The sequence below is a fragment of the Tenrec ecaudatus genome, chromosome X (genome assembly GCF_050624435.1).
Source record: "Tenrec ecaudatus isolate mTenEca1 chromosome X, mTenEca1.hap1, whole genome shotgun sequence".
NCBI lineage: Eukaryota > Metazoa > Chordata > Mammalia > Afrosoricida > Tenrecidae > Tenrec > Tenrec ecaudatus.
In genome coordinates, this window is record NC_134548.1 from 110,704,450 (window position 1) to 110,776,538 (window position 72,089).

At 39.4% G+C, this 72,089-nt stretch overlaps 1 protein-coding gene and 1 pseudogene across 1 annotated transcript; one reads left to right on the forward strand and one right to left on the reverse strand.

The window, feature by feature from the left end:
- Positions 1–5,121: 5,121 nt before the first annotated feature.
- LOC142433633 (heterogeneous nuclear ribonucleoprotein A1-like) lies at positions 5,122–27,622 on the forward strand (annotated as a pseudogene).
- A 5,197-nt stretch (positions 27,623–32,819) lies between these two features.
- Positions 32,820–49,840, reverse strand: LOC142433634 (T-complex protein 11-like X-linked protein 2). Its single transcript, XM_075538429.1, has 9 exons — positions 49,717–49,840; positions 47,499–47,601; positions 46,046–46,166; positions 36,810–37,030; positions 35,738–35,874; positions 35,331–35,515; positions 35,051–35,232; positions 34,075–34,238; positions 32,820–33,043 (listed from the first exon to the last, which is right to left on the reverse strand). The coding sequence occupies exons 1-9, from the start codon at positions 49,838–49,840 to the stop codon at positions 32,820–32,822; spliced, it is 1,461 nt and encodes a 486-aa protein (XP_075394544.1).
- Between the last annotated feature and the right edge of the window lie 22,249 nt (positions 49,841–72,089).

A 72,089-nucleotide genomic window follows, 5' to 3' on the forward strand; every position in this document is an offset into this window, starting at 1 on the left:
CCTGACCTTGCTCCACATGAATTCTTTTTGTTGCAAAGAATGAAGGAGACCTGAAAGGACAGTGATTCATGATGCAAAAGAGGTGAAGAATGAAATGAGGGAAGTGCGGTCAGCCATCCAAACAGATGAGTTTGAGAAAGTCTCATTGAATAGAATTGCTGATTTGACAAATGTGTTAACTGTAATGAGAGTACTTTGAAGGTGATAAGGTTGCTTTGTAAAAAATTTTAAATACATAGGTTTGACCAAAAATTCTGGGGTTTTTTTTTGGGGGGGGTACCTCCTTGTGTGCTATTTATAAAGTTTGGATCACAATGTATGGTTCAATTTACTTTTTTATTAACATACCTCATTGAGTGACATACTTCATTAATTTTCATACTTCCTTATGTTTGTGATTTATTTTTCCCTGAATTATTAGACTTTGAAAAACATCGTAACTAACCAGACTTATTCTATCTCAATAATTTACCCTTAACATCTTTCCCCAGAAATTCATATTTCCTTGTAAGTAAGATTTTTATTAAGACTAGATAAGGTTTTTAAAAAAATTCCCCTTGATTTTTTTAAAATTAAAAAAAAAACATATCATTTTGTGCTCACCTCCCTGACACGACCACTGAAGACAAACAGGTGCATAAGAAAATGTGGCGAAGAAAGCTGATGGTGCTTGGCTATCAAAAGATATAGCTTCTGGGTTTACTTCACCACATTTGCTTATGCACCCACTTTGTCTTCAGTGATCGTGTTGGGATGGTAAGCAACATGGAATGCCAATTTAATAGAAAAAAAGTATTCTTGCTTTGAGGAAGTAGTTGAGTGGAGGCCCAATATCCATCTGCTACCTTAATAATAAATCTATATGTGTATGCACATAGATCTATTTCCACAACCTCTTATATAAATATATTTACATGCACATGCCTTTATTTAGACCTCTATAAGTGCCCTATACCTCCTAGCTCTTTCCTCTATTTCCTTTTACTTTCCTCTTGTCCCACTATTATGTTCAGCCTTCATTAGGGTTTCAGTAATTCCTCTTGGTTACATTACCCTTGGCTGTGCCCTACCAGGCCTCCTACACCCTCTTCACCACCAATTTCGGATTTTGATCATTTGTTTTTCCCCTGTCCCTGGGTTTGTTAACACCACTACCTTTCCCTCCACTTTCCCCTCTCCCATGTCCCCCCGGAACTGCCGGTCTTGTTGTTGTCTCCTCCATATTTTTCATCCTGCCTATCTTATTTAGACAGACCTGAGGAGATAATAACATGCATACAAACAAGACAGAGAAAAACCAAGCAACAAAACAAAACAACAACAAGCCAATGACAAAAAACAATAAGAAAGAAAAGCTTGTAGTTAATTTAAGGACTATTTGTTGACCTTTAGGAGTGTTTTCCAGTCGAGTCTGTTGGGACACCAAGCCCTGGCCCCAAAGTCTGTATTTGGTATTCCCTGGAGACTTCGTTGCTCTGCTCCCCTTGCTGTTCTGTTCCACACCCTTAGTGTTTTGCCTCAGTGTGGTGGGATCAAATAGGGTGAAATTCCCACACTGTGTCTCCAGTGTTGTCCCCTGTAGGGCTATGCGACAGTGAGGGATGTCCTGTCTCATAGTGTAAAATGGTTTAAAAGCTTTTCCAAGGTATTTATGTGATTCTCAGAATGTACTCAAATAAGCACCCTCTAGTAGGTGAAGATGATGGTGTCCACATTTAAGACTATGTGATTGATCCTCTCCAGGAAGTTGTATGTGAGACCCAGAAAGAAGCATAGAAAAAGTGATGGATATAATCCTAATGTCCATCAGTAGATGAAAAGATTTTTTAAAATGGCTTACCTTCATGGTGGAATATTACACAGCCCTAAAATGAACAAAGTACTTAATATGCTGCAATATGAATGAACATTGAAAGTATACTGATGAAAAACTGTCACATAATGCATGATTTCCATGATATAATATGTACAAAATATATAAACCAATAAAACCAAAAGTAGATTAATTGTTTCTACATGCTGATGGGAGGAAGAAATGGAAAGGGGTTTTCTTTAGAGGTAATGAAATATTTTCAAATTAGATAGCAATTATGGTTTCACAATATTGTGAATATATTAAATACCATTGAGTTGTATATTTTAAAATGGTTACTTTTATGTCAGATGAATTTCACCTGAATAAAAAAGGAATAAGATGATGACCCAAATTGTGTTTTTTTGCGTGATGTTGAATGTTGAATGGGAAAGCTAGTCACATATCTATATCAATATGTTAAAGTTAATATTCCCAGTTGGTTCAATTATGAGTAATTTATATATTATTCTTTACATTTTCAATATTTAAATGTTTTTCAGCATGCCAGGTTTTTTCTCAAATAGAAAATGAAAATACAGAAAATCTTAATTTTTTATTGACCAAAGAATAATCTATAGATTGTGATCCCAATTCTGTCTGAAAATACCCTCTGTTGCTTGTGGTGATGGCTTCCAATTTTCATTTCTTTCATTTATGCTTTTCTTTCCTCTTCTTGTCATTGCCACTCTCCTTTATACCCCCATCTTAATTTTTTTTGATAACTGGAAGCCCTCGTGGTGCTGTTGAATAATCATTGAACTGCTAACCCCAAAGTCTGTGGTTCAAATCCACTAGTCATTCTATAGACGAAAGATGGTGCTATTGACTCCCATAAACATTTACAGCCTTAGAAATCCTATATAGGGTCACCGTGAGTTGGAATCAATGTGACTACAGTGGGTGGGTGCCAGTCAGTACTATATAAAAACTACCTCTCTAAGTTCACTCTTGTCTTTCAGTCCCAGGGCCATTTTCTTATTGGATACAGTCACCTAAAGCAAGATAGAGATGACCCAGATCCATATATCTTTGAGTCAGCTTTGTCAATAAGTTGCTGAATCTTGGAAAACCTCATGAGGGCATGTGATAGAGAATAATGGAAAAAGACAGGTTTAAGAATCCAGAAAATTTAGGTTATAATTCTGCTCTGCCTCTTAAGGAGAAGGTTGACCTCAAAAAAATGCACTTAACCTTTCTGAACCTGACTAAACTTAGCTAAATAAATAGGGGTTGACATACAGAGGGCTGTGGTAAGTAGTAAAAGAGAAAACAAATTCTATTAATTTTTCAATAGAATATCAAGCACAGAGATGGTATCACTCAACAGATTATAATTTCCTAGTGACTATACTCTCTTCTGGAAAAAGAAATGTCCTTGGCATATTTTAAATAGCATAAGTACTATAGAGAAACATTAAAAGTACATGAGGCAACGTCTCACCATCCTCCCTCCCTTCAAAGGAGACTTTGGGTTGTAGTAACTCCAAGAAATACTTGTTTGTTCTTCTGAGAGTCTGTGGTAATTACATAATCTGTTGTCAATTTGAGGCTTAAGAGTGAAAGCATGGAGGTTAGCCTGTCAATCGGGTCGCAGTTTGATGACCTAATATGGAGCCACTAAGGAGATAAATAGGTCGCTGGAAATGGGACACTGAGCCATTCCCTGTGAGACCTTTCTGTTGAGAAGACACATGGAACTACGCTAGAACCATGGAGCTGAAGGAGCTACATAGAGACCCCTGCCAACGCTGAGATGATTCCACTGCCACAGGATCCACAAGACTTTCCACCCACTGCCCTGTAATCTTCCTACATTTGAAGTCACTGCAGATGTTACATGAGTTTAAAGAGGAATTTGCAGATCGGTATCGGTCATATGGGTTAATATTGGTCTGACAGACTTGATCTGGACTGGGCTGGGATGTTTTCTCAATATTCAATTGCTCTTGTATATAAAGCTCTTTCTTATACACATATGAGTGTCTATGAATTTGTTTCTCTAGTCCACCCAAACTAATACAGAATCCTTGTTTTTTTTCCATATTCTTTGGCAGTACCATAATTCAAATGCATTGATTCTTCTTTGATCTTCCATATTAATTCTCTACCTTTCATATGGATATGAGATGATTGAAAATGCCATGGCTTGGGTTTATTGCACTGTAATTCTTCAAAGTGATGTCTTTGATAAAAAGCAATAGTTTGTGGTGTTACTTCATGGTAATGGCTCACACAACAGTGGAGGGATAGCAAGTTAAAAAATTGTAGGTGAAGTAGCAATCTGAGATTCTTGCAGGCTTGCAAAAGTGCACGTAAAAATCATCTCTGCCAAAAATATATATTTATACTCCACAGGCAAAACACACCCTAAAGAAAATCCCTATTCAACTGATTTATTTCCCTACATCTAATTTACAATATGCAAAGTGATTACACATGCATTATGTGAAGTGGTTACATTATGATACATTACCATACAAAACAGCAACTAGAGTAATTTTTGGCCAGTCCACTGGGTACCATAGCATAATCAAGTTGACCTATAAAATTAACCATCATATCTCCATTTTACTTTTTTAAACATATTTTAATATACTTCCCTTTAGACTCTGTTCTTTCAAGATGCACAACATCCTTGATAGGCCACACCAGAATGATTTGATGTGAAAATTCAAATACTATTCTTTACCTCAAACTCTCTTTCAGCCTTTGGACTTGAGGCTGAAATGCTCCAGTGTGAGAAGCAAATGATTGCCATCCCAAGGCAGTTGTTGGATGTCTGTTTGATCTCCTGCCTTGAGGGTTCCCATTGAATAATGGGTCAGAACTACCATATACTTACTATTTTAATGCCCCCTCCTTTGCTTTCATATGACATATATTAATCTGGTAGGTGTGGTTTTGTCAATGTCAATGAATATTATTGGAAGTTTTGTCCTATCATCAATCCCCACTATTTGTGTAAATAGTCAAACAACTGAAGGGTTTAATCTGACAATTTTAACAGCTCATGTATGTTGATTCATAACTGGCCTATACGTGTATAATTTCCTTTTCACAAGTGTTCTAAATTCTATGCCATTGACTAAATTAATGATGTTATCAATAGAATTGCCTTATATGTTGGGGAATTGATTGATAATATTCTCTAACACAAAATGACAATAATGTCTCTCAGGTGATATACATAAGCCATAGAAATATGAATGGATTTGGGGCTTGCCCTCAATTCTAGCCCTTATTGAAGAACAAATAGTTCTTATGACATGGCCCTGCTTAATACTCGTCTTCGTGAAGAGAGAACTGAAGATATGGGTGCTTTGGAAAAGTATAGTAAAGAAACTAGATGGTGCCTAGTAATCCATAGAAATAGAGTCTGGAGTCTTGAAGGTTTATGTTCAAGCAAGCAACCATCTAAGCAAGGCATCAACTAAGTCCACATGAAAGAATCCCACCAGCCTGTGTAATAGAACTGAGAATAGTAAAGTCCAAAGATCACTCAAACTCACAGCCATTGAGTCGGTGCTGATTCATAGTACGCCATTCTTGGTTGCTAAGACTATAACTGTTCATTAGAGTAGAAAGTCCAGACTTTCTCCCCAGGAGCCCCTGGTGGTTTCAAACTAAATACCAGGAAAGATCCAAGGGGATGTCAGAAGAGACTTGAAAACTTACTCTTAATCACAGAGTAACTAAGGCAAATGATGAAGTTCAAGAGCTGAGCAGAAAATTTCAAAGGGCAGTTCAAGAATATAAAGTAAAATATTATAATGAAATTTTCAAAAATCTAAAGTTAGAAGACAAAAGAGGAAGAACATGTTCAGCATATCTTAAACTGAAATAACTCAAGGAAAATTTCAAGCCTTGAGTTGAAATATTGAAAGATTCTATAAGTAAAATATTGAATGATGCAGGAATTAACAAAAGAAGATGATAAGAATAGATAGAGAATACTCTACCAAAAATAATTGCTTGTCATTCAACCATTTCAGGAGGTAGCATATGAGCAAGAACTCATGATATTGAGAAAGAAGTTCAAGCAGCACTAAAAGTTTCTAGGACTCGACGAATTACCAATTAAAATGTTTGAATGAGCTAGGTGGGATAAACAATCTGGAGGAGAAAACAATGGTACCTACAGTTCCAGGAGGGCATGGGAGAGGGCGAGGTTGGGGAAAGGAAGTGGTGTTAACCAACCCAGGGACAAGGGAAAAACAAGTGATCCAAAATTAGTGGCAAGGAGGGTGTAAGAGGCCTGGGAGAGCTTGATCAAGGACAATGTAACTGTGAGGAATTACTAAAACCCAAATGAAGTCTGAGCATGATAATGTGACAAGAGGAAAGCAAAAGGAAATAGAGGAAAGAAATAGGAGGCAAATGGCACTTATAGAAGTCTAAATACATGCATGTACACATGTAAATATATTTATATATGACATGGGGAAATAGATCTAAGCGCATATATATGTAGGTTTAGTATTAAGGGAGCAGATGGACATTGGACGTCCACTCAAGCACTTCCCTCAATGCAAGAATACTTTGTTCAATTAAACTGCCATTCCATCATGCTTACCTTCCTGACACAATAGCTGAGGATAAAGTGGGTGCATAGGCAAATGTGGTGAAGAAAGCTGATGGTGCCTGGCTATTAAAAGATATAGCGTCTGGGGACTTACAGGCTTGGAGATAAATAAGTGGTCATCTAGCTGAGAAACAACAAAGCCCACATGGAAGAAGCACACCAGTCTGGGTGATCACAAGGTGTCGACGGTATCAGGTATCGGGCATCAAAAAACAAAAAAAATCGTATCATTGTGAATAAGGGGGGGTGCAGTTTGGAGACCCAAAACCCATCTCTGGTCAATTGGACATTGCCTTACAGAAGGGTCCCAGGGAGGAAATGAGCCAATCAGGATGCAGTGTAGCAACGATGAAACATATAACTTTCTTCTAGTCCTTAAATGCTTCCTACCCCCAACATCATGATCTCAATTCTTCCTTACAAATTCAGCTAGACCACAGGATGTACACTGATACAGATGGGAACTGGAAACACAGATGAACCCAGTGGTGAGACCAGTGGTGAGAGTGTCGATATGGGGAGGGTGGAGGGAAGATGGGGTAGAGAAGGGAAACGGATTACAAGGATCTACATACAACCTCCTCCCTGGGGGACGGACAACAGAAACGTGGGGGAAGGGAGACATCAGACAGTGTAAGACATGAGAAAATAATAATAATTAATAAATTATCAAGGTTTCATTGGGGGGGTGAGGAAGGAGGGGGAAAATGAGGAGATGATACCCAGGGCTCAAGTAGAAAACAAATGTTTTGAGAATGATCATGGCAACAAATGTACAAATGTGCTTGATACAATGGATGGATGTATGGATTGTGATAAGAGTTGTAAAAACCCCCATTGAAATGATTTTTTAAAAGAGAACTTACATTCCCAAGGACTCAAGTAGATAGTAAATGTTTAGAAAATGATGGTGGCAACATATGTACAAATATGCTTAACACAAGTGATATATGGAATATTATGAGAATTGTAAGAGTATCCGATAATATGATGTAAAATATGCTCCAACAAGCTGATGAAGTACTAGAATTATTTATTCTTCTATGCTAACTACATTGCCAATTTTTCAGAAAAGGTCCATATTTGTACTCATTCCAAAGAAAGGTGACTCAACAAAATGCTCAAATTGTATACAGAACAATATCACTGATATCACATGCAAATAAAATGTTTCTGAAATCATCCAACAGTGGTTGCAGCTGTACATTGACAGTGAGCTGTTAGAAGTTCAGGTCAGACTCAGAAGAGGATGTGGGACAAGGAGCATCATTGCTGATGTCAGATGGATCTAGGCTGTAAGCACAGACTAACAGAAAGATGTTTACGTGTGTTTTATTGACTATGTCAAGGCATTTGACTGTGTGAATTATAACAAGCTATAGATAACTGTGAGAACAATGGGAATTCCCGAGCACTTCCTTGTGCTCCTATAGAACTTGTATATAAATCAAAGGGAATTGTGTGAACAGAATAAGGGAATGCTGCACAATTTAGAATCAGGAAAGGTGTGTTAGCATTGTATTTTCTTATCATAGTTATTCAATCTATGCTGAGCAAATAATCAGAGAAGCTGGATAATATGAAGAAGAATGTGGTTTTAGGATTGGAGGAAGGCTTATTTACAACCTGCGGTATACAGATGTCACAACCTTGCTTGCTGAAAGTGAGGAGGACATGAAGCACTTGCTGATGAAGACCAAGGACTGCAGTCCTCAATATGGATTACAACTCCATGTAATGAAGAACAAAATCCTCACAACTGGACCAGTACATCATCTTGTGATAAATAGATAAAATTTTGAACTTGTTAGAGATTTTGTCTTGCTTGGATCCACAATCAGTGCTCAGCGAAACAGCAGTCAAGAGATCTAAAAATGGTTTGCATCGGATAAATCTGTGGCACAAGACCTCTTTAGAGCATTGAAAAGCAAGGATGCTATTTTGAGGACTAAAGTGCACCTGTCTCAAGCCATGGAATTTTTAAGTGCCTTATATGCATGTGAAAGTTGTAATGGATGCATTTGAAATGTGGTCCTGGAGACGAATACTGAAAGTATCATGGACTGCTAAAAGGACAAACAAATCTGTTTTGAAAGAAGTATGGCCAGAGTGCTCCTTACAGGCAAGAATGGTGAGACTTCATTTTCAATTCCTGGAGAAGAATATTATGCTTAGTAAAAGAAAGGGGCAGCGAGAGTCTGGAAGGTTTAAAGGAGATGGAGTGACACAGTGGCTTCAATAGTGCGTTCTAGAATTATGAGCATGGCGATGGACCTGCATGACACCTAACAACAACAACAACAACAAATCCAAAAGATCGTGGCAAGGACAGAACAGGGGCCTCTGCCCTAACTGCTAAAGGATCCTGTGAAACAAGTTATGAACAAAGGACTTTGTGAGAATTGGCTTAGAAAACACCTTAACCTTGAAGTCAGCCTAAGTGAAAATTCTGAAGCATGACTACTCAGAGATAATCCCTGAAGCATTCTGAGACATCTTAACGCAGGACCACAATTTGAAATAATCCTGAAACATCCTAAGGTACCCTGGTGCAAGACCATACTTAGAGATCATGAGACATGCTGACCCAGATAAAATTGATGTATGAGAAGCAAGGATGAGCTGAGAAGTTAGACAGTTACTTGACCAACTGCATGGGGGCAGCCCCCTCTCATTTGAATGTGCCATGTAAATACAAAAAGATGTCCCCTAGACATCTTTTAAGGGGTACAGGACCCACTTGGATCCCAGAGTGAAATATGTCTTATCTGCTCATTTCTTTTGAAATGACTCTATGCTTTATAAACACTGTGGCTTACCTCTCCGCTGATGTGTGCATGACTGAGGCTTATCTCTGGATACTAACAAGCCACATGGGTTTGGAGCTTGCTAGTTCACCCGTGGGTGACAGCCTAGGAAAGAACTTCACAAAGGGAATGGTATCAGAGCTTAAATTGTGAACACCTGGTTTGCAGAAGTTTATGGATGATAGTGGAACCCAAAATCCATTTGCAGGGTCCACACATGGATTAAAACTCAGGTGAATTCCCTCTGATCATAGTTGAGGGATGTGAATAGCCTTATTATCAGACAGAAAACATTGTAAGTGAATTGTGGCATATTTAATTTGGTCAAATTGTAATATCTTACCATTTGATCTTCCTTTTGACCCATTTAAAAGTTGTTTCAGTAAATATTTAAAAAAAGAAAAGATTAGGGGAAATTACAAGGATCGAGACTCCAGTAAATGCACCACGACCATAGATCAGGGATGTGGGTAGCCTTGCTATCATGCAGCGTGCACTGGAAAGTGAATTATTCAGATGCAGTTAGGTTAAAATTTAACACCTAGTCATTTCATCTCCCCTTTGATGCATTTCAAATTTCTTCTAGTTTTTAATATTTTTTCATTTCTATTGGGCATTTTCTCTGCTTTACTTGGTTATTATTGTTAGTTTTTTCTTGGATGTTTTTCTGTATACAGAATACAGACTAGGTAAGTCTATAAAGAGTAACTGGATTAGTGGTTCTTGGGGATATGGCAAGCGAAGTTGGGAGGAAATGGGGAGCTAATAACAAGAAAGAATAAAATGTTCTAAAATTGATTTTGATAATGAGTGTACAGCTCTTCTTGATAGGATTGAGCTATTGAATTTTATGATAATGTAAACTATATGCCCACAAAACTGTTTAGAAAAATTTAATTCCTCATTTTTTATACACTAGGTTAATTTGGAGAAGGATGTGTCTTTCAGTGCTCAGGGTTTTGCAAAGGAAGAAGGGATGAAAATCTTGGATTGTTTGAAGACCCTGTGCAGACACTTCAGTAGAGAATAACTTAGGTTGGTCAGTTATTGTGGTAGCTAAATAATCTGGTGTCAATTTGGGACTTGAGAGGTCTAAGAGTAAAGGGGTGGAGTCTAGTCTGTCAATAGGGTCATAGCCAATGAAACCTTTGTGTGGGTATGGCCTTCTCCTGAAAACTCTGGGAAATCCTGTATTTACTCCTTGGAGGCGGAAGACACCTCTCTTTCTGCTCACTCCCTGGGAGACACTGCAGCTGACAAGACACATGGAACCAAGCTAGTGCCCTGAGCTGGAGTAGCCACGTGGGCCTATCTTGATGCAACCAGACCTCTGAAGCCAGAGAAGCCACAAAGAGAACCCTGCCAGTGCTGAGATGCTTACCACGCCACTGGATCCAAAGACTTTCTACCCACTGGCTTGTGATAATCCTGCACTCAGCATCAGTGCATGTGTTTTGTGAGTCTAAAAAGGACTTTATAGATTGATATCGGACATATGGGCTAATATAGGACTTATGAACTTGATCTGGGCTGGGCTGGGATGTTTTCTCAATATTCAACTACTCTTGTGTATAAACCTTTTTCTTATATACATATGAGTTTCTATGGATTTGTTTCTCTGGTCTACCCAGATCAACACACTTAATCTTCTCCTGTAACCATTTTTCAGAGAGGAAAGCACCACTGTGGAATGATATGAAGGAGTGAGGGAATGAGCACAGTGCTGTCCACATGGCTGTGGACTCCTGGAGCAGTCACAATGCCGTCATTAAAGAATTCTGCCCTGTAGGAACACAATAGACTGCACCGAGTTTTAGTCTTCTTTACTAAATGTCCATTGGTCCATGGAGGGATGAAAAAAATCACGGATCTGTGAGACTCTATTGTATTAATATTACTTACCTTTACTGAATGTCTGCCCTTTTACTTCTGTAATTGCATATTTTGTCTGTCTTAATTCTTTTATGAAGAACCCTGGTAGTATGGTGGTTATGCATTGGGTTGCTAACCACAAAGTCAGCAGTTCAAATGCACCAGCCACTGCATGGGAGAAAAACTTAGCTTTCTACTCCAATAAAGAGAGGTAAAATCTTGAACTCCCACAGGGGAAGCTCTACTCTGTCCTAGAGGGTCACCATCTGTCAAAATTAACTCGAAGGCAGTGAGTAGTAAATATTAGCAGTAATTGTCATGTGTGCTTCTTGATCTGACCTACTTTCTACAGTTAAAGGAACTGAGGGTTCAATTGGTTAGGCACCTTGATACACAGAATCCTTTTCCTTCAAAATAGATTATGCCCTTTGGTGTTTCAAACGAAGCCATCATGTTCCATGAATGCTGAAAATTCTTCAAGGAATTCTGGAAGTATGGGTAAATTAATGTATGTGTTCACACATATATTCTCTCTGTATGTATCGCTCTATCACACCCACCCAACCATCCACCCAGACCCACACACACACAGGCTGATATTTAGTCAGGATTCTGTGCTGGTATAATTATCCTGACTAGTCACTATTTCCTTTATTATTAATCACCTTAGATTAAAATAATATTTGTGGATGTATATATATCACCTTTACATACATATATATGCACATGTACATGTATACATACAGACACAAAACTAGTTAATATTTTTTTATTTTTGTGGTAATTATTAAGAAGAAACGCAAACAGGTACACTTTTTACGTATAGAGATCTTCACTAAGTTTACACACAGAAGCTTGATTTGTGGGGATGTCTGAGAAAAATTATAAAAGATCATTTGTAACTGTATTTCATTAGTTTAAATTATACTAATCAACTGTTTGCCTGTCAATTAATTAATTTTTACTCCTACTTTGGAAGATAGGAGCTTGGTGGCATAATGGCTATGTGGTGGGTTGCTAACCACAAGGTCGACGATTTGAAATCACCAGTCAGCTTTGATAAAGACAGGGCTTTTTACTCCCATAAAGAGTTGCAGACTCAGAAACTCACAGGGACAGTTCTACCATGTCCTATAGGATCTCTATAAGTCATAATTGATTCAGAAATGAGTTTGTTTTTTGGCGACAGTAATGGCATTTTAAATCATGTGCACACAAAATACATAATACATAACCCCTTCCTCATAACGTCAAGACGTAAGAAATAGTTATAATTAAAACAAATTTCTATTCCTGACAAATATTTAAATTTAGTTTAGTTTGGAAAAGGTTAAGTGATTTAAATTATGTTATCCTTTCTCAGTTTATTCAAGTGACAGCTATGTCAAGGAAGGTAAATGCTTTTCTGCTGTATCCCATTAATGTTTCTGAGGCATGCAAAAGGTAGGTTTTGTTTCCTTCCTCAGACATCCCCCTTCTTTCATTCTTTAAAACAAGTTTCCCAACTTAGGCACTTTGTTAGCTCAGAGACCCTGTGTACCTCTCATTCCTTAGCTTCATTGGTGTAGAGAACTAATCTTCCTTCCTTGGGGAAATGTGCTACTCATGGGGTTCTTGAAATGTGCTACCTTAACCCAGGGCTTCATACGCAAGGTATCACCTCAGGATCACTTGTGCACACTTCCAAACCATTATTGGAAATCTTTTATGTTTTAGGAAAATTCTTCATTGTGAAGCTAATTTACAATCCTGATATTTGGAAGCATTACTAATGCCTTTTAAAATCCATTTTATTATTACTCTAGGTTGTTGTTAAGTGCCATCATATCAGTTCCAGCTCATAGTGACCCTATGCACAACAGAACAAAATACTGCCTGGCACTGCGCCATCCTCATAATTATTATGTTTGAGCCCATTCTTTCAGCCATATTTCCTTGAAGGTCTTCCTCTTTTTTCACCATCCTTCTATATTACCAACCACAATGTCCTTCTCCAGGGACTGAGCTCTTCTGATAACCTAGCCAAAAGACGTGAGACAAAGTCACACTATCCTCGCTTCTAAGAAACATTCTAGCCATACTTCTTCCCAGACTTGTTTGTTTATAATGCTCATGATCCATGGTACTTTCTTTTGTTTTACTGTTTTCCATTTTTAAATCATTTTATTGGCGTATCATACAACTCTTATCACAATCCATACATACATCGATTGTATAAAGCACACTTATACATTCGTTGTTCTCATAATTCTCAAAATATTTGCTCTCCACTTAAGCCCCTGGCATCAGCTCCTCATTTCCCCCCTCCCTCCCCTCTCCTCACTCCCTCATGAACTCTTGATAATTTATAAATCATTATTTTATCATATCTTACACTGTCCGACATCTCCCTTCACCCACTTTTCTGTTGTCTGTCCCCAAGGGAGGATGTTATATGTAGATATGTGTAATCAGTTCCCTCTTTCCACCTCACACTCCCTCCACCCTCCCAGGATTGCCACTCTCTCCACTGGTCCTGAAGGGATCATCTGTCCTGGATTCTCTGTTTCCAGTTCCTATCTGTACCAGTGTACATCCTCTAGTCTAGTCAGATTTGTAAGGTAGAATTTGGATCATGATATTGGGGGGGGGGTTTAGGAATTAGAGGAAAATTGTATGTTTCATCGTTGCTACATCGCAGCCTGACTGGCTCATCTCTTCCCCACGACCCTTCTGTAAGGGGATGTCCAGTTGCCTGCAGATGATCTTTGGGTCCCCACCCTGCACTCCTCCTCATTCACAATGATATGATTTTTTTGGTTTTTTTATTGATGCCTGATATCTGATCCCTTCAACACCTCGTGATCACATAGGCTGGTATGTTTCTTCCATGTGGGCTTTGTTGCTTCTAAACTAGATGGCCGCTTGTTTAACTTCAAGTCTTTAAGATCCAAGATGCTATATCTTTTGATAGCTGGGAACCACCAGCTTTCTTCACCACATTTGCTTATGCACCTGCTTTGTCTTTAGCGATTCTATCAGGAAGGTGAGCATCAGGTCCATGGTACTTTCAATATCCTTCACTAGCACTATCATTAAAATATATCAATTATTCTAAGTACTGTCCAACTTTAACATGCATAAGAGGCCATTGGAAATAGCACAACTTGAATCAGTTGCACCCTAAACCTCAAAGTGACATCTTAGCTTTTCAACATTTGAAAGAGGTCTTGGGCAGCAGATTTGCACACTGCTTTCCAATCTGTTTCTTCTATAAGCATTGCCTGCATATCCTAGGAAGATGAAATCCTTGACTACTACAATCTTTTCTCCATTTAGCATTTAGGACCAATATTACCTATTGGTCCACTTATGGGAAGTTTTGTTTTCTTTGCATTGAGTTGCAATTCTTGCTGTAGGCTGCAGTTCTTTATCTTCATCAGCTAGTCCTTCAAGTCCTCCTTGATTTCAGCAAGCCAGTTTGTGCCATCTGCATACCTCAGATCATCAATAAGGCTTCCTTAAATAACAATGGCATGTTTTTCTTCATATAGTCCAGCTGCTCAGATAATTTGCTCAACATACAGATTGAATATGTATGGTTAAAGAGTACACACATCTTTCCTGATTTTAAACCATGCATTATTCCCTTGTTTTACTTGCATGCTTGCTCCTTGGTCCTTGTACAGGTTCCGCAAGAGCAAAAATAAAGGTTCTGGATTTCCCATTCTTCTCCAGGTAATCCATAGTTTGTTATGGTCCACCCAGTCAGATTCCTTTGCATGGTCAACAAAACACATGTAAACATATTTCTGTCATTCTCTGCTTGGAGCCAAGACACTAGTGATGTCAGCAATGATATCCCTTGTTCCACATCTTCTTCTGAATGGACTTGACTTTCTGGAAGCTCCCTATCAATGTACTGCTACAAACACTGATGAATAATCTTCAGCAAAATTTAAATGATAATGTTGGATATATCCTAATTCTATGGAATCACCTTTCTTTGGAATGGGTACAAATGTGACTCTCTTTCTGTGGTTTGGCCAAGTAGCTCTCTTCCAAAACCCTTGGCATAGATGAGTGAGTGCTTCCAATGCTTCGCCAGCTTGCTAAAACATTTCCATTTGTATTCTGTCAATTCCTGGAGCCTTCTGTGCAGTTTGACCTTCTAACACAATTGTATCTTGAAAATTTACTATCTCTTGAAATGGCTTAGTGTCAACCAGTTCTTTTTTGTCACAGGACTCTGAGTATTCTTTCCATTTTCCATCTGTTTATTCCTTTAGTATTATTCTAAAAGATTGTCTACTAAGCATATCTAATAGTAACAAAATAAGAACAATATTAAGAAACAGGCACATAGATTGCTTCTCTGTAGTTGGTTATTTAGGAAATATAAGCCATGACTTGGGAAACCCTAAATTAATTGTTTAATGGAGATCTATTTAGTTCTTAGTTCTTCTTTGAAATTAGTAAGCAACTTTTAACCATTCTACTATCAGGGTTCTGCATAAGTGTAGGAAGCATCCGCCTGATCAAGGTGTTTACTGACAGATGGCTAATTCCTGGTGCCTCTGTGTCTCTGCAGACAAAAGCTTTGCAAAATGACTGTTGTTTGTGACTTTGCTGCTAAAAGCATTGAGGGATAACTCAGTTATTTACGATCTCTTTGAGGCTCTCTTTAATCTTGCATATCCGTGATTGTCTTTGAACCTAGTGCTTTTATTATTAAAAGGTTAAGAAACTGTGACTAGTTAAGTAACATTTGCATAGATAAGAGTTTAGGAATGTTTAAGTTCTTTGATGTTTGTCTTGTAACCAATTCCCTTGAGTAAAAAAAATATAAAAGCCAAGCTTCAGTCCTCCCGATCCCATACTTTGTATATATCTCTTTATTTTCCTTTCATCCGCACGCCTCATTTCGGACCCAGCTTGATGCGGGATAGCTGGTCTAATCCCCGCAGATAAGTGTTTGTTTTTTCTCTTTGATTCCTATGAAATATTCCTGGAGTGATTGAGGTGCCTTTATCTGAACCCTGCAGGCCACATCTGAGGATTTGTGCTAAAGAATAGGGGCTGATCAGTCCAGAAAATACTCATCTTGGAGGCCAATATTAACAAGGCTTAGAAGGCATAACAGCTATTATGCAATAGTATCCAATAAAAACATAGAACTCTAAGTCTCTGCTTCTTGGTAGGTAAAGGTACAAGCGCAGTGAACTATTTAATATGATTCTTTTAATAATAATCTTTGTTATACTTCCACCAAACACTTTTTCATGATGGGCCTTGGTAAGAGAAAGTGGTGAAAGCTACGAATATTGTTAGGATTCAGTTGTGAGTGATTGTAAAAAAAGGGGTTATGTGTGCATGACATCCTGAGGGGTATAAAATGAGCCATCTATGATATGGGAAGGGAGTATCACACTAGCAGCAAAAGAGAACCAGGGGTGCGTGTGGTCTTCAAATCTCAAGGTATCTGCACACTGAACCTCCTTAATCCTGTATACACCTGTGACTACAGCAGAGTGACAGAAGAATGGCTACAGCAGAAATAAGATTCAGAGCATGAGACTGAGCAATGTAATTTCCAGCACAGAGTGCAAGTAAAGCTGAGCTCCTCTGGACAGGAAGCTGACTTTTGAAATGGAGTGCCTCCAGACACTTAATTGGAGGCACTAGGTTTATTGACCCATGGAGTCAGAGCTTAGTGCCTTTGGACTAAGGCTTTTGGAAAATTACCTTTTGGGCACTTATTGTTAGCCCTAACAGAGCTTTGTAGCATTTTGAACAAGCAGGGTAGATGCTAAAGAGTCATATGGCTAAGTTCCCAAAGACCAGAAATAGACCTGTTATGGGTACAGAAGAAGATGTCTTGTTCAAATAATTACCTCTTGAATATTTATAAACTATTAACTTCCTTAATAAAACCCATAATTGTGAGTATTGTCTGAGTTCTGTGTGATCATTGGATTGATTTATTGAACTCAGTCAAGAAGTAGATAGTTCTGTGAGAAGGACACTTGGTGTCACAATTAGTAGGAAGTTTGGAAGGCGGACCATGTCTAGCTTCAATTTCATAGAAACCAGCCTTCATCAGCCAATGTTAATAGTAGGGATTTTTTCTCTCCACTTGTGAAGCCAGAGAAGGTCAGTTACCGGCTCATGTCACTTCCTTTTACACAGCATGATGTGCCTTCTTTAGGATATGGAAACCACATTAAACCCTCACCTTCAGACCTCACCCGTATATTTCTTTCTTATGATGATCCTAATTTGTTTCCTTTGCTATAATAAACCTATAATTGTAACTAAAATGCACTCTTAATAGAGTCTGTAAGTCATTCTCACAGATTAGCACACCCAAAGGAGAAGGGGGAGTAAAAGGGAAGGTGCTCAGGGGAGTTGTCACATGAGCTTGTGGCTGGCATCTTGAAAGAGCAGTGAGAAAAGCCCAAATCTATGGCTGGTAGTTCAGAACTCTGGGATGTTGTATGGATGAGATTTTCCCAGATCGATAGAGTCTTAGTGAAAAGATGAGAAAATCCTATTCATTTCAGACATGATAGCTAAGTGGTATAATGGCAATGTGAAAACTCTTCACAATATGGGGGGTCAGATTCATGCTGATTTGTATTCATCATGCACTCATTCACTGTCACCATATCAATGCCTACTCATAACCACCCTATAGACAGTGTAGAAAGTCCCTGGTGGATTTGTGAGTCTGTAACTCTTTCCAGTAGTACAAAGCCTCCTTGTTCTCCTCAAGAGTCCTTGGTGGTTTTGAACTGCTTACCTTGCAGGTAGCAGCCCAACACATAATCACTGCACCATGAGAGTTCCTGGGTTCTTATCCAGGAAGAAGGCTGATCATAGTTGTTGACTCAGTAAAAATGGCACAGATATAATTTTAAGGTAAAAAATATTTCTCTCACTTAGAAATGTAAACAATATAAATAAGAAAGGAGGAGTCGTGAGTAACTTCTCACTTAGCAATAATCACTATATTACTATTCTCTATGAAGCCATAGTGTGAAAGGACAAGCCCAGGTTTAGAGATGTAGAAGATATTAGAGATAGATTTGAACCAATGAGATGTAGTCAGTTTCTTAATATTGCCCCTTGTGTTAGTCTGGGTAAATGAGGGAAACAAATCCACAGAAACTCATAGGTATGTAAGAGAAAGTTGCATATAAAGGGTAAGTGAACATTAAGAAAACATCCCAACCCAGTGCTATCCAAGCCCATATGTCCGACACCAGTCTACAAAGTCCTCCTCTCTCTCTCACAAAACAGATGCAATGATGCCGACTGTGCAAGGAAAGCCGAATGAGTGTATGTGTAAACATCTCAGTGCTGGCAGGGGTCTCCACACGGCTTCTCCAGCACCCAGGGCTGCATCAGGGTAGGTCCATGTAGTTTCTCCTCAGGGGTGTGTTGCAGGAAGTGAGCCTTGCTTCATCCTGGTCCAACCATCACAAAGCAAGAGACGGGAGAATTTGAAAGGCGAGGTTCACTGAGCCATTTATCTCTCTGCCCTTCAGCTAATCCCACGTGTGTTCATCAGACAGGATGGCACAATAAATCTTAACTATCTCACCCCTCTAGACACAGTGCCTTTTGTGATGCAGGGGAAATTCTAGCCTCTAAGTCAACTGACTGAAAGAAATCTATATTTATGCCTATTCCAAAGAAAAACAACCGAACAGAATGCTCAAACTAGAATAATATCATTGATATTACATGCCAGTAAAAATTTCCTGAAATCGTCCAGCAATGGTTGCACCTCTACATTTACAGGGAGCTTCCAGAGATTCAGACTGGATTCAGAAGAGGATGTGGAATGAGGGATATCATTACTGATGTCAGATGGATCTTGGTTTAAAGCAGAGACTACTAGGAACATGTTTACGTATGTTTTATTGACTATGCCAAGTCATTCAACTCTGTGGATCCTAACAAACTATAGACAGTCTTGAGATGAATGAGAATCCCCAAACACTTCCTGGTGCTCCTGCAGAACTTGTCCTGAAGTTGTGTGAAATGTACGAGGGCACATGGCATGGGTTAAAATCAGGGAAGATGTGTGTCAGGGTTGTATCCTCTCACCATACTTATTCAGACTGTATGCTGAGTAAATCATCAAAGAAGGTGGACTATATGAAGAAAAACATGGCACTGATATTTAAGTTAGGTTTATTGACAAACTGCAATATGCAGATGACAAAACCTTGTTTGTGAAATGAGAAGGGCTTGAAGCACTTGCTCATGAAGATCAAGGATTTCAGCCTTCAATATGGATTACAACTCAATGTAAAGAAAAATAAAAGTCCTCACAACTGGACCAGTAAGTAACATCATGCTAAATGGAGAAAAGACTGGAATCCGCAATAATTTCATTTTGCTTGGATCCTCAATCAATGCTCATGGAAGCACCAGTCAGTAGATCAAAAGATCAGTTGCATTAGGCCAATTTGCTGCGCAAGACCTCTTTAGAGTATTGAAAATCAATGATATTACTTTGAGCACTAAATTGAACCTGACCCAAGACATAGTATTTTCAGTTGCTTCATATGCTTGTAAAAGTTAAACATTGAATAAGTAAGAATAAAGAATAATGAATGTATTTGAATTGTGGTGTAGGTGAATAATGTTAAACTACTATGGACTGCTAAAAGGACGAACAAATCTGTATTGAAATAAATATGGGAAGAGTGCTTCTTAGAGGCAATGATGGTAAGACTTTATCTTCTATATTTGGACATATTGTCAGGAGAGATCATTTCCTGGGGAAGGACACCATGCTTGGTAAAGGGGAGAGGCAGTGAAAAAGAGGAAGATGGATTGGCAGTGTGGCTGCAACTATGAGCTTAGGCATAAGAGCAATTGTGAGGATGACACAGGACCATGCAATGTTTCGGTTTGTTGTGCATAAGGTTGCTATGGGTCAGAACTGATTCAATGGCACTTAGTGACAACAACAAGTAAAACATGTACATGCAAAAGCTGGATAATAAGGAAGACTAAAGAAGAACTGATGCATTTTTAATTACTGTGCTGGTGAGGGATATTGAATGTACTTTGGATTGTCAGAAGAACAAACAAATCTATCTTGGGTGACTTGGCAGCAGTATCACAATAAAGCTCCTTAGAAGCGAGAATGTCAATATTTCATCTAGCAAATACTATGAGGAGGGCACAGTCCTTGGAGAAGGACATTATGTTTGGTAAACTCATGCTTGGTCTGAGTAAAAGGAACACACTGAATGAGATGGCTGTAACAGTGAACTCAAACAGTAATTATTGTGAAGATGGTACAGTAATGGGAAGTGTTTCATTCTAACTTGATAGTCCCTAACAACAGCAAAACATATATTTTATGGGAAGAGTCTGAAATTTTCTTCCCAAAATTAGAAACAAGAAAAGGATGTCTGTTTTACTATTTCTGTTTACCAGAATTTGTAGCCAAGGGCAATCAGTAAAAATAAATACATAAAAGCATCCAGATTGGAAAGGTAATTTACCTTTAATAAAATTATAATTATTTGCAGACAACATACACACAATCTATCATTAATAGATCACTTCAGCAAAGTTAAGGGATTCAAGATAGAATAAAAAAGCAGTTTTACATCAGCAGCAAATAATCTGGAAAGAAAATTATGGAAACAAGTCAATCTAAAATAACTTCAAAAAATGAAATAGGCACAAACTTAACCAGGAGGTACAATGCTTGTACAACGAGCACTACAAAACTTTGTTGAAAGGAATTAAAGCTTCTTAAAATAATAAAATACTGTGTTATTGGATTGGAATATGTAACTTGTCACGGTTAAGATGACATTACTATACAAAGAGATCTAGAGATTCAATTCAATCTCTGTGAATATCTCAATGGTGACTTTTTGGAAAACCTCAAAATGGAAAAAAAACAATCCTCAAGTTTATGTGGAATTTCTTTTCTTTTTTAAAAATCATTTTATTTGGGACTCATACAGCTGTTATCACAATCCATACATCAATTGTATCAAGCACATTTGTAAATATGTTGCCATCATCATTTTTTAAAAACATTTTATTAGGGGCTCATACAACTGTTATCACAATCCATGCATATACATACATCAATTGTATAAAGCACATCTGTACATTCTTTGCCCTAATCATTTTCTTTCTTTCTTTTCTTTTTTTACATTTCATTAGGGGCTCATACAAATACAACTCTTATCTCAATCCACACATATACATACATCAATTGTATAAAGCACATCCGTACATTCTTTGCCCTAATCACTCTCAAAGCATTTGCTCTCCACTTAAGCCCTCTGCATCAGGTCCTCTTTTTTTTCCCCTCCCTCCCCGCTCCCCCCTCCCTCATGAGCCCTTGATAATCCACAGATTGTTATTTTGTCATATCTTTCCCTAACATTTTCTTTCTACTTGAGCCCTTGATATCAGAGCCTCTTTTGTTTCCCTTCCTCACCCACCCTCCTACCCTCTTGAAGCCTTGATAATTTATAAATTATTTTTATTTTCGTTTTTTACACTGTCCGCTGTCTCCCTTCACCTACATTTCTGTTGTTCGTCCCCTTGAAGCAGGGAGGAGGCCGTTGTACATGGATCATTGCGATCAGTTCTTCCATTCTCCCCACTGTCCCCCTACCCTCATGGTTATCGCTACTCTCATTATTGGTTCTGACGGGTTTATCTGTCCTGGATTCCGTGTGTTGAGAGCTCTTCTCTGTACCAGTGTACAAGCTCTGGTCTAATCAGATTTTTAAGGTATAACTGGGGTCATGATAGTAGGGGGGGCACGGGAAGGAAGCATTAAAGAACTAGAGGAATGTTCATTCATGTATAATTTCAAGGGACCAAAAATATCTAAAAGAATATTAAAAACAAAAAAAGTTACAAGTCTCACATTCCCTAATTCCTAATAGTATTATAAATTTACAGCAATCAAAATGGTGTGTTACACGTCATGGCACAGAGAATTTTTTTAAAACAATTTATTAGGGGCTCATACAACTCTTATCCCAGTTCATACATATACATACGTCAATTGTATAAAGCACATCCATACATCCCCTGCCCCAATCATTCTCAAAGCATTTGCTCTCCACGTAAGCCCTTTGCATCAGGTCCTCTTTTTTTCCCTACTCCCTCCCCGCTCCCCCCTCCCTCATGTACCCTTGGTAATTTATACATCGTTATTTTGTCATATCTTGCCCTATCCGGAGTCTCCCTTCCGCCCCTTCTCTGCCGTCCCTCTCCCAGGGAAGAGGTCACATGTGGATCCTTGTAATCAGTTCCCCCTTTCCAACCCACTCACCCTCCACTCTGCCAGCATCGCCCCTCACACCCTTGGTCCTGAAGGAAGCATCCACCCTGGATTCCCGGCACAGAGAATTTTGGAGAAAATTATGCTAAGTGAAATTAGTCAATCACAAAAGGAGAAATATTGAATGAGAGCACTGTTAAAAAAGAAAAAAATTCAAGACAAAAATTTTCATACCAAAAGAAACAGACTTGGATGGTTACCAGGTTTAGCGGGTGAAAGGAAGGGAAACATAAATTATAGGCTAGAGAGTATACAGGTGTTAATTTGGGTGAAGGGGCAACCAAGCAGCAAGGGAAGCAAAGCAAAGAAGTCCCCAGGGAGTACCAAAAATAAATGTAGGGGCCCGGGTGTGGCATCCCATCAGACTCCAGAGGAAAAGACTCCTAAAGGTCAACAAACAGATCTGGAACTATTTATAGGCTTTTCTTTTCATGGTGTTGCTTTTATTTGTTGTTGTTGGTTTTGTTTGTTTGTTTTCTTTTATTGTTTTGTATTGTTCTATCTTGGTTTTGTGCTTATTATTGTCTCTGCATGTCTGTCTAGAGCAGTGGTTCTCAACTTTCCTAATGCTGTGAGCCTTTAATACAGTTCCTCATGTTGTGGTGATCACCAACCATAAAACTATTTTCATTGCTAATTCGTAACTGTAATTTTGCTACTGTTATGAATCAGGCGACCCCTGTGAAACGGTCATTTGACCCCCCAAAGGGGTCACAACCCATGGGTTGAGAAAGGCTGATCTAGATAAATAGGCAGGATAAACAATCCAGAGGAGAAAAACAATGGGACCTATGGTTGGGGAGGACACTGGGGAGGGGAAGGCAGGGATAAGGAAGGGGAGTGTCAACCAACCGCGGGACAAGGGAACAAGTGATCTAAAATTGATAGTGAAGAGGATTTGAGATGTCTGGTTAGGTAAGATCAGGAGTGTCAAACTGGCAGCCCCCAAGGTAGCTTTTTGAGGCCTGAGATGCTCTGAAATAAAGTGAAAATAGAAAAAATTGTTATGAAGAAAATAGCGCTTAGGGGAGATTGAGGCAATACCTTACACACAATATTCCCTCGTTAACCCTTTAACTACTGAAGACAAGTATACACGTGGCCCAGTGCCTATCCTGGGGGTCTGTGGATGTGTATAAATGCGCTGACTCAGTTCCGGCAGCGACGCATGGAAGTGATATGTCTCCCATGTTAAGTGTCACGTAATGTAAACAGATTCCAATAGCGAAAAGGTTAAAAAGAGCACCCTGGGTTGTGCTGTTATGAATCATACCTAGTGGCAGCACTAGTTAAACTTTAAGGGAAGTAATTACAATTGTGCATCGTGTTTGTCAGCTGTCCAACATTTTGTGTTTTTTATTAGTTAATTTGTTATATTTTCCGGTCACAACCTAAGAAGTAAGTGAAAACTAGTAGGAGGAAAGCACTGGCAAGTTTCGGGTAAAAAAGAATAATTTTAGTTTTATAAATACATTAAGTAAAATAAATGTGTAAATAAAAGCAATTATATAGTGTTTTGATTATCCTATCCATATTCCTGAATCCTCACTTCAAAATATAAAATTATTTTAAGCACTTTATTGGGGGCTATACATTTAATAAAATTCATAAATGTGATGTGGCCTTCATGACTCTTGCCTGTTACACTAAATGGCCCGCATTTGAATTGAGTTTGACACCCCCGGGTTAGATTAAGGGAATGTAGCCAAGACAAATTACTAAAATCTGAATGAAAGCCAAACAGGTTAGTGGGACAAGAGGGAAGTAAAAAGAAATAGAGAAAAAAACTAGAAGGCAAATGACATTTATATATGTCTGCATACAGGTATGTATACATGTAAATATATTTATCTATAATGATAGGGAAATAGATATATGTACAGATATTTATTTGTTAAGTATTAAGGTAGCAGACAGATAATGGACCTCTATTCAAATACTCCTTCAACACAAGATTACTTTGTTCTAATAACCTGGCATTCCATGTGCTCTGACACAATCATTGAGGACAAAATGGGTGCAGAAGAAAATGTGGTGAAGAAAGCTGGTGGTGCCCGGTTATCCAAAGATATAGCATCTGGGGTCTTAAAGGCTTGAAGATAAACAAGTGGCCATCTAGCTGAGAAGCAACAAAATCCACAAGGAAGAAGCACACCAGCCTGTGTGATCATGAGGTGTCGATGGGAATCAGTTATCAGGTATCAAAGACCCAGAACAAAAAATTTCAGTGTAAATGAGGAGGAGTGCAGAGTGGCTACCGAAAGCCCATCTGTAGACAATTGGACATTCTGTTACAGAAGGGTCACCAGGAAGAAATGAGCCAGTCAGTGTGCAGTATAACACTGATGAAACATATAACTTTCCTGTAACTCTTTTTTTATATGTATAGAATATGTCTACACATATAACACATTTATATATCTTTTTTAAAATCTTTTTATTGGGGCTCATAAGGCTCTTATCACAGTCTGTACATACATCAATTGAGCAAAGCACCCTTATACATTTGTTGCACTCGTCACTCTCATAATTCACCTTCCACTTGGGTTCCTGGAATCAGCTCGGTTTCCCTTTTTTCTCCCCCATCCCCTCCCTCCCCGATGCCACCCCTGGTCCCTTGATAGTTTATAAATAATTATTATATCTTATCTTACACTCCCTGGCGTCTCCCCTCACCCGCCTCCCCATTGCCCATCTCCCAGAGAGGAGGTTACACATAGATCTCCAAGATTGGTTCTCCCTTTCCACACGCCCTTAACTCTTTAATGCTTCCTCCTCCTCTCCTATCATGCCCTCAATTCTACCTTTCACATCTAGCTATACCAGAGTATGTACACGGGTACAGATAAGAGTTCACAACACAGGGAATCCAGGACAGATAAACCCCTCAGGACCAATAATGAGAATAGAAATATGAAGAGGGGCAGGGGAAGGCGGGAGGAGAAAGGGCAAACAGATCACAATGACCTACATATAATGCCCTCCCAGGGGGTGGACCACGAGGTGTTGAAGGGATCAGGTATCAGGCATCAAAGAACAAAAAATCGTATCATTGACAATGAGGGGGAGTGCAGATTGGGTACCCAAAGTCCACCTGTAGGTAATGGGACATCCCCTTACAGAAGGGTTGTGGTGAGGAGACAGCCAGTCAGGGTGCAGTGTAGCAACGATGAAACATACACCGTTCCTCTAATTCTTAAATGCTTCCTACCCGCCACTGTCATGATCCCAATTCTACCTTACAAATCTGGCTAGACCAGAGGAGGTACACTGGTACAAATAGGGACTGAAAACACAGATAATCCAGGACAGATAACCCCTTCAGGAAGAGTGGTTAATAGTGGCGATACTGGAGGGTGGAGGAAAGGTTGAGTAGAAAGGAGGGAATGATTATAAGGATCTACATATAACTTCCTCCCTGGGAGATGGACAAGAGAAAAGTGGGTGAAGGGAGGAGACGTCGGACAGTCTAAGACATGACAAAATAATAATAATTTATAAATTATCAAGGGCTCATGAGGGAGGCAGGAGATGGGAGGGAGGAGAATAAATGAAGAGCTGATACCAAGGGCTTAAGTAGAAAGCAAATGTTTTGAGAATGACGAGGGCAACAAATGTACAAATGTGCGTGACATTCAATGGATAATGTATGGATTGTGATAAGAGTTGTATGAGGCCCCAGTAAAATGATTTATAAAAATGGGTGAATGGAGACCTCAGTCAGTGTAAGACATGAAAAAATGATAAATTATTTAGGGTTCAAGAGAGAGGGAGGTTGGAGGTGAGAAAAATTGAGGAGGTGATACCAAGGGCTCAAGGAGAAAGAAAATGTTTTGAAAATGATGATGGCAACATATGTGCATATGTGCTTGACACGATGTATGTATGTATGGATTGTGATAAGAGCTGTGCAAACTCCCAATAAAATGATTTTTTAAATTGGTTTAAAGGGGAAGGCAGTATTGTACTAGAAGAGGAAGAGAAAAGAGGGTGGGGCAGGACAAATTACTGGGAAGTTTGATAAATAGTTTTAATTGTTGAATACAAAAATGATCTGAAACATACACCCCAAATAACTCACAACAAAAAGCAAGAACAGAAACATGGGATGTTGCTCATTTAAGGATAACATATACATCAAAGGAATAGAATCGAGATTTTAGAAGTCTCTGTGGTCAATTAATTTTGACAAGATTGTCAAGATGATTTAATCAATGGCAGAAAGAGTCTCTCAACGAACAGTGATAATATGACCAGATATCCACATGTAAAACAAGGAATTTGGACCCCTTCTTCTTATCATACACACAATTTGACTCAAAATGTATCAAAGACATAAATATAAGAGCTAAAACCATGAAATGCTCCGAAGGAAACAAAGGTACAAACTTATATGATTTGAATTAGGGACTGATTTCTTCAATATGAGAAGAAAAGTAAATGCAAAAAAAAAAAAAGGTCAGGAAAAGATGTTGTTCTTCATTAAGTGGGCTGTCTCGTGAGAAGACTCTCAAAGACCAGGTGTTCACATAACTGTGAAAAAAGACCTTTGTGGGTGGAATCAAAGAAGACATTGAAGAGCACCCACTATGAGATTATTTTGAGCAATATGAGAAAATTGAATTGAAACCATGACTGCTTGAGACAATGACAAGAAGAGGGACTTTGAATTTGTGACTTTTCATGACTAAGACTCTGTAGATAAGTCATTCATAAACACCACACTGTGAATGGCCACAGCTATGACATTAGGAAAGCCCTGTCGAAGCAAGAAATGCCCAATGCCTCTTCCAACCAAAGGAGATGATGCAGTTCTGGAAATGTCAGTGGTGACTGCGGAGGTGGTTTTGGAGGGAATGACAATTTTGGTCAGGGTAGAAACTTCAGTGGATGTGGCGGCTTTGGGGGCACCCGTGGTGGTGGTAGTGGATATGGCAGCAGTGGGAAAGGTAATAATGGGCTTGGTAATGATTGAAGGAATTTTGGAGGTGGTGGATGCTGTAGTGATTCTGGCAATTACAACAATCACTTCCAATTTTGGACTGATGAGGGAAAAAAACTTTGGAGGCAGAAGCTCTCCCCCTTGTGTTGATGGAAGTCAGTACTTTGTCAGATCACGAAAGCAAGGTGCCTATGGTTCAAGCAGTAGCAGTCGCTTTGGCAGTGACAGAAAATTTTAAAGGAAACAAAGCTTAGCAGGAGAGGAGAGCCAGAGAAATGATGGGGAGGCTACACGTTACAACAGATTTGTGAAATCAGCCAAGCAAGGTGGTGGCAGGGCCTAGCTGCTACAAAGAAGACATGTTTCAGACAATACTCATGTGTATGGACAAAAGAACTTGAGCACTGTGTTTGTGCCTAATTGTACAGCAGTTTATTTTAGTTTCTGTTTCATGGAAAGTGTAGAGCGTTCCAATAAAGGTATGTAATGTAGCTTTTTTTTCCCCCCTTTGGACTCATGCTAAATGTAATAGTCTGATCATGCTGCTGAATAAAAGTCTTTTCTTTTTAGCATGCTGGGTAAAGTTTGTCTACGCTAAGTCATCTTGATAAACTGCCCCAACGATGTGATGTGTAGAATAACTTCATGGTCATGCCAGCTTGATTGGAAATATGCATCTATACAACCTTAGGCTGCTTAGAGGCAGGGGAGTCATTGTTCTCAGAAATAATGTAGTGGAACTGACATTTACTGTTGTGTAACCTGGAATTCACCATTACAGTGGTCACCCAACCAAGTGAACAGTATTTATTTGGTTATTTTAAAAACCGGTTCTTGGCACACTCAATTGAATAATGGTAGCAGATTAAATTACAGACGGAGTCGGAACTTGTGTATCATCCATTATCATGTGCATTCAATAAAAAATGTATTCTTTGGGGGGAAAGGTGAAGAGGCAATCTACAGAATTATAGAAGACATTTGAGAACCATATCTCTAATAAGGGCATATTGTCTGGAATATATAGAGAACTCTATATAGCCAAAGCAGAAAATAAACCATTAAAAATCTCTTGTTGACATCAGCAAACAATAGTGAATGTAATTGTGATTCCTCAGAGATTAGGCACTCTGTCATCATGTAACATAACTGTGTGTTTGGATGTCTGTTTAGGGGGCCGTAGGTATAATTAGTAGCTGTGGGTCTCAAAGTTTGAAGTTTGCGATGGCATCTGTTTTCTTCTCCCTTATCTTTAACCTGGATTCGGTTTCCCTTTCTAACACTTTTGCTCATCTCCTTGAAGGGACAGAGTGCACTACAGTGCAACTGTAATTATTGAAACTTTGGTATCTCAAAAGCTATCTCATTACCATCAAATTGATGCCAATTCTAGTGACCCTATAGCACAGGGTAGATCTTTCCCTATTGGTTTCCCAGGCTAACTCTTTACGGGACCAGATAGCTTAAGTTTTCATCTTTGCAGCAGCTGGTGGTTTTTTCTTTCTTTTTTGAAATCCCCTGATTTTTATTTATTTACTTTTTTATTTTTAAAAAAAATTAGTGGGGGTGCGTATAACTCATCACAATTCATATATACAGCTATTGTGTCAAGCACATTTGTACATTTGTTGCCATCATCATTCTCAAAACATTTTCTTTCTACTAGAGCCCTTGATATAAGCTCCTCTGTTCTTTTTAGAGAAGTTATCAACCTTTTGGTATGGGTTCTTATTACTTCCTGTTCTGGACTATAAAGATAAAGGGAGGCATGATTGCAATTTTTCATAGCCAACTTATAGAGAGATAAGTACATTGCGTACTGAGAATTGAATTTTTGAGATAGCAAGTATGTAATCAGTGAGGAAGTGAATATAGACTGAAGGATTCAGATTAATAGCTAAACCCTAGGGTAGACTTTATTAGAATACAGAACCATGTGTCAAATCCCCATGAAATCTCAGTTCCACAGGACTTTCATCCTCACATTTCTTTCACATATTTCGAGTATATATTACTTTGATGAACCGAATTATGTGGAATATTTTCACACACATCTATCTGATGCGGATGTAGCTGTGGGGATTTTTCTCAGAGGGAACTCTATGGAGATGTGATAAAGGAAACCCGCAGAAACATTTTCTTAGTAGGTACAGATGGCTTCATTTTAAACAATGAATTCTATCATGACTAAAAAATATCATACTCAATGATGTTACTCTGGTATGTGGGCTACGTAATGGAATGCAATATTAAATTAAATAAGTGTAGTCATTTGCTTTCTGGAGCATATATATCATGACTTCACCATGAATATAAAACTCTATTTAAAAAAGTAAATGATTGGAATAGACCCTTCTCTAGATTATATAAATGTCTAATAAGCACACGAAAATATGGTCAAAATCATTAGTCATTCAGGAAATACAAATCAAAGCCATAATGAAATACCATGTCATACACACTTTTCTGTTAGTTGTCAGGACATAAATTCTGATTCCTGGCGACTCCGTGTGTGCAAAGTAGCATGCCTCAATAGGGTTTTCAAGGCTGTGACATTTTGTAAGCAGATTGCCAGTCTTGTCTTCTGAGACAACTCTAGTTGTGTTTGAACCATCAACCTTCTGGCTAGCTGTTGAGCACTTAACTGTTTGTGACACTGAACCACCATCACACCCACTAGGATGGTGTTATTGGTTGAAGTTTGTCTCGCTCAAGAATATGTTCAAGTTCTACATCCTAGTAACTGTAAATATTCGTAAATATTGTCTTGGCAGATATATTAACATGAGATCATACCAAAGTACAGTGGGTACTAATTCAATATAATCAGTGTCCTTATAAAAAGGGAAGAGGCACAGTGAAAGAACACAGAAGGAAAGATGTTCATGTGAAGATGCAAGTTTGCTGCCACAAACCAAGGAATTCTTGAGACCACAGGATGTATTGCATTAGGTAAATCTGCTGCACAAGAATTCATTAGAGTATTGAAAAACCAGGATGTTACTTTGAGGATTAAGGTGTGCCTGACCCAAGTCATATGCGTGTGAAATTTGAACATTAAATAAGAAAAACAAAGAAAAATGAATGCAGTTGGACTATGGTGTTAGCAAACAAATCTGGCTGGGGAAGGGCACCGTGCTTGTTAAGTAGTGAAGCAGCACAAAGGGAAGACTTTAGAAAGGCAGATAGCACAGCGGTTGCACAGATGAACTCTAACGTAAGCACGATTGTGAGCATTTCACAGGACTGCATAGGGTTTCATTGTGTTGTACATAGGGCCAGTATTAGTTGGAACTGATTCAATGGCACCTAACAAGAATGATCTTCAGAACTCTAGAATAACATTTGTTTAGTTTTGTTAGTCGGTTTGTGTTACCTTGTTCTAGTAAAACCCTAGAGGAAGATTTAGGGACTGGAAAGGCCGAGGTTGTTGCAATATCTAAAAATGGGAAAGTTAGTAATGGGTAGAGGCTGGAAGGATTTTAAGGTGTCTGATAATAAAGCCTAGATGGCCGAAGTGGTAGAATTACGTATGTTAACTGTAATTCTGGTGAGGGCTCAGAAAAAAAGTGAGGAAAGCTGCTTCTCAGTTCCATAGGGCCAGGCCACAGCCCCCTTGGTTCCGGAGGACAGAGCTACTTTCTTCGTTTCTGGAGGACAGGGATGTCACTGTGGTGGGTCAGTTGGGGCTGCATCTGGACCACCTCAGCCTAGAACTATGTAGCGTCTGATGGTGCTGCTGGTTGATGAAGTTACTGCATTTTCAGAGGGCAGATCAAACCACAAATAATTATTCTCAAGCCTTGAAATGTAATAAAAAATTCCTTGCTGTATTTCATATTTTCTAGAAACATTTAAAGAATAAAATGTCAATATTTTCAAACGATACTTGAAAACATAACTAGGCAAGCCTCATTCCCTTTTTACTGAATATACCGCCCTTGTTATCTCTGATCTTTTTGCTGGGCAAGCGTGTCACAAGATTAGAATCTTTGAGTTATCCATCCCCCTGCTTTTTTGTGTGTACTGCCAAATAAAACTATCCCCTTGTTTACCAGTTTTGTGACCCATTTGGGATCTACCCTTCAAAAAAAGGAAATCAATTAATAGGTTACCCTGGGAGGAATGGAACTCAAATCCCCTATCGGGGTTATGTATGTTATCCTCCATTCCTTCTAACCCATGAAATTGTAAGTATTTTTTTCACCCATTTAAGATAGCATGTAATTACTTTCTATTTCACTCTCTTACTGTAGTGGTTAAACATTGGGCTGCTAACTGCAAGGTCAGCATTTCGAAACCACCAGCTGCTCCTTGAAAGGATATGACGTTTTGTACTCCTGTTAAAGTTTAGTTTTAGAAACCCGCAGGGTAGTTCTACCCTGTCCTATAAGCCTGCTATGAGTCAGAGCCAACTGAATGGCCATGAGTTTGTTATATCTAAACTGAAACGTTTCTTTGATTGTTATTGATCTGCTACGCTTGGCTTGAGAATGATGGGATTAATTTGTGTAAACTCGAGTAACAAGGCCAGGTCCTTCCTAAAATAGCCTTCATTTGTGGTGTCACTTTATTCAAGACTTAAATGATAATAAGGATGATGGCTGAATGCCCCATTCTTGAGTAACAACAACATTTCTATAAGAAACACTGATAAGGCCAAGGAGAAGGGAACAGGAAAATTTATAAAGCTATAGAACAAGATTAGGGATAAATGATTCCAATCAGTCACTGCCCTAACTTCTTGGGTTTGGTGCCCTTATCCAAGACTTTATGTCGAGAGCACTTGAATGAGAAACATCTCATGGAAGTCAAGACCTGTCCTCAGCTGAATTCTAGTAAATAGATAATATAAACCTTCATCCAATACACAGTATCACACTGCTTCAAACCTCCCACCACAACATAAATGTTATCTATTGCTATATCCTTTAAAGCCATAGGGAATTTGGACACTGGAAATGGGATTTTCTGTACTCCCTTGATCTGTGATTCAGTGAATTGCTGTTTCCAGAGTCCTTATACTCATACACTGAATAATTCCAAAAGGATTATGGAATAGTTCACAAAGAACATATTTGCCATGGAGTAAATAATGCTAGCACCTAGTGTCTCAGCTGCTGAAGCATGCATATGGGACAGTGACCATCCAGTCAAGGGGAAAATCAAGGGCTCACTAGCTTCTCAGCTATTTGAGTTCCCAGGATCTGGCTTCAACTGAAAAAAAAAGAAGAAACGGAGATTTTCTTGCAGCTCAGAATTTTATTTTTGAAGTGGGTTGGTCTAGTTGCTGTTTACATGCTTGACTTCTACAGCCTTCTGTCTTGGATGCAGAGTGTAGGAGGGCTGGCTGCCCTGAGGGCCACATATGATGTCATCCAAAAACCGTCTCTCCCAGGTTCCAGATGTCAGTATTGGCTCCTGTCACTATCAGATTACAGTTCCCTTCCTGAGTCCTGAACTGGATGGATGATATTTTTGAAGATCTCAACATAGTAGGGGCTAAATACCTGCTGATTACGATACATTAGGTTAACAAATCTCCTTCCCAATTCTTCCAGCTCCTCCTTGATAAGAATAAGGCCTCCAGGAAAGTCTAACAAAGATTCCTGTATGCCACGAATAAAACAGCTTTTGAGGAACAATCGGATTCGCTGATCTGTGAGCAGGGAAAAACAAAAGACATTTCCACAGAAATTAGTAATGCCCTTGTACTCCCTAAGATTGCCACTAACCTAAATTTTAAATTAGTTTTTCAATATTAACTGAGATATCCACTAACCCACCCACTCATTTGGATAAACCACATAAATTAGATGTGCTTTGTTTTGCTTTGATTTAGACAATGGTTAAACACCCAAAGATGATGAACAACCAAAAGCTGGTGAGCTGCTAAATTTTTAGATATTCAAAAGTTTGCTTTATGTATCTATAAATGACATTCGGTTGTGTATTTGACTTAACAAGAAGATGGATGTGATCATCCATATAACATTATTTGATGCGATTAGCCAACCAATTGTACAGCAATTTGGGTGGGATGTAACAATCTTTACGCAGGTCCCAGCCCTGGTTCAAAAGAAGGTAAGTTGGGCCTGCATCATTTTATAAGAATAAAAGGAGAAAGAAGTAAATTACATGGAGGGACTTCAGGACTGTCCAGAAAGAAAAACAAAAAACAAAAAACAAAAACTGAGAGCAAAATAGGTTTGGTGGATTTAAAGTCCCCATGCTGAAAACTTCCTCCCATGCCAGCCAAAGCAAACTCACTGCCAGTGAGTAGATCCCAACTCATAGGACAGGGTAGATTCACCCTTATGAGTTTCTGATATTGTAACTCTTTATGGAAGAAGAAAGCCCTGTTTTTCTCCTGCAGAGTAGCTGGTGGTTTCAAATTGCTGATTTTGCAGTTAGCAGCCCATGCATAACCACTACTTAGCAGGCCTGTTGGGGAAGTACCCAACCCCTAAAATTACATAATCCTGATACAGAACCACCTTAAAACTCTATGATCACTTTTAAGTCTTGGATCTCTTTCAGTCCTGCACATAATAGATGAGGAAACTAAATAGAAAGGCTTGCTCAATGCTTTTCCACTTTTAAATGGTTCGATAACTGACTTATTGAGTTGGTTCTATCATCCCATGCCCCAATTTATTGTCTTGTTCTCACCACCATGGGGATTCTTACCTATGACGGTACGAACACAGTTATCCTTCTTTACAATGTTTTGAAGTTGACCTATTAGAGATGTTGTGTTGTCACTGCTCAGGGCAGTGAGGCCCATGTCCTCGAGGCCTTGATGGATTTCCTGAGACAGCTGCTCACTCACACTTAGCATAGCCTCTTCAGGCCTAGACAATTAAGGACAGAAAATTGACACCAGATTGGTCATGGCATGAAAATAAGTAAGGCCCAGGGAGTCCATACTTTGATATTCACTTGCAACCCATCTATTTGGGTAAATTACATAAATGAGACTTTGGATTGTTCTGAAGGACAACATGTTATCAAGCTCCAAAAGACACTGCACAATTAAAAACACTGATGATCTAGTAAGAGACGTAGCCCTGTACTAGGACCCAGGACCAAGTACAATATTTTCACTATTAGCTTCAAGCTATCAACTAGTTTATCCATGCAGTACCAGATTCCACTCTGAAGAAAGTAAAATAAACTAGAAAGGGTTTGGGCCCATCCTTAGGTCATTCTTTATTCTTTGGACCCACAAACTTTACTCTAACTCAATGTTAATTTTACATTTTCTTAAGTATTTCCCATTGCTGATTTCCTAGTTTAACAATTAAATTGTAAATCTATTAATAAATGTAGACTTCTAATTACTCCTTTTACTTTTATTAGATGGCCTACCCATAGTGGATGTACAGTTAATATCATCGACAAAGTGATTAACTTCTGGATATACAAAATACCAGTCATTTGCAGCAAACGCATTAATGAATCATTTGAGGCAAGATGGCCAGCACACTCCCTTGTTTGTTTGGAAGGCAGTGTTATTTTTCTCTATCCCAAGCCTCAGTGCCACTTATCCAAAAACACCAACAAATGTTGCAGATGTTTAGTAAGGGCTTTTGTGTGATTTATGATGCCTATATACCACACAGTATATACTATTTCCACTTTAAGAAAAATCTATGAAGTTTACCTGGAGTTAAAGTCCTCTGTCAGGACTTTGGTTATGGATTTCAATTTATCCACAAATGTAGGTGAGTTAAATAAAACGTTTCCAGAGAAACTTCTGGCCACTAGCAAGACAGATGCCAAGACAGTTAACTGGTCCAACTGAAACGCCATTTCTTTCAGCCTACCTCTGTCCATTAGCAAAGTCTGGTGAGGGAAGAAAGAGCAAGCTGTCAGGAGAGAAAGGTTCTGGTAGATGTCTTAAACACACTAGAATAAGGCAATTTCTACAGACACATTCCTACCTCAGGAAACTCATCATCTTCTGTATCCCAGAGGAGGAGGTTCAGGTAACCCTGGTACAGCACCATTGTGAGGCTGGGGGTCTCAAAGCTATTAGAAGAGGAACTAGTGGATTCAAAACATGCAAGTGATGCAGTCACATCTGCTGTTGCTTTGGTTAGCCACTTGGTGGTGTGATCCAGGAGATCTATGGTTGATAAAGGAATAAGTAAGTACCTTCAAATTCCAGAGCTTAAATATCAATGCTTTATTTAAAATAGACTCTTGGTCAATAAAGATGTGCTTTTATAGGTCTTTCACTCTCAGATAAATGCTCCTTACTCCTACTTCATACCCACAAAAGAAAATTTCTGTTAAAAAAGTTTAAAAATCAAATATCCCCTCTAGTTTTGTTACATTTTAAACGTACTAGGTTTCTTGTTGAGGAGTTCCTGGAATTTAGCTCGTTCATACTCAATGGAATGTTCCTGCAGGTAGGGTCGAAGATTCTGGATAGTGTAGTTTATCATGTCCACTCTCATTTGGCCCAGAACATGGAAGATGCCTCTGTCACATAAAGGTATAAAATATTCACACTATGAAAGGAAATCTTATACGGAGGTGGATAATCTAAGCAAGCATTCTAAAAATCAGTGTCTAAAGTTAGAAGTGGTCTTATAATTAAGTCCTATTTCAATTCCTTAAAAAAGACATTGATCAGAAGCTGAGGCCCAGGGATAAATACGTCTTCAGGCCTTTTAAGCTACAACTTCAGAGCTCTTTCCATTAAGTGACTCCGTCATCTAAGAAATGGAATGCTCAGTGGAAAGAAAACCACTAAAATGCTGGGCACTTTCTAGGGGCAATTAAAAATTTTAAGTGATTCAATTTATAATTTGCTGGGGAAATCACTTTATTTTTCTGGGTCATGATTTCTCTAGCTGTAAATAAAAAATAATCCCCATCCCTACCTTCTCATAGGGTTTGAATTGGGACAAAAGGGATAATATTTAGGAAGGACTAGTTGAAATATAAGGAGCCAGGTGGCATGGTTACAGATTAGGCTCCTAAGTACAAGGTCAAGAGTTTAAAACTCTCAAACGTTCTGCAGTAAAAGATGAGGCTTTCTACCTCCATAAAGGGTTATAGTACTGAAACCCATAGAAGCAATTGTACCCTGTCCGATAGGGTCTATAGGCTCACCCTGAATCAAAATAAACTCAAAGGTAGTGTTTTGGGGAATTTAAAAGTATAGAAGAAAGGGTTAGTATACACTGCCTCGGTGGCATCATGTTATACAAGTGGGCCCAAGTGATCTAGTGGTCACCAAAGGGGCCCTGAGAAGTTGCAATTGGAAATCAAAAACCAGGAACATGAAGAGATATAGGAGTTCTACTTTCAGTACAGAATATCTGTACAGGATTTAATATAATGTCTGGCCAAGGGGTTTTCTGACTCAATATCAGAGATTGATTTCAGGGTCAGTATATCTAGCTTCTCACTTCAATAAAAGCACAGGATCGGTTACGTCTTTTAGTTTCTTCACTGCTCCATCTCTAACTGGGGCACACAACTGGATCATCAAATTAAGAATGTAGTTAGAGAGACGATTCACATCCAGGGCCCCATGTTCTGATTCTTGCTTGAGAAGATCCATGTCCAGATTTTCTTCTATCTCATTTTTAAGGCGAACTTGGCGTGGTAAGAGTAGGGATAGTAAGGCCTGCCCAGAAAAAGAAATAAAAAGAACCACATTCTTTTTAGAACCCCAGACTTTCCCTACTAAACAGTCCTTAAGCCAAAGACTACCCAGACTATGTCTGCTGGGAAGCTGGGTCTCTAAATTTCTAAGATAATATGATTTATTTTTGTTTAAAGGCCAGTTATAATCCAAAGCTTCACTAATATGTTATAGAAACGGTGCCACTCTTACCAGAGTGAATGAAGGGGAAGTGCAGAGTGGAGACCCAAGGCCCATTTATCGGGCACTGGAGATCCCCTCACAGAGGGGTCTAGGGGAGGAGATGGGTCAGTCAAGGTGCAATGTAGCATCGATGAAGAACACAGATTTCCTCCAGTTCATAAATGCTTCCTCCCCCCAACTACCATGATCCGAATTCTACCTTGAAAGTCTGGGTAGAGCAGAGGTTGTACACTGGTGCAGATAGGAGCTGGAGGCACAGGGAATCCAGGGTGGATGATACCTTCAGGACCAGGGGTGTGAGGGGTGATACTGGGAGGGTAGAGGGTGAGTGGGAACCGATTACAAGGATCTACATGTTTCCTCCTCCCTGGGGGATGGACAACAGAAAAGGGGGTGAAGGGAGATGTCAGACAGGGCAAGATATGACAAAACAATTTATATAAATGATCAAGGGCTCATGGGGGAGGGGGGAGTGGGGAGGGAGGGGAAAAAAGAGGACCTGATGCAAAGGGCTTAAGTGGAGAGCAAATGCTTTGAGAATGATGAGGGTAAAGAATGTACAGATGTGCTTTACACAATTGATGTATGTATGGATTGTGATAAGAGTTGTATGAACCCCTAATAAAATGTTTAAAAAAGAAATTAAAGATAGTTACATCTTTGATTTATGGCATTTCACTCTAAAAAAAGAAAAATGGTGCCATTATTGCTTCCTACTCAGAATAAGATAAAATGTGACAAAAAGAAATGTAGTGTACAAAAGATATATAATATGCACTACTTTGTGGTGATGAAGCATCCTTAATAAAGGAGCAGGGCATTTTTAGCTTAAGAGGCCCTGTGGTTCTGTCGGGTAAGCATCTGACAGTTACTTCAAAGTCAGTGGTTCAAACTCATTAACTACTCAGCAGGAGAAAGTTGAAGTTATCTGTTAATGTGAAGATTTACTGTATATATAAAAAAAGATTTACTGTATAAGTTTGAGTCAGAATCAACTCAATAGCTGCATTTTTCTTACGGAACGTCAAAAGAACAAAATAGACCAAGAGAAATATCAAAGGCCACTTGAAAAAGTATTTTCATTAAATAAGTTTAAGTTTCTCTGTTGCACGCTCTTAGCATTTCGTCCCAGTGTGGTGGGGTCAGATCAGGCACAATCCCACACCTTGCCTTGCCTCCAATATTATCTCTCGTAATGCTATGGGTCAGTGAGGGATGTCTAGGAGAAAAGCAACAAAGTCCCTGTGAATATAAAAAATAGTCTTTGGGGCCAGGGCATGGTACCATCAGAGTTGAAGGGAAAACACACGTAAAGGTGAACAAATAGACCTGGAACTACTTATAGGCTTTTCTTTGTCATCATCATTTTTTGTTGTTGGCATTTGTTTTTTTGGTTTTTTTTGTTGTTTTGTTTTGCTCTGCCTTGTTTGCATGCTTATTATTGTCTCTCCATGTCTGTCTAGATAAGACAGGTGGAATAAACTGTCCGGAGGAGAAAACAATGGGACTGGGGGGACATGGGAGAGGGGAGGTGGGGAAAGGTAGTGGGGGGTTAAGGAACCCAGGGAAAGGAAACAAGTGATCTAAAATCAATGCAAGGAGGCTATAGAAGGCCTGATAAGGCTTGATCAATGGCAATGTAGCCAAGAGGAATTACTGAAACCCAAATGAAGGCTGAACATGATAGTGGGACAAGAGGAAAGTAAAAAGAAATAGAGGAAAGAATTGGGAGACAAAGGTCATTTCTACAGGTCTAAATATAAGCATGTACATATGTAAATATATTTATAAGTTTAGTATTAAGGTAGCAGATGGACATTGGGCCTTAACGCAAAAACACTTTATTCTAATAACCTGGCATTCCATGATGCTCACCTTCTTGACATGATCTCTGAAGACCAAATGGGTGTATAAGCAAATATGGTGAAGAAAGCTGATGGTGCCCAGCTATCAAAAGATACAATGTCTGGGGTCTTAAAGCAGCCATCTAGCTGTGAAGCAACAAAGCCCACATGGAAAAAACACACCAGCCTTTGTGATCATGAGGTGTCAATAGGATCAAGAATTAGGCATCAAAGACCTAGAACAAAATGTCGTATCATTGGGAATGAGGGGGAAGTGCATACTGGAGACCCAAAGCCTATCTGTAGACAATTGGAAATCCCTTATAGAAGGGTCACAAGGAGGAGACGAGTCATTCAGGATACAGTATAGCACCATTTAAACATACAACTTTGTCTGGTTCTTTAATATTTTCTACCCCCCACCACTATCATGACCCAAATTCTACCTTACATATCCGGCTAGACCAGAGCATGTATACACAGGTGCAGATAAGAGCTGGCAACACAGGGAATCCAGGATAGATAACACCCCCAGGACCAATATTGAGAGCAGTATTTTACCATGTAACCCCTCCCAGGGGGTGGACAACCAAAAAGTGGGTGAAGGGAAACACCGGTCAGTGTAAGATGTTTGAAATATAGTGAAAAAAATAACTTATAAATTATCAATGGTTCATGAGGGAGGGAAGGTGAGGGAGGGTGGGGGGAATGAGAAGCTGATACCAAGGGCTCAAGTAGAAAGAAAATGTTTGGAAAAGGATGATGGCAACAACAAATGTACAAATGTATTTGACACAAAGAATGGATGCAAGTATTGTGATAAGAGTTGTATGGGCCCCCAATAAAATTAGTTTTAAAACCGATGAACAACAAAAAAAGAAATGTAACTAATGCAACTGAGGAACTAAGTTTTTATTTCATTAATTATATTTAAATTGAATTCAAATAAAATAGCTACATATCTCTAAAAAAGAGAGAGAGAGAGAGAGAGAGACCGAAACATGGAGTCAAAGGTTGAGAAAAATTTACCAAGCTAATGGTAACAGCAACAACAAAAAAGTGGTGGCAATATTAACCTCTGACAAAACAGATCTCAAGGTACACAAGATAATAAGAGATAAGAATGACATTACATAATGCTCATAGGGTCAATACATCAAGAAATCAAAGCCATAAAATATTTACATGTGCACAATGAAAGTCTCTCAGAATTCACCAACCATATACTCAAAGAGATGAAAGGAGAAATCACTATATCAACAATTTTAGTAGATAATTTTACTACACCACTCTCAATGAAAGATAGATCAACAGGTATAAAACCTTACAAAGGAATGGAAGAGATGAACAAGACCATTGATCAACTTGACCTCATAGATATTTATAGAGCAAAAAACTTTTATCAGCAAAAAAACCCCTCATTCTTCTCCAATGCACATGCTTCATATTTTAGAATAAACTGCACACTAGGGCAAGCTTGAGAAAATTCAAACACATAGTGATTATTCAATCTATCTTTTCAGATCACTGTGCTATTAAGCTGGAAATCAAAAAGAGAAAGAATACACAGACAAAGGCATTAGCTTGGAGACTCAGCAATTCACTTCTCAAAAAGGAATGGATAATGAGGGAATTCCTAGAAACTAATGAGAATGATAAAAAGAAACAAAACATACAAAAACTTATTGAGACCAAGCAAAAGCAGTTATCAGAGGTCACTTTATTGCAATAAATGCACACATGAAAATAAGAGGTGAGAATCATGGTCACTTCCTTAACACAGCACTTCCAACAATCAGAATAGAAGCAACAGCATAATCCTTCCAATAGCAAAAAAAAAAAAAAAGGGAATCATAAAAATTAGAGCAGAAATAAATGAACTGAAAAACAGAAGACAATGGAAAAAATTAACCAAAGAAACAAAGTTGTTTCCTTGACAGGATTAACAACAAAATCAACAAACTTCTAGCAAATTTTACAAAGGAAAAGAAGGTCCAGATGCCAATATATGAATTAGGGATACAACAGAAGTCACAACAGACCCTAATGAAATAAAAAGATTAATTGCACAGTACTAAGAAAGACAGTATGCTAAAAAAAATTTGGTAACTTGGAGGACGTGAACAAATGCCTAGAAAAACATTCTTTTCCAAAATTAATGCATATGGACATAAAGAACTTGAACAGACACATAGCAAAAGAAGGAACAGACAAGGTCATCAAGAAACTCCCAAGATTAATAAGCAGAAATCAATTACTTTCCTATATACCAGTGATGGGAATACCGAAAAACAACTCATGGAAACAATATCATTCACAAGAGCCATGCAGAAGCTGAAACACTTAGGAATGAACCTAACCCAAAAAACCCTAAAGATGTGTACAAAGAAAACTACAGAACATTATTACAAGAAACCAGAAGGGATCTACACAAATGGAGGAACATTCCATTCCATGTTTGTGAACTGGAAGACTCAATATTGAGAAAATGTCAATATCACCTAAAGCACTACGCAGATTGGAAGTAATCCTGATCCAAAGCCCAGCATCATTCTTCAAAGAAATGGAAAAAATGATCACCAACCTCACATGGAGAGGGAAGAAATCCAGGATAAGGAAAGAATGCCTCAAAAAGAACAAAGTAGTTTTTTAAACAAAGAACAAAGTAGGTGGTCTTCGTCTACCTAACCTTAAAACCTACAGTTGTCAAGACAGCCTGGTACTGGTATAGTGATGAATACATGGACCAATGGATAGGAAGAGAAAGGCCAGAAATAAAACATCAGCATACAGACAACTGTTTTTTGACAAAGGCCCTAAAATCATTCAATGGGAAGCAGATGCTCTCTTAAAAAAATAGTGCTGGAAAAACTGGAGAATCATGTACAGAAGACTGGAACAAGACCCAGAGCTCACCTCATGCACAAAAGCCAACTCAAAGAAGATCAAAGGCCTAAATGTTAAATTCAAAGGTATCAGGATCATCAGTGAGAAAATTGGGACAAATCTATGTACGTGCTCTGGTGCAGGGAATACGCAGAAATAACAAATGAAACACACTGCAGAAAAGGCCTATTAAAAATAAAAGACATGTGCACAACGAAAGACTTCATTAAAAGAGGGGAAAGAGAGCCCCCAGATTGGGGAAAGATATTCAGAAATGACATAACAGACAAAGGACTAATTACTACATGCTACAGCATAGCAGAACCCTACAACAAGTAGAAAAAATCCAACTAAAAACCCTCTGAGAAGGCGGGAAAAGAACCTGAACAGATGATTCACAAAGGATGACACCCGAATGGCTAATAAACACATGAGGAAATGCTCCCTATCACTAGCCATCTGGGAAATGAAAGTCAAAACAACCGAGAGATACCATCCAGCACCCATAATTGTAGCCCAAGTTTAAAAAAATGAAGAACAACAACTGCTGGAGAGGGTATGGTGAGAATGGAACCCCTATTTACTTCTGGTGGGCTTGTAAATACGTACAGCCACTGTGGAAAGTGATATGGCGATTCCTAAAAATGATGGCAACTGATATACGATATGACCCAACAATACCATTACTAGGCATATTCCTCAAAGAAGAAAGAAACAGATGAGAAATAGATCGCAGCGGTATGCTCCCCCATGTTCATTGTAGCACAGGCCACAATATAGCAAGAAGTTGGAAATGGCCTAACTTCCCATCAGTAAAAGGTTGGATTAAAAACTCGGATATATCCACATAATGGAATACTATGCATCCATGAAAAACAGTGATGACACTATGAAACACCTCAAGACGTGGAGAGATCTGGAAAACATTATGCTGAGTGCAGTTAGTCAATCACAAAAGGACAAATCCTGTATGAGTCCACTGCTGTAGGGACAAGCAGCAGGATGGGCGTATGATCAAGTTCATAGGGCATTCAGTCAGTTAGACAGTGCGGGCGGAAAGGCTGATAGAGAACCTGACTGGTGTCAGTGAACCATACACCATCCAATTTGGGTAAGTATTTGATTTTTTGTTTGTTTTTTATTTTTTAAACATTTTATTAGGAGTTCATACAACTCTTATCACAATCCACACATACATCAATTGTGTAAAGCACATCTGTACGTTCTTTGCCCTCATCATTTTCAAAGCATTTGCTCTCCACTTAAGCCCTTGGCATCATTTTTCTCCCCTTCCTCCCCGCTTCCCCCTCCCTCATGAGTCCTTGATAATTTATATATTATTATTTTGTCATATCTTGCCCTGTCCAATGTCTCCCTTCACCCCCTTTTGTTGTCCATACCCAAGGGAGGAGGTCACATGTGGATCCTTGTAATCGGTTCCCTCTTTCCAACCCCTTCTCCCTCTACCCTCCCAGTATCGCCACTCACACCCCTGGTCCTGAAGGCGTCATCCGCCCTGATTCCCTGTGCCTCCCGCTCCTATCTGCACCAGTGTGCATCCTCTGCTCTATCCAGTCTTGCAAGGTAGATTTTGGATCATGATAGTTGGGGGTGGGGCAGAAGCATTTAGGAACTGGAGGAAAGCTGTATTCTTCATCAGTGCTACATCGCACCCTGACTGACTCATCTCCTCCCCTAGACCCATCTGCAAGGGGATCTCCTGTGGCCCACAAATAGGCTTTGGGTATCCACTCTGCACTTCCCCCTTCTTTCACTCTGGTAAGATTTTTTTTTGTTCTGATGATGCCTTATACCTGATCCCTTCAACTAGGTAAGTATTTTAAAGGGCATTTTGCCAGAAGGGTGCTTCACGTCAGGTGAGATCAAATGGTCAAGGGAGGAGAAAGGAATGCTGTCTACTGAGTGGCTGCCATGCAAAGCTATGATGAGGTCCCCCCTGAGAGGTAGACAGCCCTATCAGAGGGATGAGAGATAGTGATGGTAAAACCAAGTCATGAGTGGGGAAAGAGCTCAAACACATTTGGGGGAACACAAACGCATGATAGGGAAAGCTAAAGATCAATATCTTTATTTGGGGTGAGGAATGATTGAAAATGCTTTTGGCGACCCAAGTAGGGCGTATTCCTGGTGGTATGCACCAGATGGACCACACTGACTCTGGTTTCTGGGTGCATCCTGAAGACCCAGGCCAGGTGCTCTGTAATGCTGGGGCATTGAATCCTGGATAGTCAAAGCTCTCAGCATGCTCCAGTGACTGCATCAGTGAGATCTGATGCAGAAATTCCACTGGGTGAACGGGATTCTAGCTCAGACACACTTGAAACCCAAGGACTTAAGATGGAAAATTCATGTTGTTTGAAGAAGCGGAAACAGCTGTACCAAAATTGTTGAACTGTTGGTAGGCGGACAAACAAGGTCTTGCTACATCAATGCTATTTTAAGATATGTGTTACTCCAGCAAACCAGTGATTGTTATTGCAAATTTCCCCTGACAATTAACCCCCATTGTTTGTGTACATAGCATTCAGCCATGAAGGATTGATTCTTTACAACTGAATAATTCAGGTACTGTGATAAGGAGTTAGCCTACAGTGGCCCAATATCCCTCTCTCAACAGGGCTTTAAAAATTCAGTACCAGGGGCTAATCAAAGATAATATTAATGGAAGATCATTATGCCCCATGGGGACCATTGATAAGATTCTGTACCATAAATTCACAATGAGGTTTTGAAACGGAGCTAAAGGCAGATTTTTTAAAAAGTAACATAGAACCAGGAATGGGTTTTGGGCTGGCACTAAATCCTAGTTCCAACCTAAGAACCATTAGTTTTACATCATGGCCCTGCTTGATACTCACCCTCAGGAAGGTACTATTGCAAAATGTGGTGAAGAAATTAGATGGTTCCCTGCTATGAGATAAAATCGTGTCTTGGATCTTAAAGGCTTGTCTCCAAACAAGGAGCCATCTACTATACATACTCAAGTATAAACTGACTCGAATATCGGCCAAGGCACCTAATTGGACCACAAAAACTGCATTAAAATGTGCTGAAAAACTCAGCTTATACACAAGTATACACGGTAAGTGAGATGGCAACTAAGTCCACATGGAAGAAGCACATCATCATCAGTCAAACAGGATTCTAAATCATATAAAATGAAATCGAAGGAGGGAATAGTATCAGAGCCTAATTTGTGAGAATCCAGTTTTCAGAAGGCTATGGGTGACAGGGGAGCCGAAGATACATTTTTGGGAACTACACAAGAAATAAGACTTTGGTGATCTCCCTTTATCCATAATAGAGGGATGAGAGGTAAGTGGTTATAAGCAGAGTGTGTTGGAGAGATGAGTATAGATCAAAGGGTTAAATCCCTGGCAGTTGATTTCTGCTCTACTGCATGCTGGGCCTGATCGGTATTTATTTTGTTTTGTTTGTTCATCTCACGTGTTATGTCATTGGGGGTCACCCTCTTGAACTTGTGATATAGGTTTTTTTTTTCTGTTTTTCAGTAAATGAAACTCAGGATTGATGAACCTATAGGGAGAGCAAGTAGAATAAGGGTTTCTGGGGGTCAGGGGGGTACTGTGGTGGTGGGAGTGGGGTAAAAGGGAGATAGTGTCAAGGAGTCCAGGAAGGAAATGAATGTGTTAAAACTGATTGTGGTAGCAATTAAACACTACTACTTGATGTGATTGAACTATAGAATGATATACGTATTAACTCCAAACTAAAAAAATAAAATAAAACGCATTTGTTTAAAAGATTTAAAGTGAGTTTCAAACATTTGTGGTAAAAGCTCTTCTATTAATTTCTGTTTCTTGCAACACAAAAAAATAGTGGGGTGCTATGGAAATTTGTTTAATTGATTATAACATTGTGTTGTTATAGCATGCTCTTAACTGTTAAACCTTATTACATACAAATATGTGGAAGCTCCCATATACTATTTAAATATCAGACCATATTCATAAAGAATGCATACTATTGAAAATATTTGTAGCCACTGGCACTCCAAGGGTCTGGGAGCATCATATCCACAAATGGAAAGTTGTTTACTTACCTCTTTAACGTCTTTTAAAAGTTGAAGAGCACTGGTGAAGTCAGGGGGAATACTTGATAGCTGTTCTCGCAGATGGTCCCAAAAAGCGTCGTACATTTTTTCTGTGAGCTTGCCTTCTGGACTATAAAACCATTAAATGAGCAAATAGAAAATTATGTATAGAATTAATACAAAAATAATTGTAGATGTCTCAAAGAAGATTTAAGATCATATAGTCACTATGAGTCAGAATCAACTCATTGATAATGAATTTGATTTAGTTTTGGTTTGGAAAAGCCATTAAATTGACAGGTCAGGAACTATGTTTAGATGAGAGCAGGTTTGAATAAATGGATTAATCTCAGATGCAAAGGCATTACCCAAATCCCTTTAGACACACACATCATGGCTTCGTAAAAGTCCGCATGCTGAATTAGAAGGTATCTTTAACTTGGTATGGAGTTCTATAGCTCTAGCCCTACTTCTGTATATACTATAACAAACTTACTAAAAATACCAGACACTAGTCCCAGCATAATCTCCTATTTAATTTACCATTTTAGAGGAGTAGATCCTGCTTAAGTTATAGAACTAGGTAAAATAATGGTATTTGTAGTTTGACTGGAAGTAAAGGCACACAAAAAATTAATGAATCATTCAAGGGTTCTAATCTTGTGACTCCCTCTACTCTCTGCCATCAAGTCAAGTCTGGTTCATAGCTGCCCTGCAGGACAGAGAAAAACTGCCCCCTTTAAGTTTCTGAGGCCATAAATCTTTACAGGAGCAGAAAGCTTCGTCTTTCTCCTGCTAAACCGCTGGATCTTTTGATATGTTGACCTTGTGGTTAGCAGCCCATTATGCCACCAGGGTCCTTAAATTTGTGACTAGTCAATGTTGATTAAGGAATATTCTATGTGGCCTGTGTCTTGGTGAGAACTATCTTCATACAAGCTGTACTTGGCATGGATACTTGGCAAACAGGTATTGGGAAATCTAAAAAGTGTGAAGATCAAGAGGGCTACTAGAAGTGAAAAATGCCTTAATTACATGGCCATTTAAGAAGTGATTAGGGTGAACATTTAAATATGCTTCAAAATATAGAGTCTAAGAAAAAGTTACCCATTTAGTTATTAAAACATTTCCAAACCAAAATTTGAACTCACTGCCACAAAGTAAATTCTGACTCATAGCCAACTTATAAGGCAGAGTAGAACGGCTCTACGGGGTCTCCAAGGTTGTAAATCTTTACCGAAGCAGACTGTCATTTATATATCCTGCAAAGTGGCTAGGTAATTTAAATGCCAGCCTTCCACTTAGCTGAAGGCCTAACCACTGCTCCACCAAGACTCCTTAACACATACTCAAACATTAATTGCATTTTTGAATGAAAATATTTCAAACCTCATTGAAAGCTATTTGTGCTATGTACCCCTACCAACAATAATAGAACGGAAAAACATAGAAGAGTCTGTACCTGTTTGGAGGTAAAATTTTTTCTTCCACACGGAAATTTTGGTTTACTACAATTTCATGAGCAATGCTCATTTTGGAAACTTCCTTAACTGTATGTATTAACTCTGTGACAGAATGTCCTTGAGAGCCTTCAGAGAGGTTTTCTGGAAAAGGGCACAACAATCATCAACAGGGAACCTATACAAATACAACTAGTTTATTCAGAGACCAGCATAGTCAATTAAAGCCCCTCAATTAAAAAAAAAAAAAACAAGACTTTTTTTTTCTGTGACTTGGGGGGAAGTGTACAGAGCAAAATAATCCCTAAATTAACAATTCATTCACATTTTGTTTGGTGTCACTGATTGCAGTCCCCACAATGTAACTGTACTCTTCACATTTCCACTGTGTTCCCCTTTGCCATTTATTCTTTCCTGTGCCTTCTTAACTTCTGAGCTTTGTCCCTGGGCAATGTTACCCTTTGGGTCTTTTATGATTGACTGCTCTAAGGTGTGCATGCCAGCAGGTTTTATATTGTTTACTCTACCTACCTACCTAGCTATTATTTCTATGAAAATTGTGCCCCAGGGGATGGCTTAAAGGTTAAAAGGTGACTGTGGTAGTTACATGATGCCTGATGATGCCTCCTTATGGGCATAGCTTTCTCATGAGGATTCTGGGAACTTCCTCTCTCTCTCTCTCTCTGCTTCACCTTCCTGTTGAAGAGACACACGTAGAGAACTAAAGGAGCCAGCACTGAGATGCTTGCACCGCCACTGGATCCACAAGACTTTCTACCCAGTGGCCTGTGATCTTCCTACATTCGGCATCATTGCATGTACTGTGTGAGTTTGAAGAGGAATTTATGGACTAGTGTTGGACATATGAACTAATATCAGACTTATGGAGCTGGAATGTCTTATGAATAAACAATTGTTCTTTGATATAAAGCATGTATATATGTGTATATATATATGAATTTGTTTCTGTAGTTTATACAGAATAATATTGTAACTAAGGGTCATAATCTCATGGGGTCCACCAGTATTTTTCAGACAAGTAAGCCTGGTCCTCTTTTATAATTTTGAGATTTGTTCCACATTTTTCTCCCACTCTATCAAGGACCTCCTATTGTAATACCTTTCAGAGCAATTGGCAGTGATGGCTGGGTATATCCAGCTCTTCTGGATCTGAGGTTCTCATGGTCCATTAGTCCGTTGGACTAATTATTTCCACGTGTCTTTGATTTTATTCATTAATCTTTGTTCCAGGGAAAGACCAATAGTTGCAACTTAGATGGCCCCCACAGGCATTTAAGACCACAGTTGCTACTCACCAAGGGAAGAAAAATTGTCTTTTTGGACTATATTATGCTAAATGACCATGGATTTATTTGGGAATTTGGGTCACAATATTTACATTTCTGAAACAGACAATACACATTCAATCATTCTAGCACTTGGAATTTTCTGAACTCATTTCCATTAGATAATGATGGCCACAATATGTACATAAAAACAGATATAAATAATTTGACCACACAGCAATATTAATTTTTATATAATCAAAGGACCACATGAAAAGGGCATGCCCCAATTCCAGCCCATATTTTTTTAATTCCTCCAAATACGTCCTAGGTGTTTAACATTTACAATCTAAAAGTCAAATAAGAATGAGATCCATACTTTGAGCTAATTCGACCACCATCAAGTCATTTCAAATGCATGTCTTTAGTGAATAAAAAACAAAACCAAAAAACCCTGTTTTATTTGTGTTTACCAATTAGTGGCCTCAATCCTGTGTCTAAGGACTCCAATCCAAATTCACTGACATCAAGTCAATTCTGACTCATGGTGACCCTATAGAATAGGGCAGAACTACCCCTGTGGGTTTCTGAGACTGTAAGTCTTTATGGGCAGACATAGCCTCATCTTTCTCCCAGGGAGTGGCTGGTGATTTCAAACTGCTAACCTACCGGTTAACAGCCCAATGTTAGCAGCCCACTACTATACTTCCAGGGCTCCTGGAATAAAGATTAGATTAGGATAGGAATGGGGCAGACTAGGTCCTAGTCACTAGGAGGACAATAAGGATAAGTAGAAAGTTGAAATAGGTAAATGCCAGATTTCAATAGTCTTCCATGTCCCTTAAAGGTACTTAAGCTACAGGTTGCCTACCCCTTTAACTTACTGCTTTATTGTATAACTCAAAGAAATGATAACAGGGAATTGTAGACCTACCAGGAGAGTGATCTTCTAGGCAGACACTGTTTTCTTGGCTCTGCTCTGGTGTTTTAGACATACGAGGCATGCTTTCTTCTTCAGTAGGATCATTCTGGGAGACAGTTTCCTCAGTCTTAGGCATCTTGGTGTTATCTGGAATTGAGGAGAAAAGAAAGGGAAACATGTTGATGTCAAACCTGACTCGGATCCAGTAGGTGAGGGGAGTCTTCAGTTTTTATTTTGTGCCCTAATATCTGAACCTACTGCTCCCAGGTTGTAGGGTTAGAGATAAAATGTGTCATCCAATGGATGGACTGATGGACTATGATAAGAGCTATAAGAGCCTTCAATAAAATGATTTTTTAAACAACCTCTCTCTTATAGGTATAGCTAGGGTCTTGAAAATTGAGGGAAGGAGAACATGAGTATAGCATAATTGTTTTTCCTGAAAGGAAACCAAAAAAAGCTTAACTGATCGAATGGAAGAGAAATTCAATGACTCGCCATGCCAGAGTACTCACTTTATAAATGGCTGAGCCAGGATAGGACTCTTCTGATTGTCTTTAATTGGTTCTAAAAATAACCCCCCTTCATCTGTAAATTTTGATCTAGGCCTTCCTCTGGTGTTCAAGAGGGATGGTGGCCTGGCTCATCCAAAAAATCACTCCCAGAGAACAGCCATAAAGCCCTTAACCTCTTACCTAGCTTCCCTCCTAGACCTGCCGGCTGTCCCACGGTGGAGCTGCAGTCTGCCGCTGTGGTCGTTGGGCACGGCGGTTAACTCCCAGAATGTACCATTACAGCTTAAGCGGGGGGGGGGATCAGGAGGGAGGGCAATGGAAAATACCATTAAGATGATGAGGTCTATCTCAAGATCACCCCTGGCCAATGTTGAGTGGAAGAGTCCATTATTTGAAAGCATTGGGTAGCCTGTTTCCTAGGTAGTGAGGCAAAGTCAGACCCCTTAGGTACCTGCAATATGGGTAGGGAGTGAGGCTGACATTAGGGTTAGAGAAGGAAGTGAAACTGACTTTTGAGGAGATTTCTGGCCCATGCCCTTCATTGCAGGCTATAAGATTAATTCAGGCCCTTTTCTCTTCCACAGGTGGTGGTCTCCAAAGGTGTACTCTTCTGCCCACTTCACCTGCTCTTTGTATTCTATACTCACTGCTATCAAGTCAATGCCAACTCATAGTGACCCAATAGGACAGAGTGAAGCTGTCCCTTTGACTTTCTGAGACTAACTTTTTTCCTGAGTGGAAAACCCGATCTTTCTCCCTCAGAGGGGTTGGAGGTTTCAAACTGCCATTGAACATTGGTCTGTTTTTTTTTATTTTGCTTTCATCCCATGGTCTTACTATACCAATAGAATTAAGAATAAACAGAGTTGGACAAATCCCGAATTTTTTGTTAACTTTTTTATTGTAAATTGGATGACATTTTGCAGACGCAGATCAGATTTTCACTCAATAATTCATACACATTTTTTCATCTCATTAAACATTTTCACAACATCACTTATCCCACTTCCTCCTTGTGTTTCCTATTTTATTTTCTCCTTCTTTCCTAACCTTTGGACTTTATGTAATATTAAAACTAAAACCAAATTCACTGCCATCGAGTTGATTTTGACGCATAGTGAGCCTATAGGACAGGGTAGAACTACCCCTGGGATTCAGAGACAGTACATCTTTACAGAAATAGAAAGCCTCATCTTTCTCCCGTTGAAAGGCTGGTGGTTTCAAACTACTGACCTTGTGTTAGCAGCCCAATGCGTAACCACAACAGTGCCACAGCTCCCAGTTAGAAGACTGTTAAAGAGAGGGTATATTCAACTCCCATTTGATCAATGTAAATACCAGGAATCATTTCAAAGGACCAGTCATAGAAACACTGTGGCAAAGGGAGGAGACTATAAGACTAAGAATGGGAGGATATGCTAAATTTTGATTGAGATGATGCCAACTGAATTCCTGACATATCCTTCATTACAAGTAATGTCATCTGTAGGATTTATGTAGATGTTCTTTGTAAAGTTGAGGAATGTTCCTTTTATTCCTAGATTGCCGAAAGTTTTTTTTTGCCTATAGGTGTTGGATTTCGTTGGACGCACTATCTACATCAATTGATATAATCATTTTGATTTTCTTCTTTCTGTTGATTAAATTAAAAATTTAAGTCCATAGATAATATTTTAGATCAATTTATGTTTACAGAATGCAGAAAACTTCCATTGTCTCTTCACTTGCTACAGCCTTCCCTATTATTAGCATCTTGCATTAGTATGGTACATTTGGTGAAATTGATGAACAAATATTAATATATTTTATCATTTTTAACTAAAGTGCATAGTTCACCTTCGAGTTTACTCTTGGTTAGTATTATGCAGTTCTATGAATTTTGACAAATACATAATATCATGTGCCCATCATTGCAGCATTATATCAAATAGTTTCTTTGCCCTAAAAATGCCTGTACTCCACTTATTTGTTCCTCTTGCTTCTTCTGAACTCCTGTAAACCACTTATTTTTCTTCTAGCTACATAGTTTTGCTTTTTCTAGACTGTCTAGTTTGAATCACATAATATGTTGAGATACAGTCACTAAATATCCTTCTAGCTATGATTCCTAATGTGATTTATTACAATTCTGGATTATATTCCTGGACTGTAATCTCAATTTTGGGGAAGTTCTTTGTTATAAGACCAAGGTGTGGCTATATTGGGAAAAGGGAAACTTGGGAAAAGGGAAGTCCAGGAGATCCTGTTGAATTGAAGCCTTATTCATAAGGACTACCTTTTTCTGGAGAAATATTTAGTTGAGACAATCAAAGCACAATGACTAGAAGAGATACTAATAGAGAATTAATAAGAAGATAACTATAAAGTTAATGATTCATTTCCATATTGGCTCTGGAGCTACCTGATTGATTTTCAGCTGTCCTAATAACATTAAAAGATTAAGAGCTTCATTAATAAATGGACACATAAAGAAATAATCGTGCTATGTCAATGAAATACCAATATAAAATAATGGCTTGAAAGCCAAAATGATGATTGGAAGTGAAGTGATATTTACTTAACAAAGAAGACAATGATAAGGAAGGTTGAGTTAATGACTACATGAATGTGGTTGATATTCAGAAATTTGAGTCTTAAATACCACAAGAAATTGTAAATTATGTCTCAGAATCCTCTGAGGATTTCAGAAGTGTGCAACATACTCCTAGAAAGATTGTGAAGGTGGGGATTTGAATTTCTTGTTTTCAGTTTCCTTCTATGGCTATGGTGGCCTCGGGCGACAGTTACCCTGAGGCTAGAAGGATAGATGTATTCAGTAACAGAATTTCTAAGGGATTAAGGGTGTGGTAGTTACATAATCTGGTGCCAATTAGAGACTATTAAGAGTGAAGGGGTGGGGTTTGGCCTGTCAATCAGATCACTGTTTGATGACCTCATTTGGAGGCACTACGGAGATAAATAGCTCTCTGGATGCAGGAAAGACACAATCTCTGCTTGGTATTCTTGATTACAAGACACCTGGAGCTACCCTAGAGCCTGGAGCTGGAAGAGTCACATGGAGACCCATACCAGCACTAAGATGCTTCCACTGCCACTTAATCCACTAGACTTTCCACCCACTGGCCTGTGATCTTCTTGAATTTGGCATGATTGATGACTCATAGCAATTCCCTGTGGCTTTCCAAAACTATAATGGTTGAAGGGCAGCAGCCACCTATTTCTTGGGCCTGGGCTCTAGGCTAGAGTGGTAATACCCTCAGAAAAGTTTAGGATGAAGAAAATTTCTGAGATGATAAATAGAATTATCCCATAATGCAAGTTTTTTGGAACTATGATACCCTTGAAAGTTATTTCTTGTACAATATCTCATCATCATTGGTATATTGCTAACATGTTAGAATCTAAGCTAATTAGCAAAATAGCTATAGAATTGAAATGGAATCATATTAGTAGAACTGAGATTATAAGTAGGATGGATAAAGTTCCTGTAAGGAGTCAAGGACTAGGGTTGATGATGTGATGAGCATGGGTCTGGTGAGCCATTATGAGCTATTATGTAGGTAGAGAGTAACTAGAAGGGGAAATAAGTATGCTTGAGTGAGCACAACTGCAAATTTTAAGATAGTTAAGAGGATAATGGAAAGAAAGTAATAAATGTGATAAAGTCTTATGGTGTTGATAAATATTATAACTAATGCAGCCTCAATGCTTATGTCAATTAATAAGTGACCAAATGTGATATTAGCTGCTATTTGAACAGCTAGTGCTATAGGTGAGGGGGAAAGGGCTAATTGTTTTAATAACCACTAATACAGGAATCAAGGAAATAAATGGATAAGTGAAGCTTTTGTTTTATTGTGGAAACCTGTGCCTTCTCACAGTGGGATGACTATTCCTAGATTGTATGAGAGTTGAGTTGTTGAGTAAACGTATGAGAAAGAAGGCCTAGGAGATTAGTAGATCCAATACATAAAATTAGGGAAATGACTGTAAGGCAGTGGTTCTCAACATGTGGGCGGAAACCCCTTTGGGGGTCGAATGACCCTTTCACAGGGGTTGCTCATTTCATAACAGTAGCAAAATTACAGCAACGAAGTAACAATGAAAATAATTTTATGATTGGGGATCTCCACAACATGAGGAACTGTATTAAAGGGTCATCGCATTAGGAAGGTTGAGAACCACTGCCATAAGGGATTAAGTTAGGCCTTTAAAGTTATGTATAAATATTTTTATGGATAATCTGAATAAGCCATTGTTGAAGGGTGATGAGTCAGTTGTTAAAAAAATCCATTTGAGGTGGCAAATAAGATGCTTGAGAAAACAAGAGGAAGTCCTATTAACGTTGGAGTGGTACATGAAGCAAATAACTTTTTGTTCATTTTATTTTTCAAGGGGTGCTATGTTTAGGTTTGTTTTTGGTTTTTTAAGAGTTTGGGGTATGGAGTCTTGAGGGTCAATGATTCTTGTCTTCAAAATGTTTTAATGATAATATTTATAAAACAAGACACATGAAGCTGTGCCTTTACTTGAAACTTTTTGAATACTCACCATAAAATAGGCCTGGTTATGTAAATGTTAGTGTTGCTTGGTTCAATGCCCTAGAATAGCATCAGTTTTTTAATGAAACAACTCATGAGTAACAGGATGTCTTCTGATGCGACTGGTATGTGAATAGGCAATTCTATTGGGGAAAAAAACTTATTTTTCAACTTCTAGGAGACATAATTTCCGAGGTTTTAAATCACCTGGTGGATCTAAGAATCAAAGTTGATATCATTATAAGCAGTGCACTCATAACTTCAATATCATTGATGACCTATTGTTTTGACAGTAAAAGATGGATTATTAATTTCACCTATCTAAAGAATATGAAGAGATGGAAAAACAATGATTAATAAGATAATGACTTGAAGGATAGTTCTAATGGTTTCTACTTCTTGAGCCTCTATTGTGTTGTTGTGAGTAAGGCTGGTAGTTAGCATTGGCAAAATACCTTATAACACTAAGGAGGACTATGATTATGTGAGTATGGTCGTTGAACTGGAGAAGTTCCTCCATAATAGAGGATAGGACATCTTGAAATCCTAATTGAAATGTATAAGCCATACAGATATAAAGGATAGTAACCTATGTATCAAATTTTACAGAGTTAGGTAATTATTTTACTAATTGCTCTAAATAAATGAAGTCAAAATGGCTATGGAGTTAGTTGTAAATTATCTTTAAGGGATTCAATTCCTTCTTTTCTTGATTGAGCTTTAATATAGACAGGCTCTTAAAGTATGTGATGTGGTGGAGAGCAGCAGTTAATTCATTCAATATTGTTGCTGTTAGGTACCCTGGAATCCATTCCAATTCATAGCAGCCTTATGTACAACAAAATGAAACCCTGTCTGGTCCTGTACCATCCTCACAATTATTCTTATGTATGAGCATATTGATGCAGCCACTGTGTCAGTCCACCGTGTTGAAAGTCTTCCTCTATCTCTCTGCCCTCTAGTGCAACAAGAATGCTGTCATTCTCTGTGGACTAGTCTCTCCTGACAACATGTCCAAAGTACATGATGCAAAGTCTTGCCACCCTTGCTATATTTATTCCAAGACAGATTTTTTTGTTATTTTGCCAGTCCATGGTACTTTCAATATTCTTCAATAGTACTATAATTCAAATGTTTTGATTCTTCTTCAATCTTCCTTAAAAGAAGTCTAAATTTTATATGCAATTTAGACCATTGAAAATATCATGGCTTGGGTCAGATTTGCCTTAGTCCTAAAAGTCAAGTCCTTGTCTTTTGACCCTTTAAAGAGATATTGTGCAGCAGATTTATCCAATGTAATATGTCGTTTTAGCACTTGGTAGCTGCTCCCATGAGCATTGTGAACCCAAACAAGATAATATATTTAAAATTTACGTCTTTTCTCTGTGTATCATAATGTTACCTATTGGTCCAGTTGTGAGGATTTTGGTCTTCCACACAATGAGTCGTAATCCATATTGAAAGCTACAGTCCTCATTGTGCTCAAGAGAAAGCTTTCTCATGGATAAGAGGTGCAAGCAGTACAAGGGAATGCTGCATGGAGAGGTATGCGGTGAGAGGAGTGTTTCACCGTACCTATTTAATCTGTATGCACAGCAAATGATCAGAGAAGCTGCGTTATATAAAAAATGGCCTGCCATCTGTTTTGGAGGAACATAAAATGGGAAGCTATAATAGCAACTGAGAAGGATGGGGAGGTCAGGGACAGTTCTATATGGGACTGAATTTGACCTTATTCACAAATAACAAAAAAGAAGATAATAGAATCTGAGCACTTACCCAAAAGAAACAACCCAGGCAGTGGTCCAGAGGTGTGAACAAGTATGTGTAAGGAAAAGCTAAGAAATGTGCACTAGGAAGACAGTGGAAATGAGTTAAGAAGACTAGATAATACGAAGTCTTATAGGCTCTTGTAAAGGCTCTGAGGTTTATTCTTCCTATGATTGGGGAGTTTTACGAAAGAGAGGGGTATTAAAGTTTTGTGCTGTTAAATGCTTACAGTGAATGCTTGCTGGGAAACCGCCTAAAAGAAAATAAAGGTAGTTACAAGAAGACAACATAAGAGAATGCTGTAATCATACAGATGAGCGGGTCCCTTGGCATAGATAATGACACAACCTTGTTGATGAAGATTGAGGACTTGACTTTGAGGACTGAGGTGAGCCTGACCCAACCATGGTATTATCCTGATATCCCTCTTTCTCTGTAGAGATATAAACAATACCCTCCCCTTGGGTGGGTTAGTGCCCTGTTCCCTCATTACCCATTTTCTCTCTCTTATTTTCTTCCCCCCTGTATTGGACAGGGTTCTCTAGAGAGACAAACCAGATTGCTAGTAATTACATATAAATATATTTATAAAGATAGATATATAATACAAGAAATGAACCGTTAAATTATATACAGATAGATAATACAAGAAATTAACAGTTATATTATAAAGCAGTGAAACACTAGCAGTCCTTTAAGGCTTGAGAGCCACCAGTTGACAGTCCCCTTCTGTAGAGGGAGCTGGGCTATATATACCCAGGCAACAAACAGCAAGGCAGGTCCCCAACTGTCATCAACTGTCGGTCCCCAGCTCCAGAGATGAACATTCCAAACGTGTGGGCTTAAAGGGACCTCAACTTACAGCAACACAGTCCACAGGCTAGGCATTCCACAGGTATTGTACCCCTTTAAACTGAGGCACAGAACAAGCAAGGCGAGGCTCACCTAGCCATTTATCCCTCCGCCCTTCAATTAATCCTACTTGTGTTTATCGGCCAGGCTGGCACAATAAACTATCGTAATCCATCCCTTGCCAACCTGGCACCTGTAGAGAATTCTTTACTCATACATATTTATATAATTTCCAGATATTAATGAAATCACACTTATACTCATCATCAGTCATCTATCATACATATAAATGAAAACACACTGAGTCAAATTATAGCTGATATATAATACTTGAACAAAGGAAATATATGCAATAATCACATACAAAGAAAATATATCGACAATTACAAGCCTCACTTTTGCAATTGATCACGTGGTCGTAATTGATAGGTAGAACTGCCTTCTACTGCTACCCATTCTGTATTACCTTTGCCCTCAGCAAGCACCTCAGCTGGCTGTGGTTTTTGGCCTGACGGGGTGACCCAGACCTTCATTCCTGAGGGGTCTGGGTCATTATAAGTCCTGTCAGGATTGGGTTGCTGCAACTTAACATTTACTTTAATCACAGGGCATGGTAACACTAAGAGTCAGCCTATGGGATTTCCTGGATTCCAGACATATTCTTCTTTACCTCCATTATGTAGTACCAGTCCAATTTCTCCTTGGTAATCAGGATCAATCACACCACTTAGTACAGTGACACTCTTCCTGACCTGTTGATCCAAAGGCATGAGAAGTCCAAAGTGGCCAGGGGGCATTCTCAGCTGCCAGTTCAGTGGAATCCGTGCTGTGTTTCCAGGTGGGAGAGTTCCTTTCTTTAGGACCAGGACCTCCAGGCCTGAGGAACACAGGGTGGCTGGGACAGGAATCAAAAATGCTGCAAGGGGATCACTAGGAGTAATAGTGAGTGGTGCCACTCCAGCTTCCACCCCTTGGTTCCTGGACCCATGAATTTTGGCTATTGGAGACACAGCACCATATATTGGCCACTGGTTTAGAGCGTATATAGCTTCCTGGAGTACATTGCCCCACCCAAACACGTTGTCACCACCTAGTTGGTGCCGTAATTGTGTCTTTAGGAGCCCATTCCATCGTTCTATCAAGCCGGCAGCTTCAGGATGATGAGGAACATGATACGACCAGTGGATTCCATTGGAATGGGCCCATTGCCACACTGTATTTGCTGTAAAGTGAGTTCCTTGATCTGAAGCAATGCTATGTGGGATGCCATGCCGGTGGATGAGGCATTCTGTAAGTCCACGAATAGTAGTTTTAGCAGAAGCATCACGTGCAGGGAAGGCAAATCCATATCCAGAGTAGGTGTCTATTCCAGGAAGAACAAAACGCTGTCCCTTCCATGATGGAAGTGGCCCTATGTAATCAACCTGCCACCAAGTTGCTGGTTGATCTCCCCGAGGAATTGTCCCATATCTTGGACTTAATGTTGGTTTCCGTTGCTGGCAAATGGGACACTCAGCAGTGGCAGTGGCCAAGTCAGCCTCGGTGAGTGGAAGTCCATGTTGCTGTGCCCATGCATAACCTCCATCCCTGCCACCATGTCCACTTTGTTCATGTACCCATTGGGCGATAACAGGAGTGGCAGAGGAAAGAGGAGGACCAGTCTCCACAGCGCCTGTCATCTTATCCACTTGATTATTAAAGTCCTCCTCCTCAGAGGTAATCCTTTGGTGAGTGTTCACGTGAGATACAATTAACTTTACTTTCTTGGCCCATTCAGAGAGGCCTATCCACATACCTCTTCTCCACACCTCCTTGTCACCAATTTTCCAATCATGGTCTTTCCAATTCCCTGACCATCCAGCCAAGCCATTAGCCACACCCATGAATCAGTATACATTCTCACATCTGGCCATTTTTCCTCATATGCAAACTGAACGGCCAGGTGCACTGCTCAAAGTTCTGCCCATTGGGAAGATTTCCCTTCACCACTGTCCTTTAGGGAGATCCCAGAAAGGGGCTGTAGTGCTGCTGCTGTCCATTTACGAGTGGCACCTGCATATCATGCAGAGCCATCTGTAAACCAAGCAGAACTTTTTTGGTCTTCACTTAAAGTATGGTAAGGAACTCCCCAGGAGGCCATAGGTGCAGACTGGGAGAAAGGAGACAATGTGACAGGAGTGGAGACTGGGCATTTGGGCCACTTCTTCATGCAGCTTACTTGTTCCTTCAGGTCCTGCTTTGGCCCGATCTCGTATATACCACTTCCATTTAACAATGGAGTGTTGCTGCACACGTCCAACTTTATGATTCTGTGGGTCAGACAACACCCAGTTCATGATAGGTAATTCAGGCCTCAGGGTGACTTGGTGGCCCATGGTGAAGTGTTCAGTCTCCACCAAGGCCCAGTAACAGGCCAACAGCTGTTTTTCAAAGGGGGAGTAGTTGTTTGCAGAGGATGGCAAGACTGTACTCCAAAATCCCAATGGTCTGTGCTGTGATTCACCAATAGGGGTCTGCCAAAGACTCCACACTGTATCTTTATCTACAACTGACACCTCTAGCACCATTGGGTCAGCTGGATCCCAGTGGCAAAGCAGCTCGCACGGCAGCCTGAACTTGTTGAAGAGCCTTTTCTTGTTCTGGGCCCCATTCAAAAATGGAGACTTTTTTTCATGTCACTTGATAAATAGGTCGAAGTAGAACACCCAAGTGAGGAATATGTTGCCTCCAAAATCCGAAGAGGCCCACTAGGCGTTGTGCCTCTTTTTCAGTCATTGGGGATGCTAAATGCAATAGCTTATCCTTCTCTTTAGTAGGAATATGTCGACATGCCCCAAACCACTGGACCCCTAGAAATTTTACTGATGTGGAAAGTACCTGAATCTTTTTTGGGTTAATTTCCCAACCCCTTGTACGCAGATATTGTACCAATGAATCTAGAGTCTTTGATACATCCTCCTTAGTGGGTCCAATCAGCATAATGTCATCAATATAATGGACCAGTGTGACATTTTGTGGAATAGCAGGTGGTCAAGGTCCCTTCGGACTAAATTATGGCACAGGGCAGAAGAGTTGATGTACCCCTGGGGGAGATTTGTGAAAGTATATTGCTGCCCCTGCCAGGTGAAGGCAAACTGCTTCTGGTGGTCCTTTGAGACTGGTATGGAGAAGAAGGCATTAGCCGGATCAATAGCTGCATACCATGTACCAGGAGAAGTATTAATTTTCTCAAGCAATGTAATCACATCTGGGACCGCAGCTGCAATTGGAGTCACCACCTGGTTAAGTTACGATAATCCACTGTCATTCTCCAGGATCCATCTGTCTTCTTTACAGGCCAAATAGGTGAGTTAAATGGGGATGTAGTAGGAATCACCACCCCTGCATCTTTCAAGTCTTTGATGGTGGCACTGATCTCTGTAATCCCTCCAGGAATGCGGTACTGCTTTTGATTTACTGTTTTCCTAGGTAATGGCAATACTAATGGTGTCCACTTGGCCTTTCCGACCATGATAGCCCTTATTCCACATTTTAAGGATCCGATATGGGGGTTCTGCCAGTTACTAAGTATGTCTAATCCAATGATGCATTCTGGAACTGGGGAAATAACCACAGGATGGGTCCAAGGGACTACTGGCCCCACAGTGAGGTGTACTTGAGGTAAGACTCCATTGATAACTTGACCTCCATAAGCCCCCACTCTGATTGGTGGGCCTTCGAAACATTTTGGGTCTCCTGGAATTAGTGTAATTTCTGAGCCAGTGTCTAGTAATCCCCGAAAAGTTTGATTATTTCCTTTCCCCCAATGAACAGTCACTCTTGTGAAAGGCCGCAGGTCCCTTTGGGGAAGGCTAGAAGAAAGACTAACAGTATAAACCTTCAGTGATGTAGCAGGGTCCTCCTTCCAAGGGAACCAGCCTCCCCTTCATTTAAGGGGTTGTGGGTCTGTAAACTGGCTCAGGTTTGGGAATTGATTGAGCGGTTGTGACTGTCTATTCTGCTGTTCACCTGATCTACCATTCTTTCGCCTGTATAGATCACATAAATATTTAGTAGGCTTCCCATCTATTTCATTCCTAGGGACACCGTGGCTAAGTAGCCAATGCCATAATTCCACATGAGACAGGTTGCTTTGATTATTATTGAAAACTTGTTGTCTATTATAACCACGCCCACCCTTTCTCTGTAGATTCAGTGCTGACACCTGCCCTCTACCATCACGGGGACCAATCAGCCCCACTGTGGGCAAATGTCGGAGTTCGTTTAGGGCAGTGCCCACTGTTAATCCTGGTGAACATAAAATAGCAATTACAGGAGTCTTAAGAGATGCTGGGGCCCACTTCACAAACTTGTTCCTTATGGTTGTGGTAAAGGGTATGTCCTCAGGACACCGCCTTTTGGCCTATGAGAATATCTTGATAGATCCATTCTAACATACCAGTTTCTCTAAGCTTTTGGATGCCTTCCTCTACAGTGTACCAAGGCAGGTCAGGTACTTCAAGTTGGTCTTATCTAGGCCATCTGGCAGTCCATACTTCATTGAACCAACCAAATAAAGAATTAGATCCTTTTTTAGCCTGTCTCACAGAGACATTGAAAAAAGAGTCTGTGCTTAAGGGTCTCATATCCAGAAACTCAGACTGGTCTAATATTACATTTCATGCACCAGTATCCCACACCCTTAGTAACCATTCCCAGGGGCATTCTCCAGGCTTTTGCTTGTACGTATTTGAAAACTTGAGCATGTCTTTATGTGTGTAGCGCGCTTCTTCTTGGATAATCATTTCAACCTCACTTTTAGGAGGTTTCTGAGACTTAATTTTACTGACAGGTCTAGCGTAAATAATAGGTGGTGATGGTATTTCCTGGGTGCTCTCAGCAATATCTTGTAAGGAATCTCCCTCAGGCAATGCTACTGATGCAGCCCCACCTGTCATATCAACTTGAATCGTTTGGTTAATCTGCTCAGGTGTTTCTAAGGGCTCAATATCCTCTTTTTATGTATCATCAGCCCATATGTTCCCATTCCATGTTTCAGGGTCCCAACTTTTCCCAATTAATGCCCTAACTTTGGTTTCAGACACTACTCTAGATCTGCAATTCAGCTGCCGGTGTAATTCAGCCACTCGTATAATGAGAGTCTGGACCTGGCTCTCAGCAATGTCAGCTCTTTTACTAGAGGAGAGAAGGCTCTCCTTTGTAGCACAGATAGAAGTTTTCAAATCTGTTAGTCTGCACCTGAGGCGTGCTTTTGAGGCTCTGAGATGATCCATCTCCTTAATCACACTTTCCATTGACTGAAGGACCAGCCAACCAGCTTCCCTATATTTGTCATTATCACAAAACTCCTGGAAAATATCAAACATACGATCACCTAGAGCATCTCCTTTGTCCAGCATGTCATCTATTTTAGGTGCTACTTTAGCTATTATCTTTGCTATTTTACACCATGGATTAGTAAGGGTAGCAGACGTATCCACGTCAAGACTAAATAGGTTGGAAAGCCAATTTAAGAAATCCATATTTATGGTTTATTTCTCTAGAGGCACCCCTGGTACCAAAATGTGTTGGACAGGGTTCTCTAGAGAGACAAACCAGATTGCTAGTAATTACATATAAATATATTTATAAAGATAGATATATAATACAAGAAATGAACCGTTAAATTATATACAGATAGATAATACAAGAAATTAACAGTTAAATTATCAAGCAATGAAATACTAGCAGTCCTTTAAGGCTTGAGAGCCACCAGTTGACAGTCTCCTTCTGTAGAGAGAGCTGGGCTATATATACCCAGGCAACAAACAGCAAGGCAGGTCCCCAACTGTCATCAACTGTCGGTCCCCAGCTCCAGAGATGAACATTCCAAACGTGTGGGCTTAAAGAGACCTCAACCTTACAGCAACACAGTCCACAGGCTAGGCATCCCACAGGTAGTGTACCCCTTTAAACTGAGGCACAGAACAAGCAGGGCGAGGCTCACCGAGCCATTTATCCCTCTGCCCTTCAGTTAATCCTACTCGTGTTTATTGGCCAGGCTGGCACAATAAACTATCGCACCACCCTCCTTTTTAGTTGGCTACCATATGTACCCCTAGATTTGGTCTTGCCTCTGCCATACTACCTGGACCTCACCCGAGGAATGTTTGTACACAGTAGCTTTTTCCCTATGGCCCTTTTGTGTTTTTTTAAAGCTTACCTCAGTGGAATCGTGTTATACTTGTCCTTTTGTGCTTGGCTTACTTCACTTAGCATAATTTCCTCCAGTTCTTCGCATATGGCGATATGCTTCATGTTTCATCACTGCTTTTAGGGCTGCGTAGCACTCCACTGGATGTGTGTGCCACAGTTTTTCACTGAGTATCCTTTTCATCCCATTTGGGGCCGTGTTGACTTCCCATTTCATCCTCATCTTGCCTTTTGGTGTTTTCTTGCTCCTTTCCTTCCTTGGTTAGGTTTTACATTGGTCCCTCAATGCTGTTGATCTTTTCAAAGAACCAGCTTTTTACTGCATTGAATTGTTGTATGCTCTTTGCCATGATTCTTATTATTTCTTTGCTTTTGGAGGGGTTGTTCTACTGGCTCTTTTCTAGTTGCTGGAGGTTTTGTGATTGCATATCAGCCATAATGCACAATGAAGTGTTCCCATTCTTCTCAAGGTTAGCCACAATTTATTGTGATCCACACATGGTAATGCCTTCGCATTAACACAATGAAATGTAAGTAAACATCTTTCTGGTATTCTTTGGTTTGAGTCAAGATACATGTGACATCAACAATGTCCCTTATTCTGAATCAGACTGAACTTCTGGCAGTTAAGTGTCAATGAACTGCCAAAATCATTGTTAGACGAGCTTAAGTAAAAGTTTACTTGTGTGTGACATCAATGTTATTTTCTATAGTTTGAAAATTTTGGGGGGTCACCTTTTTTTGGAATGGGTACAGATATGGATCTTTTCCAGTCAGTTGGCCAAATAGCTGTCATCCAAATTTGCTGACATAGACGAATGAGTGCTTCCAGTTTTTTGACTTGCTAAAACATTCTACCCTCAGAACCTAGTTTTGACTAAAGGATTCAGTTCAGTTTTAAATTCTTCCTTCAGTATCATTGTTTGCCTACCTTCCCGTTATGATCACTAAAGACAACTGGGTGCATAAGCAAATGTGGTGAAGAAAGCTGATGGGACCTGGCTATCAAAAAATATGGCATCTGGGCTCTTAAAGGCTTGAAGGTAAACAAACAGCCATCTAGCTCAGAAACAACAAAGCCCACATGGAAGAAGCACACCAGCCTCTGTGATCACATGGTGTCGAAGGGATCAGGTATCAGGCATCAAAGAATAAAAAAATAATATCATTGTGAATGAGAGGGAGAGCGGAGTGGTGACCCAAAGTCCAACTGTAGACAACTGGACATCCACTTACGGAAGAGTCACAGGGAGGAGACGAGCCAGTCAGTGTGCAGTGTAGCAACGATGAAACATACAACTTTCCTCTAGCTCCTAAATGCTTCCTCCCCACCCACTATCATGATCCCAATTCTTCTTTACAAATATGGGTAGACAAGAGGATGTACACTGATACAGATAGGAACTGGAAACACAGGGAATCCAGGACGGATGATTCCTTCAGGACCAGTGTGAGAGTGGCGATACTGGGAGGGTGAAGAGAGGGTGCGTTAGAAAGGGGGAACTGATTACAAGAATCTACATATAACCTCTTCCCTGGGGGATGGACAACAGAAAAGTGGGTGGAGGGAGACTTCAGACAGTGTAGGATATGACAAAATAAGGATTTATAAATTTTCAAGGGTCTGTGAGGGAGGGGGTAGCAGAGAGGGTGGGGGAAAATGAGAAGATGATGCCAGGGACTTATGTTGACAGCAAATGTTTTCAGAATGATGAGGGTAGTGAATATACAAATGTGCTTTATACAATTGATATATGTATGTATTGTGATAAAAGTTGTATGAGAAAAAAAAATTTGTATGAGCCCCCAATAAAATATTTTTAAAGACAAGATAAAATAATGATAATTTATAAATTATCAAGGCTTCATGAGGGAGGGGTGGCGGGAAGTGAGGGGGGAAATGAGGCTCAAGTAGAAAGCAAATGTTTTGAGAATGATGATGACAACAAATGTACAAATGTGCTTGACATACAATGGATGTATATATGGATTGTGATAAGAGTTGTACGAGTCCCCAATAAAATTATTTTTTTTGAAAAAAGAAAAAGAGGAAGTGAGCCTCTGGTTATAAAGATTTAAGCTTTTTGTAATTATGGTGCCCTACCATCTTACCTGAAAGAGAACTTGGTAGTATAGTTGTTCCATTATCGGCTGTGAGCTTACAGATCAACAGTTTGAAATTACCAGCTGTTCTGCACTAGAGATATGGATTTTTCCACTCTTGGAAAGAGTTACAGTCTTGGAAACTCAAAGGGGCAGTTTTACCTGTCCAATAGGGTTGCTGTGAGTAGGCATCAACTCGATGGCAGTGAGTGTTTGTGTTTAATTTGTCCATCTTAACTAGCCCTGTTCTTGTGTAGTTTGTTGTTATTAGGTGCCATCTAGTTGGTATAGAGACCCCATGTACAACAGAAGGAAATACTGCCCGATCCTGCTCCATCCTCACAATTGTTCCTATGCCTGAGTCCATTGTCACGAATACTGTTTTGTCAGTCTATCTCATTGAACTCCTTCCTCTTTTTTTGCTGTGCTACAAATTTACCTAGCAAGATGTCCTTCACCAGGGACTGGTCTCTCCTGAGAGCATGTCCACAGCATGTAAGAACAAGTCTCTCTGTCCTTGACTCTAAAGAGCCCACTTAATAACTAGTAAATTAAAATAATTTAATTTAATAAAGGTGCCGTAGAAAAAATGGTCTGTTTTCTCTTTTTATTTCTTACTGAACGTACTCTTTTCAAAGATATAAATGGATCTGAATTATTCAGGTCTAAACTTAGATCATAACAAACTAGAGATAGATTTGAAAAGAATGGAAATTCCAGAACACTTGATTGTGCTCCTGAGGAAGCTGTACATGGCTCAAGAGGCAGTTGTGCAAACAGAAAGAAGGGATACTGAGTGGTTTAAAATCAGGATTGATGTGCATCAGGGTTGTGTCCTCTTCCCATACTTATTCAATTTGTGTGCCCAGAAAATCATCAGAGAAGCTGGGTTATATGAAGAATTAGATTGAAGTACCAAGATTAGAGGAAGGCTTATTGACAACCTATCTTAAGCATCTGATACAACCTTTCTTGCTAAAAATGAGGAGAACTTGACATACTTGCTCATGAAGATCAAGAATTATAGCCTTTGATAGGGATTACAACTCAATGTAAAGAAGACACAAATCTTGACAACTGATTCAATAGATAACATCATGAAAGAGAAAAGACTGACGTTGACAAGAAATCTGTCTTGCTTTGATCCACAGTCTATGCTTATAGAAGCATCAGTTGAGAGCAAATTGCCCATTGCATTGAGTAAATCTACTATACCAAGTCTCTTTAAATTTTATTTAATCATTAGTTTCAAAAGGACATTCATGAAGAGAATTCTTGGGAAGAAAATGCAACCCATTAATTCCAACCATCAAAGGTTCACCTCTAAGAGTTTACCACTACCACTACTATTACTACTACTACTTTTGCTGAATCTGGTACTACACAGATGGTATTATCAAGTGATGGTGAGGTATATTTGAATTATCAATTGCAGACCAGGCACCTTTGACATGATGTGAAGTTCTTTAAGTTCTTTAAGCGTTTATTAGTACTCTCAGGAGCCCTGGTGGAAGAGTGGGTTATATGTTGGGTTGCTAAGTGAAAAATCAGCAGTTCAAAGCCACCAGTCTACTTGTGGGAAAAAAGATGAAGCTTTTTGCTCCAGTAAAGATTTACACTCTTGGGAGTAGAGTGGAGGGGCCTGAGGGCTCGGCCCCCATACCAGCTAGCTGGACAACTGCCCCTCCCCACAGAAGAGTTTACTTTAGAGGACTGCACTGAAGCTGCAGCTAGGGGAGAGGGGTATGTCTGATCAGAGCACCCAGGAGCAAATGAATGGGGAGGAAGAGAGAGTGGAGCACATCTTGGCCCATCAGTCCTGGAGGATGATATCCCTCCTCTGAAGAGCCAATGGAAAGAGTGAACCATATGGCTGATCCCACTATGAGGCACGCCATCCCTCGCTGGCCCATGGCCCTACGGGGGACAACACTGGAGACTCAGTGTTGGGATTGACTTGGACTGACGCCGCGACACTGAGGCAAAACACTAAAGTTGTGCTACAGAGTAATGGGGGTGATCACAGCAGGGAGCTCCCCAGGGAGTGCAAAAGTTAGACTCTGGGGCCAAAGCATGGCACCCCATCGGACTTGACTGGAGAAAATGACTAGGGTTAAAAAATCAGACCTTGATCTATTTGCAGGATTTTCTTTCTAAAAATTTTCTTTTTCTCTTTTTTAATAAGTTTATTCTCTTATGGGTTTTTGGTTTTCTTTTTGGTTGTCATCATTGTGTTCTCATTCATTGCTTTGTCTTGCTATGCCTTGCTTTTTGTTGCATATTATTATCCCTACAGATCTATCTATATAAGATAGGCAGGATGAACAGTCTGCAAGAGAAAACAAAGGGACCAATGGTTCTGGGGACACATGGGAAAGGGGGAGGCTGTGGGTAAGGAGGTGGTGTTGACTAACCCAGGGACAGGGGAGCAACAAGTGATGCAAAATTAGTGGCCTGGAGGGTGTGAAATGCCTGGTAGGGATTCAGCAAGGGCAATGTAACTGAGAGAAAATACTGAAACCCAAGTGAGGGCTGAACATACTAGTGGGATGAGGAAGTAAAAGGAAATAGAGGAAAGAACTAGGAGAAAAAGGGTATTTATACAGATCTAAATATAAGCATGTACCTATGTAAATATATTTATATAAGATGGTGGGGAAATAGATCTATGAGCCTATATTTATAGGTTTAGTAATAAGGCAGCAGATGGACATTGGTCCTCCACTCAAGTACTTACTCAATGAAAGAACACGCTATATTAAATTTGCATTCCATAATATACACTTTCCTGACAGGATCACTGAAGACAAATTTGTGCATAAGCAAATGTGGTGAAGGAAGCTGATGGTAGTTGGCTATTACAAGATCTAGTGTCTCGGGTTTTAAAGGCTTGCAGAGGAAAAAAGAAGCCATCCAGCTCAGAAGCATCAAAGCCCACATGGAAGAAGCACACCAGCCTGTGTAACCACAAGGTGTAGACGGGGCCAGGTATCAGACATCAAGGTACAAAAATCATATCAGTGGGTGCCCACCTTCCTGATATGATCACTGAATACAAATATGTTCATAAGAAAATGTGGTGAAGAAAGCTGATAGAGCCTGGCTATCAAAAGATATAGCATCTAGGGTCTTAAATGCTTGAAGATAAACAAGTGGACATCTAGCTCAGAAGCAACAAAGCCCACATGGAAGAAACAAAACTAGCCTGTGTGACCACGAGGTTTCAAAGGGATCAGGTTTCAGGCATCAAAGAACAACAAAAATATCACATTATTATAAATGACGGTGAATGCAGAGTATAGACCTAAAGCCCAACTGTAGGCAACTGGACACCCCCTTACGGAAGGATTGCGGGGAGGAGATGAGCCAGTCAGGATGCAAGGTAGCAAGAATGAAGCATACAACTTTCCTCTAGTTCTTAAATCCTTCCTCCACCCACTATCATGATCCCAATTCTACCCTACAATCCTGGCTAGACCAGAGGATATATATTGGTACAGATAGGAACTGGAAACACAGGATATCCAGGGCGGACGACCCCTTTTAGACCAGTGGTGAGAGTGGCGATACCAGGAGGGTAGAGGGAAGGTGGGGTGGAAAAGGGGAACCAATTACAAGAATTTACATATAACCTCCTCCCTGGCTGATGGACAACAGAAAAGTGGGTGAAGGGAGATGTCAGACAGTGTAATATATAACAAAATAATAATAATTTATAAGTTATGAATGGTTCATGAGGGAGGGTGAGTTGGGAGGGAGGGGGAAAATGAGGAGCTTATATTATGGGCTCAAGTAGAACCCAAATGTTTTGAGAATGATGATGACAACAAATGTACAAATGTGCTTGACACAATGGATAGATGTATGGATTGTGATAAGAATTATATGAACCCCCAATAAAATGATTAAAAAAAGATTTATGCTATGGAAGTTGACTAAATGGCAGTAATTTGAGTTGAGTAGTTCACTGGTGGTTGCTTTTGTTTGTAGTCATCTAGGCTTAGGCTAAGTATAATAGGGTATCTAATCCCAATTTGTGTTTTAGTTATCATGTGTTCAGATAAATTAATGTCACTTTTATAGTATGCTTCAATTTTTATTTGAGCTTTTTACAGCATAGAAAAAAATAAACTTATTAAAACATAGCCTCTTAAACATGCTCTACCCCAATGTGTTAGTCTGGGTAGACTAGAGAAACAAATTTATAGAAACTCATATGTGTATTAAGAAAGATATTTATATAAAGAGTAATTGTAAATTAAGAAAACATCACAGCCCAGTCCAGATCAAGTCCGTAAATCCAATAATAGCCCATATGTCTGATACCAGTCTATAAATTCCTCTTCAGACTCACACAAAACATGCAATGATGCCGAATGCAGGAAGATCACAGGCCAATGGGTGGAAAGTCTTGTGGATCCAGTTGTGGTGGAAGCATCTCAGTGCTGGTGTGGGTCTCCACATGGCTCCTTCAGCTCCTGGACTCTGGCTCCATCAGTGTATCTCCATGTGGCTTGTCAACAGGGAGACAAGCAGAGACTGTCTCCCACCTCCAGTGAGGAGTTCCCAGAATCTTCAGGGGAAGGCCATGCCCACACAGAGGCCTCATTGACTTTGACCTGATTGATAGGCTAGATTCCACCCTTTGCAAGTTGACAGATTTTGTAACTGTCACACCCAATAATATTAATCTGAGTTTATGTATGACTGCAGTGGCTGACATGAAATTTACCAACCCTATAAAGTATAATTTAGTCATACTTTCTTTTCTTTTTTAAAAACCATTTTAATAGGACATAATAGCATTCAATAGTCCGGTCATATCAAGCAATGTTGTACAATCACTATCACAATCACTTTAAAAATGTTTTCTTCCTTCTTGTACTCTTTGACCTAAACTCCCTATTACCCCACCTCCCTGTTGTACACCCCAGGAACCTTATTCTAGAGTCACTAAATCTGGGTTTTACATACCAAAATATATTTAAAAATATATAGTAGCAAGAACATTACCAAAAATAAGCCCTGGTTTGAGGGGCAAAAAACAACACAGGAAATAGTACAAACCAGATCAAGCACAAAGTGTATCAAAAGGGAGACCAAGAGACAAGATTCTACAATTCAGCTCAGTTTTATCGTTTTAATACACAACGATCATCTATTAACTACTCTCTGTCTGCTAACCAAGTTATTCCTATCCCTTAAGTTTTGTCAGAGAGGAATCACCAGAGGCTTACTCCATGTGTAGATCCTGTGAATTTATTTTAGACTTCCACTGTCATCCATAGGCTTCTGCAAAGCCGAATTTCACAATTTAACCTCTGATACCATTCCCTCCTTCAAATTTGGATTATATAATTTACAATCCTTGGATTACAGATGTTGGTGTGCTTCTTCCATGTGGGTTTAGTTGACATCTCGCTTAAATTTAAGACTGTTTGTTTGAAAACAAGTCTTTGAGACTACAGTCACCAGTCTATCTGAAAGCTGGCCACCATCTAATTTCTATTTTTGTCCTTTTGTTAAACAGTTTTATTAGCACTTCATCTACATGTCATACAATTCATTAATTCAAGTATATCAAAAAGAGTTATGCAATTGTCACCATGTTCAATTCGAAAACATTTTATTTTTCCTTGTACTCATCTTTATTCATGTAATTATTTTTTTCTAATTGTGGCAAAAAGATACACACTAAATCATTCTCCAATTCCAAAACTTCTACCCATATAATTCAGTGCCAATTCATTATACTCTCCATGTTTTACAGCCATTTTTAATATCATTTTCCTAATTATTCCACCATCATTGACATAAACTCAAGGCCCCATAAACAACAACTTTTTCCCCTTCACCCATGGTAACCATTGGTCAGGTTTCTTTTTAAGTAGTTTTCTTGGTCAGGTTTCTTTTTTAGTAGTTTTCTTGATATAGTATTCACATTTCATACACTTTCATCATTAAATTGTTTTTAAAATGAGTTGTATATGCATCATTGCCATCAGTTCTAGTGCTCCCTTCCTCCTCACGCATTCATTCTTTGCTTCCCCCATCTCCCAACCCTCCTCCACATCCCTGAAAAACAATTGCCATTGGTTATTGTCTCTATACATCTACTCCTTCTGTCCTTCACAAACTGGGAAAACCAACAGAAACAAAACCGAAAAATTTTAAATGTCAAGAAGAAAATAAAAATAATATGAAAATTAAAACACAAATAATGAGCAATAAGGAAAAGACTATCTAATTTCTTCACAACACTTTTCTATAGCACCCATGTGTTGGTCCATGTCTCCTTCATGATGGTGAATATCAAGCAGGGCCAAGTTGTAAGAACTCATTGTTCTTAGATGGAGCTAGGATTAAGTGTGAGCCAAAAATCCATTCCTAAATCTATGTTTCCAATATGCCT

What these genes read in the sequence shown, in the direction of transcription:
- LOC142433634 (XM_075538429.1), bottom strand. Translation starts at nt 49,840, where the DNA reads ATGCCTAAGACTGAGGAAACTGTCTCCCAGAATGATCCTACTGAAGAA. An exon ending in CCTAGAAGATCACTCTCCTG is followed by an intron (nt 47,602 to 49,716) that starts GTAGGTCTACAA and finishes ATTCTGTCACAG; the next exon opens with AGTTAATACATACAGTTAAG. An exon ending in CTGTGTTCGTACCGTCATAG is followed by an intron (nt 33,044 to 34,074) that starts GTAAGAATCCCC and finishes CCCTGCTCACAG; the next exon opens with ATCAGCGAATCCGATTGTTC.